Here is a 72,089-nt window from a genome sequence, read left to right on the forward strand (position 1 = left end):
TCGCAGAACGCAGATAGGCGCAATCTGCGATTCATTGTGTCCTATAATTTATCGGACATCTGCATAAAAAGCGGACATGTGACGGATCCCATTGCGAAGCAATGGTTCTATATATGCGCAGATCGCATGCGCATCCGCAAATCATGGCAAAAAACGGTCGTCTGACCGAGGCTTCAATGTGAATATCTAAATGTTTATGCCAGGAAATGCAAATGCAAATTCAACTTCTTCAAAGTAGATGGAAATGCTCTAAACTTACCTTACATATAAAAGGAACAAACATGAAGCCATTAAAACTACATTTAGGGAGATGTTTGTCAAGGATAATTTTAAAGCTAGAGAATAAATTATAAATTAATTGTGATTAACTTATATATTACTTAAATTATACAGTTTGACTTGTAAGCTTAAAATAAATTGTCACAGTTTGAAATGTTGATCGATTTTTTATTATTTTTAAAATCACTTTTCACCTGCCTTATGACGGCTGAAAGATTTCCATTTTCTACATTTGACATTTAAACAATAATTAATCATTTTAAACTATGATGCAGCCTCTGCAAAATTGTAATGATCTATTATTTTACATTTATTCTGGTAATTCGCAGTTTAAGCCTTGATAGCTTTGGAATGCATAGTTGTCATTGCTCAGCAAGTTTTAATTATATACAGTATGGGAATTTATACAGCAACTTAAATGTGCCCGCAAATTTCCCTGTCAGTTATGCATTAAAAAGGCTTTTCCATCTTAACAGGTGGTAAGATGTTGCTAGTTTATACATGCTGTTTAATGGGGTCCGACTGCAGGGAAACATTTCAATCATTAGAAAGAAGTGGCCTCTAATGATCCTGTAATACCCAGAGAAAGAAAAATCTGGACAGGATACTTTCAGTTACAGCAACCTCCACCCCCTCCCCCCCCCCCCCCCCACCTTCCCCAATCTAATGACTTTGGATAGGATCAAAATACTCAGCTGGTTATATGACTATCTCATCCAATGGTTAATTTTCTAGATAGCAGCTAATCAGACACTAAAGTGATAACTAAAAGTAAAGTCAAAAGTTATGGGCAATGATGAATATAAAGTCCAGAGCAAATTGATTAGCATATTAGGATGCACTCACATGGAATGTTAAGTTGATTTTGGCATCACTCAATTATTTTCTAAGTGTCTGCACATAGCTTATTGAGGTATGCTTGCTGTTTTCTAAGTACTTAGGCATGCTCAGTTGATGCGGACAACATTCAATAATTTTTCCCGAGGGCTCAGTCACACGGGCGCATCGGCACCCTACACGGGCGCCGACGTACGCGTGTGACTGACAATTAGAAGATGGGCGTACCTGAAAACGGCCGTCTCTCTGCAGCGCTGATGAAAGAACGCATGACTGGCAGTGAAGCCGGTCACATGTTCTTTCCTCCGGCGCTGCAGAGACACGTCCGTCTTCAGGTACGGCCGTCTGCTACCTGCAGTAACACGGGCACCGATGCGCCCGTGTGACTGAGCCCTAAGTGTCTGCACACGCTCTATTGAGCTAGATGCACTTGCTATTTTCTAAGTACTTTGGCATGCTCAGTTGATGTTGCTGAGTTTGCTATGCTTTTTGTCAACAAGCTTTCTATTTGACTGCACATGCTCTGTTTAGATAGCTGCGCTTGCTATATTTTCTAAGTGCTTGGGCATGCTCAGTTGATGTGGATAGCATTCAATAATTTTTCTAAGTGCCTGCACACGCTCTAGTGAGATAGCCATGCCTGCTCTGCACTGGGCATGCTATGGCAACACACTATGTTTGGTGGAGCCATTAATATGGGATTGGTCAAACTCTAGCACCATTCACTGTCTGTCAAGATTTTCTCGCATCACTTTTTGCTGCTGTCTTTTCTCTATTCTAGATTTTCTACTCGAAAGAATGTTTTGCCTCTCTTCACGGTTCACTATAGCCCTGGCTTTTTGCCCCCATGAGGACGCCGCAAGGCGTAACATGCCAGGGTGGCTATAGATTAGATTTTAATAGGCTTTTGGTAGGGCTGATGTATTAATTTCCACATAGGATTTATAAGTTGGCCATCCAGGCGTATGTTTTAGTGTGTATATGTACTGTTGCACACATGATACTGGTTGATGAATACTGGTCACATTTTATTTCCACCACCATTTGCCTCTTTATTTTAAATATCATTGGATGTTGTCTTTGTCTTTTTTGAATAATAAAGTATTTGTCAGGGAACTGGGGTCCAGGCAGGTGGAAATCACTGAAACAACCCTCAACTACGGTCCCTACCTACTTGCCCCCCTAGGCTAAGCCCTAGTGCGACAACTGGGCAACAGACCCTAGCCTCACTAGGGATGCGGGGCAGAAGTCACACTCACAGACAAATACTGAGGGACAAACAAAGACAAAGGCAGGTCAGGTAATCCAGGTCAGCAATAGGAAGGAATGCCGTACAAGGGGTCAGGAAGTCAAAGTCAAGTACAAAGCAAGCAAGTCAGAATCAGGGCAACTCTGGAAAGAGATAATTTTAATGGAGTTTTCTATAAGCAAGCTCTATCAATTTATCAATTTAACCCTGAGTCAGTTACACTCTAGCCTCCCCATCCTACCTGGATTCACAGGACAACCAACCTTACCACCCAATTAATTCAAGTTGCGTATCCCACTGAAATGGAGGAGCAAAAACCTTCTCACTATCACCTCCTGGGTAAATAAAAGAAAATGAAATTTATAGGTTGGAGGAAATACTCAGCTGGAAATAGTTATTTAAATGCACTATTGTGCATTGTAGTAAGGCCCTTGTTATGACCAGTGACTGTGGACCCACTGTGCCAACTAACCGGTTTGACATTACACTAACCCTAAAGGCGTTATTCTGACAGTTCCCTGGTGTTCACCCTTTAACCTCTGTACAGAGATCTGGCCTTCGCTGCAGGGAACCGAACAGGCTGCTACCTCTTGGGATAGTCCCACTGTAGCTGGCAGCTGACCCACGGGGGTCGTCAACACTGGTGCAATGCACCATGAGACAGGTCAAAGCGCAGAGTCTGGATACAGACCTTATGTCGGAGCAGGCGGTATATAAACGAAATCCGGGTCACAAGTCTAAGGGTCGAGGCAAGCAGAGTTCAAGAAAGTCCAGGTCACAATTCTAAGGGTCAAAGCAGGCAGACTTCAGGCAAGTCCAGTAAACAGGTCCAAGGGTCTGTACATGGTAGATAAATATCAGAATAGCTAGCTGAGAACAGGAAACAAAAAACACCAAAGCTCAGGCAAGGAAGAGTGTCTCTGGTCCAGTTAAATAGAAGGGTAATGACTCATTATTTTGCAGCTGGGCTGTAGGCACTAGGGAGGCTTAACTCCCACAGTGCTGGAGGGAAAAAGCCATATTACACAGGGAGAGCAGGCTGATGTCTAACAGCTCTTTTGATACAATGTTTATGGCCTGTGTTTAAAGTATACACTGTGATGTAAAGTTTAAATGTATGCCTCTGCCAGGTGTATACAGTGACATCCATCACACATGGAGTCCCATTGTAAAAAATGTATACTGTACTGTATATGTTTTTTTTAGTGCTCCATTTATTATTTTGCTGTAGACAACCCCTAGTAAAGGAAAGCTGTCTGGTGATCGGGCAACTCCAGGTAAAAGCTGGTTTAGACGCAATGCTAATCGCTCAAAAGATGTCGTTCAAGCAACTTTTGAGCGATCATTGTTGTGTCATTTACAGCGCAAAATGATCGCTCAAGATGAGCGATCACCTTGCACTGCCAGAGGAGGATGCAGAAGACAAGTGGGGTGTCCCTGCTTGTCTTCTCAATCCAGATGTTTTCTGCACGGAGCGCCCGGCTGTTATACAGCCGAGCGCTCCATACGAGGTATGAAGAACCGAGCTGGACCGCTCTGTTCTTCATTCTCAACCCGTTATCAGGGAGCGGGATACAGCTGAAACAATAGTATCAGCTGTATCCCGCTGTGAATCCCTGATAAGACTCATTGTTGTCTTTCAGCACACTGAAAGACAACGATGAGCGATGGGAGAATGAAAACTGCATGATGTCAGTGCAGTTACACACAACGATTTTCGCTCAAAAGACAGCCTTTGAGCGAATTTTGAGCGATAATCGTGTCTAAATGGGCCTTTAAAAAAAAATCTTTTGGCCACCAAGCGCTAATATAATCTTATCTTGTTTAACTTGTATATCAAGAGCATTCATTTGATGCAAACATTGCCTAACTTTTCATTCGTCATTCTTTTTATACAGGACGAAAAATCATTGTTGGCTCATTCACTTATCGTTCACTTTAAACAGTGATCGGTCTGTTGCTCTTATTCATTGATACATTGAATGAGAATGAATGAACGATTCCTCGTTTGAACGAGTAAACAATGTATCTGTCTGTATAAACAGGCTGCACAAGCAAATGAGTGAATTCTGATATTGTTTGCTCATTCAAATGAGACATTGGCTGATCTAAACAAAATCCTAGGCTTCTTTCATACAAGTGATGTGTTATTATGCAAGTCGCATCGCATAAAAAAATCATGGCAACATTACATTGCCGCAATTTAATTCCAAAAGGAATTAGTGTTTTCTCATCTATACACACGGCCACATTGTGTGAAAAGAACACTGCTGCGGCGGTCGGCAGAATGGCTCTGTTTAACTTAAACAGCTAAATAGAGCCAACTCTCTTCTCCAACGAGTGCCGAGCCCAGGTACACTCCCACCCTTTTTTTTCCAGCTTCCATAGGAATCTATGGATGCTTTCCGCAGTTTTCATCAAAAGATAGGTCATGGCCTTTCCTTTGATGCTGCAAGAAAAAATCGTGGCTGAAAATCGCCGTCCATTTTGGCAATTTTCATTCGCAATTTTTTCTCACTGCTAAAAACCGCCCATGTAAATGAATGTATTGGAATCCAATGCTTTACATGGTCATGATTTTCCGGTGATGTTTTCTTGCGGCTAATAGCTGAGAGAAAAGGTTCGTCTGAATGAGGCCTCAATATAGAGCTCTCAGAAATAGTTCTGTCGCACGGACTAAGCAGCTCTGCAACTGATGATACAATGCTGTCAATTTAACGATTCAATCCATTAGGTGTAGGGAAAGTGGCAAACACATGGGATGCGTTCAATAATGTCAAGGTTAAGTGTGAAAACTTTCAGCCATTATACTTAAAAATAGAATTGCGGCAAGTAGCATTGGCTTGTACAGCTAGAATAGCTATGGCAGGTATATTAATAATCTAATGCAAGTGACAGTGCATTAAAAGACAAGTCTGGAAATGTAACCCTGATCTGATTCTATAAAGGTCAAACATACACCGTCACCAACTATTTTTTCTCTAATTCTGCACCGTAATTATTCTATAGTTATTCAATTTTCCAATTTACATAGGAAGAGATTGATGAAAATTTCTAAGAGCTGGTTCACATCAGCATTGTAGGTTCCATTTGAAATCTCCATCCCTGAAGTCATGCTGCGCTATTTTGTCCTGTAAACTGCTGTATGACCTGAAAAAAACTAATAGACCCCATTATAGTCAATGGGTCCATCTAACACTGTTTGGTTCCTTCCTATGACAGGTCTGTCCGGTTATAACAAATCCTAAGAGAGAAACCGTCTTTGTTGCCCGAACCTAAGAATCACAGCACAATGATTTTTTTTTGTGGTGTTCTTACAAAATTAATGGATCACTGTGATTGGTTGATATGGGCAAGAAAGACTGTTTTTCTTTTAGATATTTAGTCCTATATCTGCCCCGTTCTGTGTCAATTCTTTATGGTTTTCAATACCTTTGTGTGTAGTCATTCAATAGGAACCTTTACTGCTAGTGATGTCTTTACATCTGTTTTGTAGTTTCCATTTTTAGCAGAAGCCACAATGCTGTTTCCATAGCATGGCGGACACCCCAGATTCCTAAAGGACTCCATTGATTTATAATGGGATCTATTGGGTTCTATCATGGTGTCGGTAAGCTGCCAAAAAAGTTAGTGCTTCATGCTGCACTATATTTTTCCATCAAATGTAACAGAATCTGCCCGGTATGGAGTCTCTGAATGGAACCTCCAATGTAAACTTAAAACCAGCCTTGTCTGCACAGGATGAAAATCTATCCTAGTCATGTGACTGACACACATGTACTTGGTTTATTACGGTTATAGTATGACTGATTAAATATCTGTCTTGCAACAAGTTATTAAAGCGCTTTTACATGGGCCAATAAATCATTGAGATTCTCGCATCTAGTAGGAATCTGAATGATTGTTGTTCAGTCTAAATGCATGCACTGACTGACTTCATGCACCGAATGGCGCCATTCAGTTTAGGGCGGCCTTACATGAGCACATGCGCAAAAATGCTCACTGCAGCACAGCGTATTTAAGCAGGATTGAGGTACATAATCGGTGTGTTGCATGCGTGTCGGCGCATAGTGCTGTAATTTTTTTGCACGCAAGGCTAGTTCACACTCACACTTGACACACCCTTTACATAGATTTATTGACTATTTAAGCCTAATATGGTCCAGCTGTCTTATTTTCCCTGCATTTTGCGCAGTGTCACATCCTTCACTTTGTGCATTTTTATACCTCTCATAGACTTCAATGGCACTTTTGCTGCGCAAAACACAGGAAAACAGAGTAGGTCTTATTTTTTTACGCACACGCAAAATGCGTGCACAAAACACATTATGAGGGTGAACCCATTGAAATCAATGGGTTCTATTCTCTGTGTTTAGCACCAGCAGATTCTGTGTGCCCAAATACCTGAAAAAAACAGTCATGTGACGAAGCCCTTATACAGCCATAAAGCTGAACGATGGATTGCCCCATGTAAACAGGCACTCGTTCATCTATGGATGATTGTATGTTGACTGTGAATGGAGGTGGTTGGAACGTTCCCCAACCCACTCCGCGACAATTTACTCAGCGATGATCGTTCCTGTTTAAAACACAGAAATGATTATCGCTGGGACAACCTGCTGAACATCTGTACCCAGCAGGTCGGTCCATTTAAATGCACCCTTACTTGTACCTGTTGTACGTGATAAGTACACGATCAGAAGAGACTGCCCTTTGGAAGTCAACAATGAATGTTCCTATTCAATGACTATAACCTAAGATCTCGAAAGATATGATACAGTGGCATAACTACAGAGAGTGCAGTGGATATGATGGAATTCGGGATAAAAAAGGTCCTTCTGCCCCACATGAGACCAATACTATAAATGACACACAATATGTGAGGGTATTGTTACACATTCTTCATGAGGAATGTTTAAGTGTTTCACGCAGCAAAGTCAACTGGACTGGTGACAAAGTTTAATCCTGTCAACTGTACTTTCTGTCACATGGAAATTATTTAGTTGTTCTGTCTTGATTTGTCTATTGGAAATATATCATGTTAACAAAAGTATTGAGATGCACGAAGGAGGTGATAAAATTTGATTTCATTCACATTTCTCAATACAGCGTTGGGCTGCCTGTGGCCTCAATGACTGCAGTAAAGGTAAAGTCTGCTGGTGCAAGCGCCGAGTCATGACTGACTCCTAGGGTGATGTCCCATTGAGATGTTTACTTGGCAGACTGCGGGGTGGTTTGCCATTGCCTTCACCAGTCATCTTTTATCCCCCAGCAAGCTGGGTACTCATTTTACCAACCTGGAAAGGATGGAAGGTTGAATCAACTTTGAGCTGGCTACCTGAACCCGCAACATTTAGGTCATGAGCGAGAGCTTAGGACTGCATTTCTGATGCCTTAACACTCTGCGCCACACAAGAGACCTAATCATGCTTTACACCAAATTCCAATAGATATGTGGAAGGATTTGCTCCAGCAGAGCTTTAGATAGTAATGTGGGCGATGAAGGGCATGTTGGGCGTGCATAACAACGGCAGTCTACTTCATCCCAAAGATGCTTGATGGGATTGTGACACAGACTTTGGGTTGGCCATTGAAGTTTGCAAATGTTCTGCTCCTCAAACTAAACCTTAACACTGCATGCTGTACAACATGGTGCTTGGTCGTGTTGGTAGAGACATGGAGCCATACAAAAATATTGCCACAGGGTAGATAATGCCACATTGTCCAGAATGTCTCTGCTCCCATTGGCGTTGAGGATTGCTTTTACTATAACTAACTGTCCTAGTCCTTCTCAGTAGAAGCACCACCACACCATAAAAGAACCTCCTCTAAACTTCACTAAGTTTCACTTAAAGCTGTCTACAACACTTGCTTCCTCTAATTTACAGGGCAAGAATGAAGCTCCAAGCACCATCACAGGAATCTCCGTGCATTCACTGCTGTGATATTGGGCTTGTGTGTAGCCACTCGTCCATGATAACCCTTTGCATGCAGAACAGCATGAAGTATGGTATTTGGCAAAAAATCAATGCCAGAATTACTTGGACATGCAAATTTGCCAAAATTCCTAAATTTGTCCTGATCATTAAAGTGCAAACAGGCTTGGTCACTAAGGGGTCACAGGGGTTTTGCCAGGACTATTATTTTAATGGTTTATTCTTAGAATAGGTAATCAATACTTGATTGGTTTGGGTGAGCTGTTTGGGACCCCCACCGATCAGCTGTTTGAAGTGGTGCTCAGGTGAGCATTGCAACCTCTTGTCAGGCCAGTGATGTGATGTTGTTTAGTCATGTGGCCTGAAAACAGCTCAAACCCATTCAATTGAATATGACTAAGCTACAATCCCAGAGGCCATGACATTCACCTAAATACTACAGCCACTTCAAACAACTGAGCAGCGGGGGTCCCAAGCAGCAGATCCCCAGCAATCAGATATTGATGACCCATCCTACAGAGAGGTCATCAAAATTGAATTCCCAGAAAAACCCTTTAGTCAAAAAACCTGAGGGAATGGAGGCACTAGCATTATTTAAGTACATCATTCCACTCTCTCATACTACAGAAAGTTATTAACACTGTTACCACAAAGATAGCATCAGTTCACACATGCAGTCATTAGGAGAAGGGACGCATAATGATAACAAGCAAATATAATAAACCTCAGCTTTCTAAGTGACTGACTGTGTAGGATAGGCGGCCATGCCTGTGATGGCTTACGATTTATGAAGGAAAGAGACGGTAGGTGTGAACAAAAACCACTTACATATTTGTAGGTACTGAATTTTTGTGGCTAATAGGCTTTTCTGCACAGCTGGGTTTTCCATTTGGTTTTGGAAGGTAGAAGAAAGTCTGATGTAATGGAAATGCAGTCCTTATCTTTCAAATTAAAACATTAGAGTCCTCAACAACATACCAATTGACTCTATTATACGTTAATGGGGTTTGCTGGGTGCCATTCAGTCACATTATATGATAAATCTGGTAGGGAACTAAAGTTTCTGTTATGAACCCCTCATTTTACTTCTCAACTCTGCAGTTAATTTATTCCACCTTTCCCGTCTTCTTTTATCACCTCTTCTCCAATAGACAGCAGATACTTACCATGACTAATGGCACATTTACATGCAACGATTATAGCTCAAAATACGTTCAAATAAGTGAAAGTGAGCGATATCGTTATGTGTAAATGTGAAGCACTATTTGTTCACTTGTCATTGTTTGTTGAGTTTAAGGCCTTAGTCACACGGGCGTTTTTTCACGCGATTTGCGCATCGCATGACGGATGCGCATGCGCAAATCGCGTGACCGGCGCCGAAAAATCGGCCCAAAAATCGCCCGAAAATCTGCTCCTAGCCGCGTTTCATTAGAAACGGGCCGGAGCTGTCCAGCGCATTGCATTCAATGGAGACGGCAATACAGCGGCTCCATTGAATGCAAGCGCTGTGGGCGAGTGTGGGATGAATTGTCGGGAAGGGGTTAAATATATAACCCCTTTCCTGCAATGCATCCTGAAAAGTGAAAAAATAAAAAAAATGTATGTACTTACCTGCTCCCGGCAGCTGGAGATCCCGGCGGCCGGCCTGCAGTGGGTGTGAAGGGGGTGTGACTCAGGCTTGCCCCTGATTGGCTCAGCGCTGAGCCAATCAGAAGCAAGTCTCAGTCACACCCATTCATGAATTCATGAATGGGTGTGACTGAGATCAGCCTCTGATTGGCTCAGGCTGAGCCAATCAGGGGCAAGCCTGAGTCACACCCCCTTCACACCCACTGCAGGACCGCCGCGGGGATCTCAGGCTGCCGGGAGCAGGTGAGTACATCCTTTTTTTTTATTTTTTCACTTTTCAGGATGCATTGCAGGAAAGGGGTTATATATTTAACCCCTTCCCGACAATTAACCCCGCGCACGCCGGCAGCCCATTGCTTTCAATGGAGCGGCTGTATTGCCGCTCCATTGAATTCAATGGGCAAACATCGTTCTTCTCTGCCACAGCTGTTCCAGCTGTGGCAGAGAAGAATGATTTGTCTTCTATATGTTCTCATTGGGGTCGGCGCTGCTGCCGCCGGCCCCATTGAGCGCATATAGAGAAGAGAACAGAAATCGCAGATCGCAGATAGGTGCGATCTGCGATTTCTGTTCTCTAATTTATCGGACGAGCGCATAAAAAGCGCTCATGTGTCCGATACCATTGCAAAGCAATGGTTTTAAAAAAATCGCCGGACGCATGCGCATGCGCAAATCGCGGCAATAAACGCCCGTGTGACTGAGCCCTTAGCCTGCATAAAAATAGCTGCTAGTTAATTCGCTTTAAACAGCAGTTGTTCAGTCTTCAGTCAGTGACTTGAGGGGAGGGGTGATTGTTTGCTCAGCTAAACAAACTGACTTAAGGCTGTTTTACACACAAAGATAATCTTTCAAATGACTGAAAGATTCAAATATTTAGCAATCTTTTTGCATAAAGTGTTAATGGCCATTAATACTTTATTATCGTAGTTTGCATGTAAAAGGGCCTACATGAGCCGTTTGCAGAGGCCAGTGTGTAATTAATCACACGCCCAGCTGTGCACACAGCTGCATTTTTCTCATCTAGGCCCTTCGGTGGGTTACAATGTTATCTGCCAGCTCCCCACGGAAATAACAGCCTGCGGTCTACTGAGAGATAAATGTGTTTGCTTTATCTGCAGTAGCCGAACAATGGATTTTAAGTTTACCTTAAAATCATCATTCAAGCGAAAAATGCACGGTGCCCGTGTTTACTTGCAACGATTATCGGTCATTTTCAGTTGTTTGAATGAATTTTGAGCGATAATGTTGTGTGCAAATGGGCCTTCATGCAAAAGCCAATCTACAAGCTGCTGCAGTAGAGAATGCCTTTTTCTTTGCACTAGTTAAAAACCTCCAACCAAGAGATTCTTTGCATAAACACACACCCACATGAGCCAGCAATCGCCCACTTATCTCATCTATGACCACTTTACTATATTTTTACATATAGACACTACTAAACAACCCAGCAAAGGAGCGAAATGGCAAAGATTTCAAACAATTATCTCACATCCTTTGAAAGCAAAAAGTCATTGAGTCGTTTGTTCAAATGACAATTATTGCATGTAAATGGGCCTTTACGAAGAAGTAAATGATTTGTTCCCTCTATACATCCAGCAATGTAATCATAGTTCAGATAAAACCATTGTTTCTATTTAGGGCTTGTTGCATCTCATCATCATCTCCACGATATCTGCTGTGCATCCCTTAGAACTACCTTAACACATGAGACATGTATGGGCAAATTTGAGAAATATTTTTGGGCTAGAGTCAACAAGCGATGGTAAGAGATTGGATGTGTGGTCTGAATTACTGGTCTGAGGAGACCCGCAGTATGAATAACAGGTGATAGTAAAGGGACCTGTGCCAAATTTAAAATTTTAGCTCAGGAGCTAAATTCACGTGTACCTAATATTATTGTTAAAAACTGTGATCTAGCTTGTATAGCCATAATCTGAAATCTTCCCATACTTGTGAATGATCTCTTTCACTTTCAGGGTATTAGGGCGCCCACCCACTGGCGTTTTTTTTTCCCTGCGAAATTCGCAGCATTTTTTTCTCTGCAGGGGTCTATGGGACTTGTAATGTTAAAATCGCGATCGCGCAAAATCGCGATTTCGCGGTAAATTGCGATTTTGCGCGATCGCGATTTTAACATTACAAGTCCCATAGACCCCTGCAGAGAAAAAAATGCTGCGAATTTCGCAGGGAAAAAAAAACGCCAGTGGGTGGGCGCCCTTAGATGGAAGCTTAGCCAATAGATCTTTTGAAAGTGCGAGCTAGTAATCGCTAAGGCAATGTAAAAAGGCGGAAATATCAAAGGAAAGAGCAACACTGTGTAATACACTTATACTAAATAAGGAAACCTAATGGAATTTATCTTCATTTGCCGGTGAACTTAACATCTCCAAATGAGATCACTTTAAAGTTCTGATTGCCTCTCTAACCACCTTGCATGTCAAGCATAGAGAGCCCTGGATAGAAATCCTTAAAAGTAGGAAGAAATGAGTTCATTTTAGCATCCTGAGAAACTTCTTCAAAGCAGTTCAGTTCAAACAAAATGAGAAACCCTCTTTGACAAGCAGTTTCTAATTATAACTTGTACATCACTTAATTCATCAGGCAGTGACACAGACGACAAAAATATAGCTACAGTAAGACTTTTAAAATGTTTTCTTACGTTGATCTGATGAGACACAAGATTAAATATTCAGAACTTGCTCTATTTTTTCTTTACATAATTCACATATCTTGATGAAGTAAATCAGAATGCATATTTTAATAATACCTGAATATTGCAGAGCATATTATAAAATGACACTAAATGTGCCAACAGAGCAGGGCCTAAAGTGTGACACTTAATTTATGGAATCATCCTCAACTGAATTAATTATAACACTGTATGCTGATATGTTGTATGATAAGTACTTCTCCAGTCATATGCATAGAAAGCTTAATCACTGTACCTTTCTCCAGATCTCCGTTTGCTGGGAGTTAGCAAAAGCATTTCCTCCTTAAAGGGGTTGTCTTGCGAAAGCAAGTGGGGTTAAGCACTTCTGTATGGCCATATTAATGCACTTTGTAATATACATCGTGCATTAAATATGAGCCATACGGAAGTTATTCACTTACCCACTCCGTTGCTGGCGTCCCCGTCTCCATGGCTCCGTCTAATTTCAGCATCTAATCGCCCGATTAGACGCGCTTGCGCAGAAGGGTCCTCTCCCTTCTGGTTGGTCCGGGCACGAGTGGCGTTCTGGCTCCGCCCCTTCTACGCGTCATCATGTAGCTCCGCCCCGTCACGTGTGCCAATTCCAGCCAATCAGGAGGCTGGAATCGGCAATGGACCGCACAGAGCCCACGGTGCACCATGGGAGAAGACCCGCGGTGCATCGTGGGTGAAGATCCCGGCGGCCATCTTGGAGGAAAAGAAGGAAGAAGTTGCAGAGAGGGGATTCGGGTAAGTAAAATATTTTTTTTAATTTCAACACATCCCTTGGGTTTGTCCTGCGCTGAACGGGGGGCCTATGCAAAAAAAAAACAAAAACGTTTCGGCGCGAGACAACCCCTTTAACTTCCAGACATGTGTATATAGAACGCCTTCTGTTCTGGAGTTGGCTGACACCACTGCACTGCTAATCACCTGAAACAAGAGAACTAACTGCTTCATTGGCCCATTTTCTTTCCTTGGTCCTTGAGTTTATTTTGCATACAGAGGGGATTCTAGTACAGGTTCTCATCATCCATTAAAATAAACGATGAGGCCAATATTGTAGAAGCTTCAAAACAGCTGCAACATCCAACTCTATGATATGTATGCTATTGCAATACTTCTAGCAGAGAGAGCTCAGTAAGACTAGTTTCACATGAGCATATTACAGGTGCATTTATGCACCCATAAAACGGATGAGTGTCCTTATCCAATTGAGCGCCTACTGACCCAAGCTCAGAGTATGCACCTTATAATGCACTTGAATGAAACTGGTCTAATACAGTATCAGATGGAGAATTCTATATAAATCAGAGGAAATAAACTCTGTATGAAATAAAAGGCATGACAAGATAGATTATGGTAGATTCTACAAGTGCCATATTACAGTTTATGCAGCTCAGTAATTGTATGGAGCAGTAATGTTGCTGTGCACAGAAAGCTTTATCTGCAGTGTTAATTTATTGTAGCTTTGTTTTACCTAATAGCTACTAAAGATTTAAAGGGGCTGTCTTGTGACAGGTTTCATTTGTCATCCAGCAGGTCCAGTTTAATTTTGTTCTACATTGTATGATGGTGGTGGCCGAGTTGGCTATCTACAGCAGTCCCATTGAAGTGAATGGAGTGGTGATGTGGCCATTACCCCCACAAATTTAGGAATGAGTCACAGCTGGACTTTCTGGATGGCAAGTAAAACCGATCATGAGACAACCCCTTTAATTAAAAATAGATTAAAAAATAATCTTCTTCTGGCTGTAAAACAAATATGCAATTGCTGCTCCAAAACTTCTTTGTATGACTAAGGACTTATGGGCCATTTACATGGGACGATTATTACTTAAAATTCGTTAAACAAATAAAAATTGAGTGATAATCGTCCAGTGTAAATGCAAAAACATTGTTTATTATTTGTTCACTACTGGTTATTGCTGACTTCCAGTCATCATAAAAACCATCGCTGGATGGCAGCCTTGTCATTCAGTGTTAACACTTCACCCTCAGAGGCTCACATTGAAGGTGAGAAGCCCCCATTCCAATGGTAAAGTCTATCAGTCTAAACCAGTTTTCCCCAACTCCAGTCCTCAGGGACCACCAACAGGTTATGTTTTCAGGATTTCCTCAGTGTTAAACAGGTGATGTAATTATTGTTGGTGCCTCAGACATTGCCGCAGGTGTTCTTACCATAGGATATCCTGAAAACATGATCTGTTGGTGGTCCCTGAGGACTGGAGTTGGGAACCCCTGGTCAAAATGATCTGCACAATTTTCCCCATTTAAGGGGAAAAAATTCAAGAAACGCAACCAGGCTCCTCTTTAATTCTTTTATCAAATTTGCCATTGCCATGTCCTCAGGCAGAGAGTTCCATAATCTCACTGCTCTTACAGTAAAGAACCCCCTTCTATGTTGGTGTGGAAACCTTCGGCAGAGGATGCCCACTTGTTACTGTCACAGTCCTGGGAATAAATAGACCATGGGAGAGAGCTCTGCATTGTCCCTTGATATATTTATACATAGTTATATAGTGTGTATGCCATTGGGCCACAGTGATATGTCTATTTTAATCTTTTTAAGACGGCTCTTCTTCCTGGGTTAAACTAGTGACATTTTGTGAAGAGTTTACATTATCACTCTGCATTTCATCTGACATTTGATTTTTCTCTTAATACACTAGAGAAAAAAATGATTTAATAGATTTGCTTTCTCCTCATCACCCTGTACAATTTCTCCTGCATTATTTATTAAAGGGACAGCACTTTCAATTGTAATCTTTTTATTATTTATATAGTTGAAGAACAGTTTAGGGTTAGTTTTACTCTCTTTGGCAATAAGTCTCTTTGTCTCCATCATTGCTGCTTTTATCTGAGTTTAAAGGGGTTGTCCCGCGGCAGCAAGTGGGTCTATACACTTCTGTATGGCCATATTAATGCACTTTGTAATATACATTGTGCATTAATTATGAGCCATACAGAAGTTATAAAAAGTTTTATACTTACCTGCTCCGTTGCTGGCGTCCTCGTCTCCATGGTGCCGACTAATTTTCGGCCTCTGATGGCCAAATTAGCCACGCTTGCGCAGTCCGGGTCTTCTGCTTTCTTCTATGGAGCCTCTCGTGCAGGATGCCGGCTCCGTGTAGCTCCGCCCCGTCACGTGCCGATTCCAGCCAATCAGGAGGCTGGAATCGGCAATGGACCGCACAGAAGAGCTGCGGTCCACGGAGGAAGAGGATCCCGGCGGCCATCTTCACCGGTAAGTATAGAAGTCACCGGAGCGCGGGGATTAAGGTAAGCGCTCCGGTAAGCTTTCTTTAGGTCCCTGCATCGGGGTTGTCTCGCGCCGAACGGGGGGGGGGGGGGTTTGAAAAAAAAAAAACCCGTTTCGGCGCGGGACAACCCCTTTAACATAATAATTTTTTTTTCATTTTAGGTTTTTAGTGCTTCTTTGCTACCTTCTTGTTTCAGTAGTTTAAACACTTTATTTTTTACTGTTTATTGTCCCCTTTACATCTTTATAAGGCCACATTGTTTTTCTCCTATTCATAAGTCTTTAATTCCTGTAAGATATGAACCTCTCACATTACGTCTTTAAGCGTTTCCCTTTTATTGTTTGTATTCTTATTTTTCAGGACATTATCTCAGTGAATAAGTTTAAGGGCATCACTTAGCTGATTGAACTTGGCCTTCTTTTAGTATTTTTGTAGTACCCCTATAAAATTCTCTCTTGAAAGACAAGTTGAAATTTATTATATTATGGTCACTGTGTTCTAGGTGCCCCCAACTTGCATCCTTCTTACTCTGTCAGATCTGTTGGTTAATATGAAGTCCAAAATGGCCATCCCTCTAGTCGGGTCCTGTACAAGTTGGGTACGGTAATTATCTTTAGTAATCAACAGAAAGTTGTTACCTTTATGAGATCCGCAGGTTTTGGTTTATATCCAGATAGTTAAAGTCCCCGATAATAATTACCTTATTGTGATTTGCTGCTTCATCTATTTGCTTCAGTAATAGATTTTCAGTAGCTTCTGTTGTATTTGGTGATCTATAGAAAACCACTATAAGGATATTATAGTTGTTCTTCCCTCCATGCATTTTCACCCATAGAGACTCCATATGTTCATCCCCCTCATATATATCTTCCCATAATGTGGGCTTTCAATAGGATTTTACATAAAGACAAACCCCTCCCCCTTTCCGGTTTGTACAATCTCCTCTGAACAGACTGTAACCCTGTAGGTTCACCACTTAGTCACAGATTTCATTCAACTAGGTCCCTGTTATTTCCACTATGTCATAATTTTCCTCAGAAATTACAACTTCTAGATTGTCTACTTTATTGGTCAGACTTCAAGCATTAGTCACCATACAGTTTAGAACGGTTTGGTTATGTTTTATATTACGTGTATTGCTAGTAACTATTCTGCCATTTCTAATTATACTAACCCCCTCCTACAACTCTATTTCCATTACTTAGTACCAGTTCACTGTCTACACTGTCTTCCCCTCTGTCTCTATGGTTGCCCTCCCCAGTCCATAGTTTTAACACTCCTCCAACCTTCTAGCCATCTTCTCCCCCAGCACAGCTGCGCCGTCCCCATTGAGATGCAGCCCATCCCTATGGTACAACCTGTAGCCAACAGCAAAGTCAGTTTAGTTCTTCAGGAGCCTAAGCCCCTCCTTCCTACACCAACTCTGGAGCTAGTTATTTACCTCCCTAATCTCCCACTGCCTTTCTGATGTGGCACATGGTATAGATAATACTTCAGAAAATACTACTTTGGAGGCCCTTGCCCTAAACATACATCCTAGCTCCCTGAAGTCGTTTTTAAGGACCTTTCACCTACCTCTCACTTTGTCATTGGTGCCAATGTGTATCATGACTACTGGAACCTCACCAGCCCCTTCCAGTAATCTGTCAACCCAATCTTTGATGTATCGAACTTGAATGCAAGGAAGACAACACACCATTTGATGATCCCAGTTTTTGTGGCAGATTGCCCTGTCTGTCCCCTTAATAATTGAGTCTTCCACTACCAGAACATATTTAGCCTGCCCTGCACTCCTATTCCCCTTATTACTGGAGTAGACATCCCCCTGGCAGTCAGATGCCATGTTGTGCTGCAGCAGTGCTAATCCTGTAATGGCATCCCCCTTATCTGCCAACTTTGCAAACTTGTTGGCGTGTGCCAGTTCAGGACTAGCCTCCCTGGATCTATTTTCTCTACCCCTCCTTCTCACTGTTACCAAGCTAGCTGCCTGCTCATCCTGCTCTCTCAAACTGCCATCCACTTCTACATCTACCCCAGCGAGTGCCTGCTCAGTGAGCCGCAAATTCCTTTCTATATTGTCAGTGGATCTCAGTATTGCAAGCTGCTCATTTAGATCCAGGTTCTGGGCTTCCAAGTGCGCAACATGCTCACATCACATACAGCAGTATGCACCCTCAAATGGCTGTTCAAAAACTGCATAAATGGCCCAAAATGTACACTGGATGGCATTGTCAATCATGGATCACATTCTAAATGGGGATCATACAGATAGATCAGATAAAGAAAGATATATATGTATGCAAACATTTCAAATAAGCAGCAATTAAATAAATTACTCTTACAAAATCCCTGACTCCAAAGTCACTAATCCCAAGTCACACACTTATGACACAATATACTTAGAAAACAGTACAGTTATAAGACAGCCACACACACTCACCTAGGTTTTGATTGAAATAGCACTTAGCTGCTGCACTTCTGTTCCTCCTCTGTTTAGAATGAAGTTCCACAGATGCAATTTATTAGACCCTGATTGAGTAACTAATTACTCACCTCTAATAGAGACTGCAATCCACAGGCAGACTATATGTGTTTTGTAAATGTAACAATGCTTATTAGTATAACCCACCAATATATCTCCTTAACACAATGTATTTAACCTCTAGAAAGAAAAGACAATGTAGCACAATGTATTGGCTAAATGATGCACTCAGCTAATCCACTAATCCCAAAACACACACTTATGACACAGTACACTTAGGCCTCTTTCACTTCGGCGATATGATATCACCACGAGAAAATCACAGCAATATTGCATTGGTGGTCTGTACGATATTGCTGCATTTTCTCGTAGTGATATTGCAATTTTGTGTCGCTACAAAGTCGCGCATGGTGCTACAAACTCATGCAACTTTGTAGTGCGCTTTTTCTGGGATTTTTGGGGGGCTTGAAATATAAACCCTACCCTGAAAATAAGCCCTAGCTGCATAAACCCCCCCAAATACATAACCTAACAGCTGCATTTCTCTCCACCACGTCTTCTCTATAGGTCGCCAGCACTCGCTTGTAGTATTCTCTCAGCGCTTCCTGGTCAGGGGTTCAAATTCCCTGCCTTCAGGAAGCTCTGATAGTGATTGGTTCTTCAGTGCTGCGGCTCAATGAACCAATCACAGCTATTCAATGAATGACTGTGATTGGTTCATCACAGCCAATCACAGCCATTCAATTATATTTACTCTTCCCACCTATCCCCCGCTGTCAGTGCTTAAACCAGCCATTGCAATGCATTCCTCAGGCTACATAGGTGAGTGCTATATAACCTCTCATTCTATGTCGTCCGCTTGAAGCATTTAGCTACGGATTTGACAACTGACAGTGAAGAAACAGCAGAGAAGGTAAGTATAAACGTACATCCCCAGACTCAGCATGTTAGCTACTTTGAACCCATAAGCTTAGCTTATTGGGCTCAAAGTAGCTGACAAATTCCCATTAATGCTCATGATGATAAATCTCATCCTGTAAAATCAAGCATTTTATAGAGAGAAATAGCCTTGCGCTTACGGTAAATATTACTTAAGGTAAATGAATTTCATATTGTTTGTATGCAAATCCATTATCAAGAACTAAATAATGTTACAGAGGGAATTTCTGTCAGTGCTTACTGGTTATTGATGGCACCATTTATGTACCTTTAAATTAAGGACTAATGACTTAAAAGTATAAAGTACATCCATCCAGTCAATAGGCAGATGGTAGGCAATAAATTTATTGGCGGCTTTCCTTTTTTAATGAGGAAACTCACAGGGTGATATTATTTGTAAGTGTAGGCTGCATCATTTGCGCGGAATGATTTACAAGGTTACATATTTCTTTGCTTTTTCTCAGGAACGATTTGCATTCTGAAGACTGTTTTTCATTTTCGCCTTTTGTTGCGAACATTTTAATTGTTTACTGCTCTAAAATATCTCCATTAATAGCTAATATCTTTTATGTTACTGAGTGATTTCTTTTTACTTTCCAAAATTGTTATCTGTTAAGGGATTTCACTTTTGTTTCATGCTGCAAGGCATAGCTATTAATGAGGCTGCCAGAATCACCGTCTTTTCAAGATTTATTTGTTGTACTAAGAACAAAGTTAAGAATGAAAGTTAGCGCAGTTTATATTATGACAAACCCCAAGATACAAATACATCAATACTTCAGTGTGGAACACAACACGCCATATAACATCATTGCAGTACTTTTCTTGTGCAGTTCCCCTTCCTGTTCCAAATTACGTCCTCCTGTCTGCATGTCTCAGTCAAATCAAATATAAATCATATGTCAATCAAGCCAAATCAAACTTCCTATCTCATTGACGATGGAGTTTAGTTTCTTAACAGACCCAACTGTCTTGGTAACACACATTTCATGTAGGGAAATAAGGGAGGACAGAACAGAGATGGTTCCCCCATGAAGCCAGAAGCAAATAAGGAAGATAGCTTCCAATCTTGGTTCAAGTTGTGTGTATGTGGAGGGGGTGGGTGGAGGGAACGTGCCTGAACTAGTAAGAAATAGACTATAGATAAGGGGAAAAGTGTGGTAAAGTACATAGAGGCAAGACTTTCATTTACCCTTTCCAATCCAATTTCTATCCTGGTTTTACTAGGGGGCTTACTCTTTTTCTGCTGTTATACAATGGCGCTATATGGTGGCTAAAGCCAGTACTGCATGAGGTGACATGTTGGATAGGCTTTGACAGCAGAGAGGCTGACAATATACAGTAAGAGAACCCTGACGGATGTCTACCAACATCAGAGCTGTACAGCCTTAAATCCTAATGTCTTCACAGGTCAGACAGTGGATTGGAAAGGGTTAAAGGGGAGATTTTGTGTGTACATTTTTCTTTAATGTCAGTATTGCCTATACTAGTAGCAACCAAGATTATTACTATGTCAATGTAAAAAGAACAGCTAAAATCTGTTTGGATGCCATTTGACAGCAGTGATATTTCTTGCACTCCAATCCAACTTAACTTTGTCAAAAACAGTCAATTACTTGGAGTTGAATCTTAGTTTAGAATTGTTAAGGATCAAAGATTTTAATCAAATCCACTGAAGGTTCAGTTTAGAAAACATTAGATTTGTAATAAATTATACTGTCACTGAGGCAGTAGCATCCTAACTTTATAAAGACTTAAAATTTACTGATTAGATGTTTAAAAACAAGTTTTTAAATTAAGAAATATCTAAAAACAAGGATGTAGGCACCCATCCATGGACAAACCAACACAAACAAAAGGGTTATTGTTGATAACAACAACCCCTGATTAGTATGTAACAATCAAGCCTATATTTTCTGATTAGTGAAGAGGGATCAATAATGACTATTCAGTCCAATAGTTATTGGTAGGTTCAGCCTTTGTGCCAATAGGGTCTATGAGTATTGCCCAATTGCCATCCAACACTTATGGTCTGACGTGTTTCAATAGAGGTATGATCATCAGGGACCTAAATCACCTCATGTAGTGTTAGAGAAATCTCCTGGTGGTGGTGCTCCACAAAAGTGAGTGGGTATCATCCACCTAGAACAGGATAGATGGTATTACTTAAAACCTATTCCTTAATCATTGATGCTAAAACGGAGTGAACCCTCATATGACTGTAGGGTGGGAGCCTGGAACCCTCTTGATATTGCTTCACTACTAGAGATTAGCAAGTATACTCGCTACGGCACATTACTCGAGTGAGTAGTGCCTTAGCCGAGTATCTCCCCGCTCGTCTCTAAAGATTCGGGGATCGGCACGGGTGACAGGTGAGCTGTGGCGGGGAGCGGGGGGGAGAGAGGGAGAGAGAGATCTGACCTCTTTTCCTCCCCGCTCTCCCCCGCCAGCCCCCGAATCTTTAGAGACAAGCGGGAAGATAGTCAGCTAAGGCACGGAGCGGCCAGCATGGGGGCAGTGCAGGAGATTTCTCTCCTCTCGCTCCCCCACCCCCCTCCATTGAGATACACAGCAGCTGTTCGCTATTGAATGGTGGCTGTTTAAACTACCTGATGAGCAATGAGCTTCATTGCTGATCGTTTATGCGGCATAAAAAATGAGCAATGAAGCTCATCGCTCATCGTGCAGCTTAAACAGCCACCGTTCAATAGCGAAGGCTGCTGTGTATCTCAATGGAGGGGGACAGGGGAGCGAGAGGAGAGAAATCTCCTTCACTGCACCATCCTCTGTTGGCCGCCCACTGTCCGAGCCATCTGTGCTAGCTCCTGTGCAGGAGCACGAAGCGTAGAGGCACAGGGACGAGTGTCGGGCATCGTTTACCCAACACTCATCCTATGTAAATAGGCCTTAATAGCCATGTGTTTTTTAAGTGCGAGATTATTGAGTGCCTAGCTCCCCATGTGAAAGAGCCCTTAGACACAGACATACATAGTAGGGCTGGTTTCGTAAAAGCCAATTAGCCTATCAATTTGTTTTTGTTGTGTTAGAGGAAAAATTATGCAAACATAACAAAAACATAAAACTCCATGCAGATGTTGTATTTGGTTGTATTCAAATCTGTCCTGTTGATACATTCCTGGTTGGTTTTGAGTCATTTTAATCATTTGAGTTTGTATTACTTTTTACCTCCATGTTTTTACATGAAAACATTGTTTATATTGTACTTCCTTTTGTCTAATTTAGAGATATTAAATTATCGTAATGTTATGGGAATGAGACTGCAGAAACTTGCTATTAGGCCAAGGCACCTGTTCTTATGCATAAATATGTGACCCTTGATAGTGATGTAGCTATAAAACAATCACAAATTATTCAATCCACATTTATTTTATATTTGTCTGCTAAGACCTAGACAAGTTTTTAATTTTATTTTAGCCAAAGTGTATTTCCCATAGTTACCAATCATTACCAGGCCTTTTCCCGTTCTATAACCATCACATATTTTATGTTGAATATGAAATGATAATGTTTTTCTTGCTGCATTTGATAAATTATAATAAACATGAAATGAATGACATATTTTCAGAGTTAGACACTTTTAAAAAGTCAATTTAATGTTACAGCACTAAGTCAGTAGCAACATTTATTGCAATTTGCATAATTATATATTGATTTTACTTCAATACAGCTGAGTTTATACGTCCCATGAAATATATTAAGCGAGAAAATATTTTATTTAAAAATTATACTTTTTCTTTGATAAATTATGCTAGAAAGAGTTTGTCAGTTTTACTTGAATTTATATTTAATTTACAAACACGGTGTAAATAACGTTTACATAGCCTACTAAAAAGATTTGAAGATACATTAGACTTTTTTTCCTTTTTTTTTAGATTACATTTTTGTATTTTTTTCCCATTGAGTTAAAATTGACGACAGCTACAAAATATTTTTTCTTATTTGACTTTCTAAAGCAAATTACCTTTTCTTCATCTTTTGTATTTATGGTATTTATGCAAATGTTCAGATTCAAACTGATAAAATTGAATGTAATTACAGATTGATTTAGTATTTCATTACTGTTTTACTGCTTGATTTACTTGCATATTACATCACATCTGGATTCTGATTATGCTCAGTATTCTCTTAAACACATTTCAGGTGTCCTACCGTTAATATTTAAACTTGATGTCTAAAAAATATGTTTTCATTCCAGGTTGTTTCAGAGGTATGATAGTGTTATGCATATTGTTGTATCACCTGCTGATCCAATTGTCCAATTGTTTGACACCCACATATCTTGAAAAGGAAGTGCTCTTGGCATAGCCACTTTGTAGGAAGCTTCAAAACAATGGACAGTTCCATGGAGGTTGGCCAAGAACATCAACACAACCCTGTGAAGAAACTTTATCAATTAACTAGTACTGCTGCCCCTTTGTTTTAAGGATCCGTATTGGTCTGGACAGTTGGCAATTTATTGATGAGAAATCAATAGACTATTCTAAAAGCATGTCATCACATACTGATGTAAAGAAACTCAGTTAAGCTCTTTTCTATTATGACTTACAATGCAAGCATTTGTGATTATATTTTACATTTCTATGTTGTTATGGATGCAGGACAAGTTCTTACCTTTGTAATTAGCGTAACACAGGCAGATCAAACCGTTATGCTATTTTGAGGTAAAACTCAACCTTGCTAATGTATGCTAAGCTGGCCATAGAAATAAGTTAAATGTTTGTCAAACGTGCAGATTTGCTGCATGATTAACCTACAATCTTGCATAGGAGAGCTGACTGGCTGGTAAAATTTCAATCCTTTGTTCTCCATGAGGTAAACCTCTGACAGAGGTGATTGGCAGTAGGCTATCTCCTTCTATTGATTGACTGATCTGAGTGTTAGGAGATATTGATTTTAGGAGAGCTAGCTGTCTAATGTATGACCAGATTAGAGTCACTCTGCTTGCTTTCATCTTTTATTCCACAGGAAGCAGAATTAGACCCCATGGACCGCCTGGTTCCCCAGTGCTACTCAACATGGTCTTCCACCAAACTTCCACTTGTAGAAATATATGTAGAAAAATTCAAGGCACCAGAGATATCCAAATGAAAATGCAGTCTTCAGTTACCACTTCCTAAAGGAAGACACATTTCACCCATACAGGGCCTTTATCAAGCAGGCATAAGGTAAATACAAGCAGAGAAAAAATATGCAAGTAATGCTTCCTTAACATTCTTTATTGGGGACTGACTCGTTCTTTATCATTCTTCTAGCTTTTTAATAATAACATGTCAGAAGAACAAGTTAAATATATATATATATATATATATATATATATATATATATATATATATATATATATATATATATATATATATATAACACTATGGGTGTTTATATGGATGACTAGGGTCTCCCTCTCCTCCCACTGATGGCACTATTCTTAGTTTGATTGCCCAGATAAAGGGTTTATCTATGTATTATTTCCATAGAGTGTCATACTATTCTAAAAACTAACTGCACCCTCGCCCACCAGTTTTGCATTTTTAAAGGATGACATAACTAAGGACTGCATTTTATTTTAGATGCCTCTCATGCCTTGGTTTTTTCTCCATATATTACATATTCTATTCCATACAGTCATCTAAACTATCTACAGACTATATAGATAACATTGTGACCTGATGTAATGGGATATAATGAGGAGTATGTCGCATAAAACCTGCATAACATGAGCATGATCTCAGTGGCCATACTAGTAGAGTTTAGTGTTAGATGGAATAGGTGAGCATGTGCTATCTTTGGTGTGAGGTTAGTAACCTTTTGTTCGGGACGATTATCATTCAAAACCCAGAGGAAGTGGAGGGCTCTGAACAACCAGATTGAAAATTGGCCCATGTAAAGGGGCTTTGACAAGCAGCCTTTCCATTCTTAAAAGAACAATAGGAGACATTATCATTTCTAACAAAAGTTCCCAACTTTTGTAGGTATGTGCCTCTTTCAAATACAACAGCTGATGTTGAACCATACTGAGTATGGTTGTGATTAAATGATATGACTGTTATCCTGGTGTTAACTGCTAGTTAAATAATTTTAAGATTAGTATCAAGTGCAAGTAACGATGTAATCACCCTAGTCATTGTAGGTCACAGTAGAACTTGGAGCTACCAATAACTGGGGAGCCACAGGTGGATCTTGTCCCCAGGGATTAGCTGTGGGACACTGATTTATAATATAGAGTGAGGTATTATTTACTTCAGATTGATAAAGACTTGTTAAAATTATATTAAACAACATTTAATTTATTGTATGTATATGTGAAAACGTGTATATTTCTTTGTTTGTTCTTCATAGGCTCCCACATGCTGATGGATCTCAACTAGAGATGAGCGAGCACCCAAATGCTTGAGTCCGCGTTATTTGAGTCGTGCTTTTTGTAAAATTTGAGAGCTCTAATCGAGTAACGAACCCCAATGACTACAATGGGAGACTTGAGCATTTTTGTATGTGGGACGCCGGGTGCCGAGCTTTTTTTTCTTTTTGCTAGGTTCGTCTCTCTCTGTCTCTCTCTCTCGCCTGCCAGACAAAAAATTTGCCAATGACGCGCACTGCGTCACGGCAGGGAGGGGCCAAAACAGGCACGTCACAGCGGGGAGGAGCCAAAAACTGGGGGGGGGGGTCGAACACAGCTTGAGTATGCTAATACTCGAAAGAGCATCAAGGTCGGCAGAGTATGTTCGCTCAACTCTAATCTCAACCAAACTTGGTACACATACTCTTCATGATACAACATATCTTAAGTACTAGGGGGGATTTCAACAGTTTGTTGTTTACAACAACCAGTCAAAGCCCAGCTTTCATTTTACTAGAACAGCTTAAGGAATGATGATTGGTCACTATGTGCAACAAATAGGTTTTTTACACAGTTTAAATAAACCAGGCCTACTGTATAATCTATAGTAAAAAAAAAGATGCCTTGTGATTCAGCATGGTGAATAAATTAAACGTGGTGGATTCAGAATGCCTCTGAAAAAAAAAAACTCAATTGGAAAAGTTCATCCGAAAGCAAAAAAGTTAAATGACTGCAAGCGAGTGAGACAAGCGAACCACTTGACCAATGACTAGAGAATAAGAGACCAGGACAAAGACCTTGGGACAACATAGGGTACAAATGAAAAAAGAACAAAAGATCCAGGACATTAAGGACTGCAGAACCCTTGGAACAAAAAAGAGAGAGGAAGAGCCAGTGTATCATGGGCATCGGAAACCAAGGAACACAATAGGGTCCAACATCAAGTAATGCAAAGAAGAGCCACTATATTAAGGGCTACTGAGACCCTGGAACAGCATGAGGCCAGAATTCAAAAAGAGAGGGAAAGAGCCAGGTTACTGAGGGATATAAGCTAATTTAAAATAAAGTGAAGAGATTCAATTGACAGAATAATATTAATGGAAAGATTACTTTCCTATATTCATTCAAATCTGTTTTATTAATAACTGCCTTGTTTTTAGCTATATTTAGAGATGAGCGAACATACTCGGCCACGCCCCTTTTCCACCCGAATACCGCGATTTTCAAGTACTTCCGTACTCGGGCGAAAAAATTCGGGGGGCGCCGTGGGTGAGTGGGGGGTTGCAGCGGGGAGTGGGGAGGAGAGGGAGAGAGAGAGGGCTCCCCCCTGTTCCTCGCTGCTACCCCCCGTGCCACCACGCCTCCCCCCGCCCCTTGGCGCCCCCGAATCTTTTCACCCGAGTACTGCGGTGCTCGATCGAGTAATTACTCAAAATGAGTACGTTCGCTCATCTCTAGCTATATTATCTATGCTGATATCAGTCATTGTAAATCCTAAACTTAATTTAGGCCAATGTAACACACGGCACAATGCTTCCAAAACTACTTGTAACTGATAAAATATTGCATGCTTCTTAAGCATTGGAGGTATTCTATGGTTCCCACATCCCTCAGTCTTCACTAGTATAGAGATAAATCCATTTTAAGCTCTGTCTGGGATGAGAGCCAAAATGTTGCATACTGCATATAATCAGCTGAACTCCCTGATCAGAAGTCATTCGCTCTTCAGTTAAGGATGAAAACTTGCTAGTGTTGTATCAGGGAAAGATGTTACGTAATCTAGTAAGATTTGCACTAATAATGCTATATATAGGGACCCACATTGTCTTTGATGTTGATAAATGCTACAATGTCATTGTATTTTAAACTATATTGTAAAATGATACAAATTGTATTTTAATGAGCTATGATAGTATTTAAAGCATAACGTCATTCAAAGATCCCTACTGCTGTTTGCTTAGTCCTTGAACTAAAATGATGCAACAGCATAACAGCAGATTTAGAATTTAGAGGGTGTAAATTATATTTTGACCCCATTAGCCCAACAAAGCCACCATGTTATAGTAAAATAATAGTTGACCCATTGTTTGCATCACAGAACAAAGACATGAGTAGCTATAGAATGAGTAGCTCTTCATTGTAAGGGGCTACAGAATACAGTAAGGGACATTTCACATAGGTAGAATTTTTATGTACCAAGAATCCACACCTTAATCCCCAAGTCTTGTTGCGGATTTTATGAAGAATTGCCAGCAGAACTAAGCTACTTTCATTCTGCAACAAAATCTGCACAGTGTCGTATGAAGTTTGGTGCAGAATTTACCACAATATAAAGTGTGAAATGTGGAGAATTCTGAAGGTGTGAAACGTCCATAAGCTTCAGCTTTGAGGGACCGTTGGGGTATGAGATTGTTATATTAGTTTTAACAGATCTTAAAAGATATGTTTAAACATGTGTTTGCACTTTCATTGTCCAAAACATAATTAGAAAAGATGAGCGAGCACCCAAATGCTCGGGTCCGCGTTATTCGAGTCGAGGTTTCCACAAAATTTGAGAGCTCTACTCGAGTAACGAATCCTATTGACTACAATGGGAGACTCGAACATTTTTGTGTGGGACGCCGGGTGCCAAGCTTTTTTTTTTTCCTTTCGTAGGTTTGTTTCTCTCTCTCTCTCTCTCTCTCTCTCTTTCTCTCTCTGTCGCTCTCTCTCTCTCTCTCTCTCTCCCTTGCCTGCCAGACAAAAAAAATTGTCAATATCATGCGCTGCGTCGCGGCGGGGAGGGGCCAAAACAGGCACATCACAGCGGGGAGGAGCCAAAAACTGGAGCAGAGTCGAAAACGGCTTGATGCTCGTTTGAGTAACGAGCACCATCGAGTACGCTAATACTCGAACGAGCATCAAGCTCGGCAGAGTATGTTCGCTCAACTCTAATAATTAGCTAAATTTGCTGCAATATCCTCATATTGGCCAATAGGGGGTCCAACTCACATAAAACAGTAAATAATCTATGTTTTCCCCAAATCTGAAACTATCTGCTCGGAATATTAAACCTGTAAGATAAGTATACAGTAAATCAGAACAGTCTGAATTCTGCATGGCATTGATTAAACCAGGAAATATTTCATCCTGATTCTGCACCTATTTGCAATTAGTTAGTGACTGAATAATACTATGAATTTCTTGTTCCATCATATGTAACCACAAATCAGGCAAAAGCCAATTTAGCCAATTTTGGGGAAAAAATTGCTTTCCGACTCCATAATGGTAGTCAGAATAATCTCTGGATCAATGCTTGAAAGCTCCTACCTGACTCCTAGACAAGGATCAAAAACCCCACTGGTTATTTAATCTCTATATCCTGTAATATCGTAATGCTCTAAAAAGGCATCTAATCCCCTCTTAAACTTCTCTATCGATTTTGCTATCACCACGTCCTCAGACAGAGAGTTGTACAGTCTCACTGCTCTTACAGTAAAGAACCCCCTTCTGTGTTGGTGATGAAAAAGTCTTTCTTCTAGACGTAGAGGATTTCCATCTTATTGTCACAGTCCTGGGTATGAACAGATCATGGGAGAGATCCTTGTATTGTCCCCTCATGTATTGATACATAGTTATTTGGTCGCCCCTTAACCGTCTTTTTCCATGGTGAATAATCCCAATTTTGATAGCCTCTCTGGGTATTCCAGTCTTCCCATTCCTTTTATTAATTTAGTTGCCCCTTTTTGAACCCCCTCAACACTGCAATGTCTTTCCTGAGCACTGGGGTCCAGAGCTGTACACAGTATTTCATGTGCGGCCTGACTAGTGCCTTATATAATGGAAGGATAATGTTCTCGTCTCTCACCCCTATACCTCTTTTAATGCATCCCAAGACTTTATTTACTTTTACAGCAGCTAACTGGCATTGATGCTCCAGTTAAGTCTACAATCCACTAGTACCCCCAGGTCTTTTTCCATGTCACTTCTTCCTTGCAGTACCCTATTTAGTGTATATTGGTGACATCCGTTTCTCCTGCTTATGTGCATAACCTTACATTTATTAATACTGTACTTCATTTGCCATTTTTCTACCCAAGTCCCAGCTTATCTGGGTCCATTTGCAGCGGTATATTATCTTCCATTGTATTAATTATCTTGTAAAATTTTGTATCAGCTGCAAATATCAATATTTTACTGTGCAGTCCTTCTATCAGGTCATTGATAAATATATTGAACAGAATGGGGCCTAAGGCCTTAGTCAGACGGGCGTTTTTTTGCGCGATTTGCGCATGCGTCCGTTGATTTTTTAAAACCATTGCTTTGCAATGGTATCGGACACATGAGCGCTTTTTATGCGCTCATCCGATAAATTATAGAACAGAAATCGCAGATCGCACCTATCTGCGATCTGCGATTCCTGTTCTCTTCTCTATATGCGCTCAATGGGGCCGGCGGCAGCAGCGCCGACCCCATTGAGAACATATAGAAGACAAATCCTTCTTCTCTGCCACAGCTGTAACAGCTGTGGCAGAGAAGAACGATGTTTGTCCATTGAATTCAATGGAGCCGGCAATACAGCAGGTTCCACTGAAAGCAATGGTCTGCCGGCGCTGAGCCAATCAGAGGCATGTCTCACTCACACCCCCTTCACACCCACTGCAGGCCGGCTGTGCGGAACTCCGGCTGCCGGGAGCAGGTGAGTATATATATATTTTTTATTTTAACACTTTTCTGGATGAATTGCAGGGAAGGGCTTATATATTTAAGCCCCTCCCGACAATTCATCCCACACTCGCCCGCAGCGCATTGCTTTCAATGGAGTCGGCTGTATTGCCGGCTCCATGAATGCAATGCGCTGGACAGCTCCGGCCCGTTTCTAATGAAACGCGGCTAGGAGCAGATTTTCGGGCACCGGTCACGCGATTTGCGGATGCGCATCCGTCATGCGATCCGAAAATCGCGCGAAAAAACGCCCGTCATGCCTGAAGAGAGCGGGTAAGCCCGCAGAAACGCGTAGCAAAAGAACTAATAAATTATTTAAAATTATTTATGGACATTGTGTCCTTCATCTCTGCTGGAACCCAGGAGCGCGGGGGAAATTTTTCTATTTAAATACAACATGCCTGTGGGAACAGTTTTGCTGATGCATTGTGATTAGAGATGAGCGAACGTACTCGTTTAGGGCGATTTCGCAATCGAGCACCGCTTTTTTCGAGTAACTGACTACTCAGGCGAAAAGGTTCGGGGGCGCCGGAGGGGGGCGTGATGGAGCGGGGGGTAGCAGTGGGGAACAGGGTGAGCTCTCTCCCCCCCCCCCACTGCCCTCTGCAACCCCCCGCTCACCCACAGCGCCCCCCGAATCTTTTCGCCCGAGTAGTCACTTACTCGAAAAAAGCGGTGCTCGATTGCGAAATCGCCTAAAACAAGTACGTTCGCTCATCTCTAATTCTGATATAAAATACTAATATAATACAATATGGGGTGTAGAAAGGAAAATTAAAGGGGTTGTCCCGCGCCGAAACGTTTTTTTTTTTTTTTTTTTAACCCCCCCCCCCCCCCGTTCGGCGCGAGACAACCCCAATGCAGGGGTTAAAAAAACAAACTGGGTAGTACTTACCCGAATCCCGGCGGTCCGGCGTCTTCATACTCACCTGCTGAAGATGGCCGCCGGGATCCTCTCTCTCTGTGGACCGCAGGGCTTCTGTGCAGTCCATTGCCGATTCCAGCCTCCTGATTGGCTGGAATCGGCACGTGACGGGGCGGAGCTACACGGAGTCGGCATTCTGCACGAGCGGCCCCATTGAAGACAGCAGAAGACCCGGACTGCGCAAGCGCGGCTAATTTGGCCATTAGAGGCCGAAAATTAGTCGGCACCATGGAGACGAGGACGCCAGCAATGGAGCAGGTAAGTATAAAACTTTTGATAACTTCTGTATGGCTCATAATTAATGCACAATGTACATTACAAAGTGCATTATTATGGCCATACAGAAGTGTATAGACCCACTTGCTGCCGCGGGACAACCCCTTTAATACAGCTATTACAATGGATACAAGTATTGGTTGTGATCAAAAATGTAGGTGATTATCTAATTATACTGTATCTGTATATAGCTAACTAGAAAAGAATTGTAAATGCCGTTTAAACATTTAAAATAGCTGGACAAGAACTATACATTTTGGTAAAACATCACTATTTGAATATACTACGTATATCAAATGCACTACAAATTATTCACTTTACGAATGCCCCATATTACCCATACAACATATAATCCATATGACTTTATGAATAAAACCCCTGTGCGCGAAAACCTTACCTGAAATAATACATGACTGAAAATGTTATTTCAATGTTACTGACACATATCCAGCTGAACCATTAGCAAAATGGTCATGTCTGCTATAAAGACATCAAGGAATATTCCCCCGTGAAGCATCCTACAGCACTGTCTACATAATGTTGACCTTGTAAGCTTTTAATGTCTACTTTTTACAAACGAACATCACTAGAGAAAATAAATTGTCCTGTTATAGATTGAGCACTGCTGACTATGAAAGTCATGTCATTGTAAAGAATAATAAGAATGAAGTAATGATACGGGAAGTAGGAAACAAAGTTTCTTTGAAGTTACCACTACCTGAAATATTTCTATAATCAAAGTGAACAAGAATACTCTACTTTTTTACAATAATTTTCTCATTTTTGTTATCCAAATTTCTCCAAATTCAACTTTTTTAAGCTTGTAATTTATGATATATGAACAGTGCTATCTTAAATTATTAATAATAGGGAGCACAGGGCCTTGTTGACATAATAACCTTACTCTACAAACAAATACAGATACTGCAAGAGTTCTTTTACAGAAAACAAGTGACATCACTGCCATATCAGGGCTCAGTCAGACGGGCGTTTTTTACATGCGTGTATTCGTGCGTGAAAAAAATCTCACTTTGGCCGCCTGCAGACGAGCGGGTCGGATCCGGCAGCGAGAATTCTCGCCGCGGGACCCGACCCGAGAGCCTGCAGGGACGAGCGCGTACTCACCCGCGCCTGGCGGCCCCGGCTCTTTCATGTGCCGGCTGCCGCGCAGCCGGCGCATGCGCAGACCGGGGCCGGCGGCTGGGTGAGTGCCAGCCCCGCACAAAAATAGGACATGCCACGGTTTGTTTGCCGTGCGAGATTTCGCGCGGCCAAACCGCGGCCGTCTGCATAGGAGTGCGTATTGTAATGCACTCCTATGCAAACTTTCAGTGGCGGAAATCCCGCGGGAAATACCGCCGTGGGATTTCCGCCCGTGTGCAGGCGGCCTTTGTGCGTGAAAAAAATTGCCTGACCATGTCCATTGACACCCAAGTGTTCTATCTTTTGTAGGTGGGAATTTTATGCGCATGTAAAAATCACACATGCTACCATTGAAAAGCATTGGTTCTGTATAGATGCTAATCACAAATGCAGAAACCAAAGTAGTCACCGGCGCAGTAATTCTTCAAATAAATCTTTAAAGTAATCACAAATGCAAAAACCATGCGCAGAAAAAAAACACCCATCTGACTGAGCCCTAAGGGTGACTACCCACTACAGTTCTTTTTCCCAGCGAAATTCGCAGCGTTTTTTTCTCCAAGGGTCTATGGGACTTGTCAATGTTAAAATCGCAATCGCGCAAAATCGCAATTTACTGCGAAATCGTGATTTTAACATTAACAAGTCCCATAGACGCCCTGGGGGAAAAAAAACGCTGCGAACTTCGCAGTGAAAAAGAACTGTAGTGGGTAGTCACCCTAAGGTCACCTGCAGACGGGCGGAAATTCCACGGCGGGATTCCCCGCAGAATTTCCACCCATACACGCCTGCATAGGATTGCATTACTATAAGCAATCCTATGCAGACGGCCACAGTTTGTCTGCGCGAAATCACGCAGAGCCCTGCACAGAAACGCCACTCCCCGGCCGCCGGCTCCTGTCTGCGCATGCGTCGGCTGCCCGGCAGCCGGCACATAAAGAGACGGAGCTGCGGGAGCAGGTGAGTTCTGCGCTGCTCTCTGCAGGCCTCGGGTCGGGTCCCGCTGCGAGAATTCTCGCATCCGGATCCGACCCAGGCATCTGCAGGCAGCCTAAAGCAGTAATTCAAGCAGACAGAAACAACACAACACTAAACCTACATTCCGGTAATCTAGACATTGTGCAATGTATGAAAAACGCCAACGTCATTAAGTAATGGACTGGAGTGTTACAAAAAGCAGCGACTCCTGCTCTAGAGGGCTGAACTTCCAAAACAACCATGAATTGCATGATATAAGAGTTTTGCCAATGGTCGCTAAATAATATAAAATTTCTCTGACAGCACCAACTGCAGAATAAATAACGTTTCCTGATGATCTCCAAGGGTTTCAACAGCCAACCTGCAATTTATTCCCGGTTCATCTTTCATTCGATAATAAAGTTATCCAGATGAGACAATGCCTTTAATCCTGGGATACTACCCTGGGTGAAGATTCACTCTATTGAAGAGCACTACTAATTTAATTTCTTTTATTACAGCAAAACTGTATTGAGCTCTTACATGTATGATGATATACTTGACAATTGTTGTAGAAAATGAATGGTATAATATTATTTTTTGTCCGGGGAGGTTTAGTATTGCAGAGTTAAATATTCACTGAAGTTTGAGACAACTTGTATTAAAATGATGGCCAATGGTGTTCCTGCCTCTTCCAGGTCTTTCACCCTGAGTTAATATTAATGTAGCCTGTATTTTCATTTTGTGATATACTCAATAAAATAAGATTGTTTAAAAAATGATGGCCAATTTAATAACCAGCAAAAGTGAAAATCACTTTAGTTACCTAAATTGATGTTTTTGTGCTGAAAATTGCATCTAAAGTGTTTGATACTTGGGGTCTTACTTCTTTCTAACTTGCTGTTCATTTTTTTATTTAGTAAAGTCTATGTCAAATAACAGAGATAACAAGATGGATTAGAGGAAGTGGAGGAGGAGGATGACTCATGCTATTCATAGACGTCTATTTAAAGGTGTAAAGAAAGAGACTCACAAACATTAGAAACATTTAAAGAACTTAATTTATATAGCCTGGAGGAAAGTAAGAGGCACAAATAAAACCTTTAAAGGGGCTATCCGGGGATTTAACTTCCTTATCGTCACCTGCTGAATTAGATCAGCCACTTCCGGCGGCGTTCCAACAAGGAGTCACATAGTATTGTAGACCATGACATCATAGGTGAGGGATGGGCTGTTGGTTCATTACTAGAGATGAGCGAACGTACTCGTCCGAGCTTGATGCTCGGGCGAATATTAGGGTGTTCGGGATGTTCGTTATTCGTAACGAACACCACACGATGTTCGGATGTTCCGGTTACTTTAACTTTCTTCCCTGAGAAATCTTTTCTATATGCGCTCAATGGGGCCGGCGGCAGCAGCGCCAACCCCATTGAGAACATATAGAAGACAAATCCTTCTTCTCTGCCACAGCTGTAACAGCTGTGACAGAGAAGAACGATGTTTGCCCATTGAATTCAATGGAACCGGCAATACAGCCGACTCCACTGAATGCAATGGGCTGCCGGCGATCGCGGGATGAATTGTCGGAAAGGGGTTAAATATATAAGCCCTTTCCTGCAATTCATCCAGAAATGTGTAAAAATAAAAAATATATATATACTCACCTGGTGCCCGCAGACGGAGTTCAGCGCGGCAGGCTGCAGTTCTCCTGAACTGCTCTGAACAGCTGTGAGTAGTATTCAGCAGCCGGGGATTTAAAATCCCCACCTGCTGAATGAGAGGCCTCTGATTGGTCACAGCCTGACCAATCAGAGGCCAGCCCTCACTCACACCCATTCATGAATTCATGAATGGGTGAGTGAGGGCTGCCTCTGATTGGCTCAGGGGCAGGAGAGCCAATCAGAGGCAGCCCTCACTCACCCATTCATGAATTCATGAATGGGTGTGAGTGAGGGCTGGCCTCTGATTGGTCAGGCTGTGACCAATCAGAGGCCTCCCATTCAGCAGGTGGGGATTTTAAATCCCCGGCTGCTGAATACTACTCACAGCTGTTCAGAGCAGTTCAGGAGAACTGCAGCCTGCCGCGCTGAACTCCGTCTGCGGGCACCAGGTGAGTATATATATATTTTTTATTTTTACACATTTCTGGATGAATTGCAGGAAAGGGCTTATATATTTAACCCCTTTCCGACAATTCATCCCGCGATCGCCGGCAGCCCATTGCATTCAGTGGAGTCGGCTGTATTGACGGCTCCATTGAATTCAATGGGCTAACATCGTTCTTCTCTGCCACAGCTGTTACAGCTGTGGCAGAGGAGAACTTGCTGTGTCGTTCCCATCATTTTCTTGAATTGCCAAGATTTTCACACATGAAAACCTTAGCGAGCATCGGCGAAATACAAAAATGTTCTGGTCGCCCATTGACTTCAATGGGGTTCGTTATTCGAAACGAACACCCGAACATCGCGGGAAGTTCGTTTCGAATAACGCGAACCCGAACATTTTGGTGTTCGCTCATCTTTATTCATTACAATTAGTGTTGCTTATTGTGAACAGCAGGTGATAAAATCTACCTGATGTTTGCAAAATCGTAATTCCAACTAGTTTTTTTGCAAAAATCGACTGAAAATTGTTTTACAAACTGAACTAGCTCAGTTGCTTGCACTCTTGCCTTTCACTGCTGGGGTCCTAGATTGAAATACCATCAAGGACAATATTGTATGGACTTTGAAAAACTCCATCCAGAAGTTGCCCTTGGTTAGATTTGAACCTCCAAGTTCAGCACTGCAAAATAATAGTGCTAGCTACTGAGCCACCACACTTCAATGCAGATGCTGTACATAACCATGAACCTAGAACTCCATTGCTACAAGGCAATAGTGCAACCACTGAGCAACCAAGATTCTTCTTTATTCCTCTTCCTGCTTCTTCCTCATCTCTGGAGTAGGAGAAGGTACAAAGAAAGATGAATGAAAAACAGAAGATGATCTTCTTATTCTCCTTCATCATCTTCTTCCTTTTCCTTCCTTTCCTCCTTTTGATTATTTTGCTGCTACTCCTCCGTATACACTTTCTTCTCCACCAGAGGAAGAGGAAAAAGAATGAGAAATAAGCAGAAAGAACAAGAAGAAGAAAGAATAAACATGATGGCTCAGCCATTTGCACAGTAGCTTTGCTAGAGTTCTAGGTTCGTATCTGGTCAATAGCAACATTTAGATGGTGTTTTTGTGTTCTCTTTGTGTTTACTCTTTCTGTTCTTCTCCTCTTTGGGAGTAAAAAGCAGAGGTGTGGTGGCTCAGTGGTTAGCATTGCTGTTTTGCAGTTTCTGGAGTTATAGGTTTAAATCTAACCATGGGCAACATATGAATACGTTTTTTATTTTCTCTTTGTGGTTATTCTTGTTCTTCTTCTCAGCAGGTGCTGGTATGGAATTTAAATCCCCAAATAGCCCCTTTAAATATGTTACAGGTATAAATAAGATTCAGGAGGGAAATGTTTTTTTTTATTAGAAAGCTAAACACTAGAACATAGAGGTACAACTGGGAATTAGTTGAAGGAAAGATCAGAAGCAGAGCCAGAAAATATTATTTTACTTAAAGAGTAATAGATTTTTGTAGCAAATTTCCAGCAGATGTTATCTTCTGCTATTGTATATTTTCTGTTTCAACATGCTGCTGAATCTGAGACATTGTCAACAACTGTATTCATTGGGACTTGAACTCTGGACTTTGGGTTGCATTAGAAGTCTTGTCCAGCTCTGTGCTTCTTACATCAAGAAATTAATTCATGATATCACTTGTTCTGTGAGGGAAGATACAATACTGGAATTTAGACGCTGCTCTCCAATAATTTCCGACAGACAGTGGGATAAAGTTATCCACCTTCTCTTTTTATTAACCTTTTCTCACTATATGACTTACAGTTACATCCTGCAGGGCCGAGGTATGTATAAAGAGAGATCGTGCGGCTATCTCTCTTCATACAGTGCGGGTGCAGGCTGTATATTACTAATCACAGGTGTTAACCCTTTAAATGCTGCTGTCAGTTATGAGATCACAGGGAGTCGTGTGGGTGTCGTGGCAGCTGGTGGCCTTCTGAAAAGCCCCAGGGCTGTCTTGGCAGCATGCCTATCTAGCCATCCTCATGGGATATATTGATAGAATGCCTGCCCGATCGCAGTATGATGTAATGCGAAGGCATTACATCATACTGCAGGAGCGATCAAAGCATCGCATATTCTGGTTCCCTGTGGGGACTTTAAAAGAAAGTAAAAGTAAGAACAATAAAGTTTCTGTAATTATTGAAAAAAAAATAGTAAAACTTAAAAAAAAACTTTTACACATTGCCAATAAAATACCGTATTTTCTGGCATTTAAGACGACGAAACATATAAGACGACTCCAAATTTTTCGTCTTATATGCCGGGAATACAGTGTGAAAAAAAAAATCAATACTTACCTCCCGCGGCACTGCTGAAGGCTGTTACTTCCCCATGCACGTTGGCAGAGCATTGCTTTAAAACTAATAAAATAGATTGAGTCCAAAGATGGGCTACACAATTGAAGGAAGGTCTTAAGAACAAAACCTATTAGAAAAGACTTAAAGAACAAGGGAGTGGGGTGGACATGCTTGAAACTTTTAAATATGATAAAGATATGAATAAGGTCCAGGAAGTATTTTATAGGACGCTAAACACTAGAACGAGGATACAATCTCAGATTTGTTTGGGGGGAAATCAGAACCAAAAAGAAGATTTTTATTATTTTTGTTTTACTGAAAACGAAGTAAATGCTTGAAACAAACTTCCAACAGATGGGGTTAAAAGTCAACACCCAAACATGTCTGGATTAAAAGCGTAGATCTATCCTAAGAGAAAAATAAAAATGAAATAATCAAAGTGCAAACTAGATGGACCATTTGTGTTTTTTTGCCATCAATTTTCTATACTTTTAGATTTTCTTTGTTTCCAAATCTATGAATAAAACTCAAGGGCCTTGTTAAAATATGTGAAAAGAATGTAAGTGATAGTGGTGTTATGTTGCCTCTGTCTGCTGCTAAACTGCATACAGAAGAAGCTTAATAGTTGTAACCAAGTTTAACCTGATCATGATAACTTTCTGTAACAAGTTATTGTGTCTAAAGCCATTGAAAAGCTGTTTTTTAAATCTTAAAGGGGTTGTCCGGCGCCGAAACGTTTTTTTTTTTTTTTAAACACCCCCCCCCCATTCGGCGCGAGACAACCCCGATGCAGGGGTTAAAAAAGAACACCGCACAGCGCTTACCTGAATCCCCGCGCTCCGGTGACTTCTTACTTACCTGCTGAAGATGGCCGCCGGGATCTTCTCCCTCGGTGGACCGCAGGGCTTCTGTGCGGTCCATTGCCGATTCCAGCCTCCTGATTGGCTGGAATCGGCACGTGATGGGGCGGAGCTACCAGGAGCCGGTCTCAGGCACGAGCGGCCCCATTCAGAAAACAAGAAGACCGGACTGCGCAAGCGCGTCTAATCCGGCGATTAGACGCTGAAAATTAGACGGCACCATGGAGACGAGGACGCTAGCAACGGAGCAGGTAAGTGAAAAACTTCTGATAACTTCTGTATGGCTCATATTTAATGCACGATGTACATTACAAAGTGCATTAATATGGCCATACGGAAGTGTATAACCCCACTTGTTTTCGCGGGACAACCCCTTTAACACTACAAAAGCTAGTCAAGTTAAAGTTGACAACATCTGTATCCCTGTCTTCAGTAATGCTATCTCTCCTGATTTCCATTCTATATTCCGGTCATATCACATACTGTATCCTGTCAATCACAAGCTATCTCGATGCGACATCACAGGGGATAACATTAACATGTAATTCAGCAACTACTGCTCAGAAAGACAAATTGCTTAAGTAAACATTCTGATTTTAAAATGTCAACGCACAGTTTTTGATCGCGTTACACATCCTAATGGTTTACGCTCCCTGCATACTGATCAACTGAATTCAACGATCTTAATTCCCTTGTGCAAAGTGTAAATGACTAACATTATTCACAGCAGATACCAGTGAACATTTTACCTAGTATTGTATTTCACTTTAGTGGAAATGAACTTACCAATGAGCCATCACTTCAAATTTACTTTATATCGCCTCTCCTAATTTGGATTTCATTGCAAAAATGCATCAAATTTAATGAATCTTTTTTTTCAGTATATCAGATGAATCATTCTAAACCTATGATCAAATGAAATGCCAAGTCATACAGATAAATCTGATTAATACAAATGATGTTTTGGAAACATATTGTTTTCTGCTTTATGATTTAATCTTTCTGCAAATTACTATTTTATAATGCTAATACAAGCAGCACCTACTGTAGAGTTTTACATTTGGCAGTCATAATTAAGCATTGTATTTTGTGTCCTCTACATTACACTATTAGATTTTAGCAATTAGTATATTGCTGTATTTAATTCTTCCCTAATTTTTACCAGTTAATGGTCGGCCATTTGAGGCCCCAATAACCAACTGATTTTTCAGGTTTTTTTTGTTATATTCCAAGAGCAACTACTTTTTTATATATATTTTTTTCTTATCAGCATAGCTGTACGAGGGCTTACTTTTTACTGGACAAGTCGTATATTTTAATTCCATCATTTTGGAGTATGTAATGTATTATATAAAGAGAATAAACAAACGCTCACCCTCTTTCCTGCATACACTTGATCCTTGTGGATCGGCTATGTATCCATCCTAGGCAGTTCATGTAGTCCTTCACGATATCTAATAGGAGTTTTAGTAAAATGAAAGTCCACCTTCATAGGCATGGAAAAAATCTTTAGCCTTTATTAATAATCAGTATCACAGCATAATAAAAACTTGGAACGCGTTTTGGTCAGCATCCGACCTTTTCACCCTAGGAAGGCTGACTTTCTTTTTACTAAAATTCCTAATGTATTATATAACTTTTTTTTTTTAAGTAAGAGAGCAAAAAAAACCTTTTTCTGCAGCATGACTTATAGTTTTTAATAATATAATTATGGGGTTCATTCAACTCTAGCAATTTTGAACATGCTATTTATATTTTTTTCACACCACTCACTGTGCGGGTCACATAACATTCTAAATTTATTATTTTGGTAGTTACAATCATGGCAATGCCAATTTTGAAGCTTTTTTCTTTTTATATATTAAAAGGGGTTAAAGGGGTTGTTTTTAAAAATTTTTTAAAAGATGAGTATGTTCGCTCAACTCTAATTTCAACCCATTATCTATACGTGTATTTTTATGCAAAAAAGTTATTAATTTGTTCAGTCATTTGGTCTTTTAATTGATAAATGTTGCATGTAAATGGGCCTTAACTAAGTATCCATTGTACAATGTAAAATAATTTTGGCATAATTTAAGTTGACACCGGCTAAGCTACTCCCAATTGTTATTTTTTTTAAAACATGTCAAAAAGATATAGTTGCTCTTTTCTGTGTATAATACAAAACATTGCTAGTAACAGATCCTCAACAGATTTGCTTACTGTAAGGCATTTCATTATGCTGAATCAGACAACAGAGATTGACAGTTTATTTACAGTGTAAATGATAAGGACCACAGTCTATTTTTTTCCCTAGTTGGGAGACCTTTATAAGTAACATTATGTATAAAGAACTTTTTACAAGGCTCCATTTGAGCTCCATTATGAGCACTGATTGATGATACCTGAATTTCTTTTAAAAGCCCTTCACACAGGCTAATGCAATCTGTATGGAGACAAGCAATCCTTAAAACAAACATTCATCAACCATATACTTTCATTATTGTCGTTAGAAATATTGAAGCCTGCATTCCTGAACCTTTGATATGGTCCACAGCTTGAAATAACCTGAGCAATGAAGTGCTGCAAGATCAGAGAGGTGTGGGTAAAACTCTAAACAATACAAATTGAAAGAACCAACCTGTAATTGAAAAGAATGATGCATAAGATACATGTTCCTCTTCAAAAGCACATGGATGAGATTCATAAAACTGTCTAACAGAAATACTGGTTTAGTTGCCCACTGTAACCAATCATAGTGCAGCTTTCATTTCTTGTATTGCTGAGGTAAAACGAATACTGAGCTCTGATTGGTTGCTATGGGTAATTAAGACAGTTTTTATATAGATGGTTTCATAAATCTGCCCCAATGTTCGTTACTCCATGGTATTGCTGAGTCTTTTTGTAAGATGAAATAAACAGCTGCTCACGATGAAGCACCATAGTACTTGCAGGATCCCTGCACACACTTTATTAAAAATAGCATATAAAGTAGCGTGAATGCCAAAGTTAATCTTGTGGCCCTGTTTTTCAACATCCTTGACAGCTGCAGTAATTTTCTCTTTACCTAATACACACTATTTACTGCTCTAATTTGCCTAGTGCAGATTAGAAGCTCTGGCCAGTCAAAGAGCAGGCATAATGCTTAAATAGTCTAACGTTACCAACACAATGTGGAGATTAGGTAGTCTATAGATTGTGTTGGCCATCTTGAATGGCTGAAAACAGGACCTGGAACAGGTAGATCGAAGGCACAGCAGAGAATAATTACAGGTAATATAACCTTCTCCCTCTTCAGCCCCAGGATAGAATTTCATCCCAAAACCAGAAGGTCACTTTAAGTTGATCGCTGCCCTGTTTACACTGGGCAATAATTGCGAATGAGTGTTTATATGAATGCCCATTCAATTACTACTGTTAAGAAAATGGATCCACATCCAGACTATGTTTAAGTTGTCAATTTAAAAGGCCATCAGAGAAAAGTAATTAACCTATGGGTAGCTTTGAAGGCGTTTTTCTCCATTTATGGCCTGAGAGTTTGAGAGCTTGAAGCTAATCTCTGATGACCCTAGAACCTTGATGGGGAAAACATTGATACGGCTATTCATACCAATACAAGAGTAGCTAACAACTTGTGACTCTCTCATTGTTGTGTATAAATGTTCACTTAAGCAAAAAATAAAGTCTATATTCTTCCGTTGAAAGAATACAACATTCATTTCATGCTTCCCTGAACTTTTACATCTGTCAGTTAGGTCTCCACAAGTGTTATAATTTTTCTTCTTGTGTTTTGGAAATTGTGTTCCAGAAGAGATGAATACATTTTTCAAGACATATGAGGTTGTGACAAGGGTGATCTACAAGTAACACTTGTCATGGAATATGTTCTGCTTGCTTGAGAGCAAGCGTTGTACATAAAATGTAACATAACTCTTGGTGTATTATTTCGCATAAGCTCTGTAAGCCGTAGATCTCAAATGATACTGGATGTTAGCTCACCATGTTTAATCTTTAATGCTACTGATTTGTAAGTTTATTTAGCTGATGTAATAGACACAGTAATGATAGTGATCCTCTTGTACATTAGCAATGTAAATGGTTCTTTAACAGCATAGGTCATTGTTGACGCCCTTCATCGCTTTCAAATCATTTAGGCAGGAAGACTATGAACATCTTAAGTTAACATTAAAGAACAGCTTCAACCGTAAGTATAATGAGGTGACTGTAATTTATGCAATGGGTGCACACTGATGTATTCCGTTAGCCTTCATAAACAGGATAGTCCATGAAAAAATCAGTTATGAAAATAACCAATTACTAACAAAGAGAAAGAGGATACCAGAAAAAAAGCCTCATGCGCTCTAATTGTGGTCCTGGTGCCAGTAGTAAGGATCAATTAACCCTTTGCAATCCAATTTTGGATTCAGGGTTTCCTAGGGGGCTTTCTCTTTCTGCCATTATACAATGGTGCCGTCTGCTGGCTAGAGCCAGTACTGTGGTATGGGACATTCTGGAGAGGCCCCTGACAACAGAGCGGCCAGAAATATACAGTAAGAATACCCTGCCGGACGTCTTCCGACATTGGAGCTGTACGGCTTTCAATCAGAATGTCTTCAGACGTCAGACGGTGGATTGGAAAGGGTTAAAGGGTTAAAGATCCAGCGGTATTTCCCAAGTAAATTTTATTTCTTATATGAAGATGTCATAACTAACAGTCCATAATTAGAGATGAGCGAGCGTACTCGCTAAGGCAAACTACTTGAGCGAGTAGTGCCTTATGCGAGTACCTGCCCCCTCGTCTCAAAAGATTCAGGTGCCGGCGGGGGAGAGTGGGGAGGAACGGGGGGGTGGGGAGGGGGAGATCTCTCTCTCACTCTCCCACCCCCCGCTACCCCCTGCTCACTCCCGCAACTCACTGCTCTCCCCCTCCAGCACCCAAATTTTGTGAGATGAGTGGGCAGGTACTCACATAAGGCACTACTCGCTCGAGTAGTTTGCCTTAGCGAGTACGCTCGCTCATCTCTATCCATAATCCAACAATTCATAAAGTGTATAAAAGATCCATAAAAGTATATGCAACATGTTTCTGCGTATTCAAAATGCCTTTATCAAGCATAAAGAACAATCATACAGTACATCAATATATAGTCATACATACACTAGTTTACACACTTAGCTAAAAGGTATATATGACTATATATTGATGTACTGTGTGACTGTTCTTTTTGCTTGATAAAGGCATTTTGAAACACTTTGCATATACTTTTCTGGATCTTTTATACACTTTATGAATTGTTGGATTATGGACTGTTAGTTATGACATCTCCATATAAGAAATAAAATTTACCTGGGAAATACTGCTGGATCTTTAACCCTTTAATTGATCCTTACTACTGGCACCAGGACCATAACAAGAGCGCATGAGGCTTTTTTCTGGTATCCTCTTGATTTTGTTTCCCCATTTTTGCTGGACAGTAATTTGGGGCATGCCTGCATGCTGCTCTCCATGCTACATGAATCGTTTGTGGATCTAAAAGAAACACTTGCTGAGCCTACCAGGATCTCGGGCGCAGGTGGGCACCTCCATTATTTAGAGGCCTCGCTTGGCACCACGTGTGTTATCCCTGATATTACAGATGCACTGGCATAATTCTATAACTTAGATCAAGATGCTGTCCTCCACGATTTATTAACTCTAACAAAGAGAAAAAGGAGGCTTATTATTCTGTAAAGATATACACATTCTTTGAACATGATTTTTCTTTTAAAAGTACATCCTCATAATTACAAAAAAAACAACTTTCAATAATTCACTGGGTTGAGATGCTTGAAGCTACAATAGTCACTATTTCCAAGGCAGTTGATGACCCCTCCTCTCCGGCTAACTTCCAACCAATCTCTCTCTTAAACTGTGACACAAAACTTTACTCAAAAATTATAGCTCAAAGATTGCTTAAAATTTTACCAGACATCAATTATTCTGACCAAGTAGGTTTTACAAAAGGTAGACAAGCACCAGACGGAACGAGAAGAATTCTAAATCTCCTAGCAAAATTAGAGCCCTCGCATACACCTATTTTTCTAGCCCTTGATGCCGAGAAGGCTTTTGACAGATTCCATTGGGGCTGTGCCTTTGCAGTTCTAGAAAAATTTGGTTTGATGGAAATATTCTTAAAGGAATTAAAGCATTATATACCACCCCTTCAGCAAAAATTTTGGTAGATGAAACACTCTTTGACTCCTTTCAGATATCAAATGGCATGCAACAAGGTTGCCCACTCTCCCCTTTAATTTTTACTCTAATAATAGAACCACTAGCAGAATCCCAATACTTATGGAGTATATGCGGGCAATAGATCTCACAAAATAAGTCTATTCGCAGACGATATATTGCTAACTTTAACAAAACCTCTAACCTCCCTTCGAAATGTCTATTCAATCTTGTCACAGTTTTCCGCAATCTCCTACTATAAATTAAATGTATCAAAAGCACAAATACTAGGTATATATGTAAATAAAGAACAAAAAAGAGAGTTAAAGCGAGAATTTCCTTTCCAATGGCAAACAAAAATATTCCCTACCTAGGTATTAATATATGTTTTCCTTTATCAGATCTAGTGCCTAACAATTTTCTTCTGTTACTACAAGAAATACAAAATGAGTTGGATACGTTTAAAAAGCAACAGACTACTTGGCTGGGCCGCATAATACTCTACAAAATGTTAATTCTCCCTAAGCTACTATACTATTTCCGTAAGTTACCGATACCAATCCCTCAATCAACTCTCTTAACCTTTTCCAATCCACTGTCTGACGTCTGAAGACATTATGATTTAAGGCTGTACAGCTCCGATGTTGGAAGACATCCGTCGGGGTTCTCTTACTGTATATTGCCAGCCTCTCTGCTGTCGGCGCCTATCCAACGTGTCACCTCATGCAGTACTGGCTTTAGCCGGCATATAGTGCTGTTGTATAACAGCAGAAAAAGAGTAAGCCCCCTAGGAAACCGGGATACAGATTGGATTGGAAAGGGTTAAAATTCCAGAAACAACTAACAGATTATGTTTGGCTAGGGAAACCTCCTAGGGCAGTGGTGGCGAACCCATGGCACGCGTGCCAGAGGTGGCACGCAGAGCCCTAACTACTGGCACGCACCGCCATCAGCTGCTCACCACTTGTGAATACCGTCAGGTGCCGCAGCTCCCCTGCCGGCATTCACTCAGCTGGGATACTCCTCCCCCCGACGTCTCCTCGGTACGTATATTAACTTTTTCCACAACACTTCTACCCTATTCAGCAGGTGGCTGGAATTGCTGAATAGGGCAGAAGTGTTGTGTAAAAAGTTAATATGCCCTCGGTACTGGTGTATTATGTCGCCAACGGAAGTAAGTGGCGGCGACATAATACACCTGTTTCACGCTCCCAGCTTCTGAAGCGATGCTGGGAGCGCCGACACAGGAGGCGCAGGGCCTGGCCAGCGGCCCTGGCATTGAGGACAGGACTGAGGCAGGGAGCGCCTGGACAGAGGACAGCGGCTGCAGAGCCTGAGGCGCAGGAGGAGAGCGCACCACAACTGTGGGTGGGGGAGGGGAGGCCGCTATGGGATGTCACTATTATGCTGGGGGCCTCTGTGGGATGTCGCTGTTACGCTGGTGGCTGCTGTGGAGGGTTGCTGTTACTCTGGGGGCTGCTGTTATGCTGGGGGTCGCTAGTAAGCTAGGGGCCGCTGTGGGGGGTCGCTATTATACTGGTGGGAGTCCCTAATACACTGGGGGCCGCTGTGGGGGGGCACTATTATGCTGGGGGCAGCTGTGAGGGGGGTCGCTATTATGCTGGGGGCCGCTATTACGCTGGGGGCTGCTGTGGGGGGGGGGGTCGCTATTACACTGGGGGCTGCTGTGGGGGGTCGCTATTACGCTGGGGGCTACTGTGGGGGGTCGCTATTACACTGGGGGCTGCTGTGGGGGGGTGTTGCTATTACGCTGGGGGTCACTGTGGGGTGTCGCTATTATCACTGGGGTATGCTTACATGTGGCGAAAATAGGCAGGTCTCTTTCAAAATAGATAGGGAGCAGATTTTGACTGCTTTTTGGATGCGGAAATGCTGCAGAATTTTCCGCAGAAATTTCCGCTGAGGACATTCTGCAGCATTTCCACATCCAAAAAATCTGTATGCTGTCTATTTTGAAGCAGCCCGGTCCTTTTTAGAACGATGGGGTAAAAATCATGTGTCATGATAAGCCCTGCCCCCTGACGTGTTGGCACTTTGCAGTAAATAAGTGGGTTTTGGGTTGCACTTTGGGCACTCGGACTCTAAAAGGTTCGCCATCACTGTCCTAGGGTCTCTCTTTCTATATTGGCTCTTCATAGAACCCAAGGTGGAGTAGATCTACCTAATCTAGAAACATACCACAACGCTTTGCTTCTACAACAGTCTTCTTCTTGGTTTTCACAGTCTCCAGGGTTTAGTTAGCCTACTATAGAATCAGAGATGAGAGGTATATATATTTTATCTTCACTGATCTATGCAAAACTAATAATGATCAAATACACATCTCTTGAAGTGAGGCCAGACAGGCCCCCCATTTCTCTCCCAATGAAGGCAACTTTGGATGCATGGGGTAGACTCTTAAAATTCTCAGAAGCCATGGTATCTTGCCACCTAAAACATATCCCCATAGAGACGTTGGAAATTCTTGCTCAAGACATACAAATTAAATCCTGGGTCAAATCACGAGTAAAGTTTATAGATAATCATTTTGAGGGAGACACCCTTAAACCCTTTGGGTCTTTAATGGAGGAATTTGGATTACCAAAATGGAGCTTTTTAAGTATTTTCAATTAAGGTCGTTTCTCCAAAAGAATCTCAATCACACAATTAGAATCCCACAATCAATTTCTGCAATTTTAATAACAGCTAAATAAAATATAACCCTTAAAACAAGGAAACTATATGACATAATGGCAGGAGATCTGAGGGCAGGGGAAAAGTGTTATCTTTTGAATTGGGAGAGATTTAGGCTTGGAATTCTCACTGGAAACCTGGCTAAAATCTTTCAGATGGGCAAAACAAGCTTCCAGATCCGCTAACCTGATAGAAGTTCACATGAAGGTGTTGACAGTATGGTACATTACTCCAGTACAATTTAAAATTAGACACCTAATCCCAGAAGCTTTTTGCTGGAGAAACTGCGGTCAAGAAGGCTCACTTTCACACCTTTTTTGGTTCTGCCCACGATTTTGAGCTTCTGGACAGAAGACTATAATATATTGAATAACGTAGTAGGTCAACCGGTTCCAAAAAACCCAGCAGTGGCTTTGTTACTTCTTGACTTGGAGAAAATAAATCCCAGAAATAGAAGACTGGTCATCCGTATCTTGTTGGGGGCAAAAACACTGATAGCTAGGAGATGGAGAACTGATGAATCCCCCACAATAAAAGATCTTATATGGATGATATCAGAACACAGCATTTATGAGAAAATGTTTGCTCTTAGAAATAATGCTATAGTTAAATATGAAAACGTATGGAATCTTTGGAATAAATTGTTCCAGTCGTGATGTCAATTTTTTGGTTTGATCTGTTATATTTTAAGCTTAATCTATCCACTCCTTAAAACGTTTTCTTTTTGTCTCTTTCCCTTCCCCCACCCCCCTTTTCTCCTCCTTTTTATACTTTACAAAATGTAACAAAGTATTATTTCACTGTCTTGCAATTGTACAGCTGTAAGCATATTTCGATGACACATTTTCAATTGATGTAACTGTTGGATATACACATTATGTGACTCTCGTTACAATAAAAATTTATTGGAAAAAAAATAATTCACTGGGTTTTTTTTTCTTTCCCGGTTACAGTGGCAATTTCAGTGTGTGATTTTTTTGGTCAATTTGTAAATGAGGTTTGATGGGTTTGTACCTGATTTACAAGGTATCCCCCATTCACAGGATGGATGAAAACTTGCTGATTGGTGGGGTTCTCACTGCTGAGACCCCCATCAATCCTGAGAATGGGGTTAGGGTGTCCCGCTCTTCTCATCACTGCAGGAATGCTTCTCCCTCCCGCAGTGACATCATGGAGTGCTGGCTAAGCATGTGCGGTCGGTGCTCCATTCATTTCAATGGGGCTGATGGAAATACCCAATGCTTGCTACTTAGCTACAGAATCTCTGCAGTTCCATTGATAATTAATGAAGTGACAGTGCTCTTCATTATCCTCCTCACTACAGGAGGTGCAGTAAGTTTGCAGTAAGGAGTTTAGGGTACACAGGATCAGTGTCTTATCACTAGGGGTCCTTCATTGATCAGCAAGTTAACCCTCATCCAAAGGATTTGTATTTACTTGTAATTCTTTAATTACTAGCAACTGTAAAATCTCATTCACATAAGTATATTTCTGCAGAAACCTGCAAGGCAGCATGCAAATTTTCTAGGGATGAAAAGCAGGCCTGTATGATGTGTCCATAAAGCACTACATTAGGGAGTTATTCTAGCCTAAAACTAGTATACTAGGGAAGCATGCCATTTTTTGGTCTTTCATATTCATAAAGGATCTGACAAAAGGCACCTCCATGAGCCTTTATATTAAGTCAGAAACATCTGGTGGTACAGTTCCAAAAACATTAATTGAATTCTTTGAAACTAACTGGATTTATGCATTGATTATTACTAATAAAATGTGGTCTAATTATTATCTAAATCACAATTATAGACAAACACAATCAAATTTGACTAATAACACACAAAGAGTTGTAGTATTATTGTATTTTAGGGAAACACTGAGCAAACATCCACAATGTAGGGAAAATAGTAAGTGAACTCTTGAATATAATAACCTATAGAGCCCCATGATAGGGTACAAAAGTTCCTATATTCAGCAGCTAGGCATTCCAGATGAAGCTCGACACTTTTATTTGTAATACAAAATAGAATTATGGTGTGGGAGATAGGCAAACACTTAAAGTCCAGAGGAGGAGGAAAAACATAACGTCAATAAAATAACAGATCAGTAATTGAAATAAAATGTCCACAATGCACCAGTAAAGCCCCATTTAGCAGCAACCTCCCTTACCAAACATATCCTGTAGCTGAAGATTTGGGCAATGTCCAGTAAGGATTTTGAATGATTCGTTTCTGCAAATAGGCTCCAGTTCATCAATATTTTGGGAATGCCTTGTGTTCATGGCCCTCTTCAGAATCTGCCACAACATCTTGGTAGGGTTACTGACAGGACTCTAACTTGGCCATTCTGAAACACAAATCTTCTTTTACAACAGTCTCTTACTTGATTTACTTGTGTACTTTGGGTTAATTTATTGCATCACCCAATGTCTCTTCAGTTTGAGACCATGGGGAGCTGCACTTACATTCTCATGTAAAATGTTTTGATACAGCCTATAATTCATTATTAAAGGGGTTGTCTCATGAAAGCATGTGGGGTTATGCACTTTTGTATGGCCATATTAATGCACTTTGTAATATACATCGTGCATTAATTATGAGCCATACAGAAGTTATTCACTTACCTGCTCCGTTGCTGGCGTCCTCGTCTCCATGGATCCGTCTAAAATCGCCTCTTCTGGCGATTTTAGACGCGCTTGCGCTGTGCGGTCTTCTGCCTTCTGAATGGGGCCGCTCGTGCCGGAGAGCTGCTCCTTGTAGCTCCGCCCCGTCACGTGTGCCGATTCCAGCCAATCAGGAGGCTGGAATCGGCAATGGACCTCACAGTGAAGATCCTGGCGGCCATCTTACTAAGGTAAGTAAGAAGAAGGAAGAAGTCCCCGCAGCGCGGGGATTCGGGTAAGTACTACCCGTTTTTTTTTTTTAACACATGCATTGGGTTTGTCTCGCGCCGAACGGGGGGCCTATTGAATAAAAAAAAAAAACGTTTCGGCGTGAGACAACCCCTTTAAGTCAATGATTGCAAGTTGTCCAAGCCCTGAGGCAGCAAAACAGACAAACTATTTTGCTGCCTCTGCTATGCTTCATGGTATGGTTTTAGTGTTGGTGAGTAGAGTTTTTTTTCCTCCAAACATAGCATTGCGAATTTGTGCTAAAAAGTTCTACTTTTCTCTACATTATCCATTGAACATTTTCCCAGAATCATTGTGGAACATCCAGGTGGTCTTGGGCAAGCAAAACTGCTTAGTGTCCTTTCTTAAACACTATTCTTGTTCAGTGTTTTTATAATGGCGGACAAATGAACAAATGTTTTTGCAGTTTGCAGAGTTCTGTGTAGGTATTTTGCTGTTATCCTTGGGTTCTTCCTCACCTGTTTAAAGATTGCCCATTGTGATCTTGGAGTGATTTTAACAGGATGCCCACTACTTTGGAAATTAGTATGATGTTCTCCATTTGTAGATCATTTGTCTAAGCATGACTTGATGTATTCTTCACAATGCTTTTGTAGTCTTTTTTTGCTTTGTGCCTCCCTATAACAAGTTTTCTGAGGTTTTCTAAAAATTGTTTGCATTAAAGTATGGTTCACACTATTCAGTCTGAGAACAGTTTTATCACTAACCAGACTTAGAATGCCTTTATTTAATGGACCAAGCACCTGTAAAATCAATATTTACAGTCTCATCTGCTTAATTAAATAGTGGGGGGTACTTTAAAAAGGATCCACCACTAGTGATGACAACGATATAATACCATCTCAGTGTGTGATCACATGAGAAATACAAGGAGTTGAAGATCTGGAATTTGAACAGAACTGCCTACAAATGCACTGGGGATCATTGTACAAATAAAGATCTTGTGGACATCTTTGTAACGTAAAATTAATGTAAAGGGCGAGGAAATTGACAAAATGTTGAAGAATGGAAAGGCGCCAATCAAGTTTATCATGTTTTTGATACTGTCTCTGGTATAATGTGCTCTTATTGCCAGTAGATACCAATGAGAATCCATCAATGTGATATTATCATATGTATATTTTACATAGCCAAAGATCTTGACTGGATTTCACCAGCTAAATAGCCTCACCTGTCCAGTGCTATCATTTAGCTCTTGGAGAACTCATTAAACAAGAGGTTCACTTCTTGTTTCTATTTGTACTGTAGATGTTTAGCCAATGTGCTCAATAAAATACATGAGTGGTACAACTGTTTGTGTGTTATTATGCAACAACTTTAACTTGTTTAGGCACTTATCACAGTGCCATCATAGCTACTATTCTTAAAGGTGCATTATGGTTAGTTAGCGAGATTTCAAGTTTCCAATTATCCACTGGATGGGTGCAAACTAATAAATCGGTAGGGGCCTGAGTGCTGGGACCCTCAACAATACTGAGAAATGGACCTTATTCAGCTATTTTTATTAGCCTATTGAAATTAATTGAGATGCAGCTCTCCATGGAAAAATTGATGGTTACAGGTTAAGGTCCATTCACACGGGACGACTGTCGGGCACACGATTCCCCACACTCACCCCTGTGTTTCTGCGTTCTCGTGCTGTCACACAGGAGCTACTGGTGCTGGCTCACTCACAGAGCAGCTAGCAGGGGGGTGGGACAGTGCAGGAGATTTCTCTCCTCGTGCCGCCCCTCTCCATTGACATAACACAGCAGCCGTTCACTACTGAACGGCCACTATTTAAACTGAATGATGAGCGATAAGCTGATTGTCCATCATTTATGCAGCATAAACGATGGACGATTAGCTCATTGCTCATCGTTCAGTTTAAATAGTGGCCATTCAGTAGTGAACTGCCGCTGTGTTATGTCAATGGGGAGGGGCGGTTGAGCTTGAGGAGAGAAATCTCCTGCTGTCATCCCGCGCCCCTGCTGGCCGCTCTGTGAGCGAGCCGGCTCTGCTAGCTCCCATGTGACAGCATGGTAGCACAGACATACAGAGATGAGTGTTGGGCATCATTTGACCGACATTCGTCTCGTGTAAATGGACTCTTACAGGTGGAGAGGCACTGCAGATGTGAGTGGGTGTAAACTGAAAAAAACTGCAATTTACTGGAAAACCCCTTTAACAGAGCTATGACAGCGATACCACATCAAAATTAGTTACATTGTATCATAGTATGTAAGGCCAAAAAAAGACATATGTCCATGCAGTTCCTCCTATTAACCCCTAATGTTGATCCAGAGGAAGGCAAAGAAAAGTGTTATTTCATAGCATTTAAAAACTGCACATTTGAATGAGGCCTAAAGATTATTTTTCACATTTTAGTGGTTAAAGGAAGGAATGCAACCTATCATAAAAAAGTAAAATAACTTTTACAGTTTGGTAATTGAAATGACACGCAGACCAAAATAATTTGTATTTTATCTAAATTCAGGCACATGCAGGTTTTGCTGTTTGACCCACAGTGAAGGTTGAATTTTAATTTTCAAACTGTTTACTTAATGAAATTATTAAGTGAGTACACCATAAGCAGGAAAATAATGTTGATTATTTTCTCCTCATTATCTAAATTCAAGCTACCAAGAGAGGAAAACGAACTGTTGCAGAACTAATTCTGAATTAATCTTGGACAAGTGCTACTATTTCAATAATTAATCATTTTGAAGCTGCTACCTTGTCAATCTTACATTGCAATGGACCTGAACTTACACCTGAGACACAAAGTCTTGCTAAAATGACTTCATTAAACTTTAAAACAAGCGTAATGTGTAATGAATATTTGCTTTCAAACATTAACGGAGATATACGATAAGCCAAAACCATGTGAGTGTTATTTTTCTTTGTCAGAGCTGTTTAGGTTAAAGATCCATTTATTATGGTGCTGTTGAGAGGGGCACTGTTTATATCCTACTTAAATATATTAAATAACTGTGAAACTGATATATGAGGATATAGTGAATGGTAACATAAATTTATGTGTGCCTTACGTAGGGCATAAAGAACACGCAGAGTTATACAATTAAACCAAATATTGGAACCTGAGATTATCACCCATGCAATACAATGATAGATACTATACCCTACATATATAAAAACAGACTCATTATTGAGACAGAATTGACAGCGTCATTTAAAGGGTGCCAACTGTAATAAACAGCTAACGCCTGCGCTGTATGAAGAGAGGTCACCCCACGATCTCTCTTCATAATACCCCGACGCTGCATGACGTAAATGTACATCATATAGCGGGAAGGGGTTAAACTTATTGCCCCACATATTTAAAATAGCCTTTATGGTGGGGTGATTTGTTTCAACTGTCTTCTTAAAGGGGTTGTCCCGCGCCGAAACGGGTTTTTTTTTTTTTGCATAGGCCCCCCCGTTCAGCGCAGGACAAACCCAAGGGATGTGTTGAAATTTAAAAAAATATTTTACTTACCCGAATCCCCTCTCTGCAACTTCTTCCTTCTTTTCCTCCAAGATGGCCGCCGGGATCTTCACCCACGATGCACCGCGGGTCTTCTCCCATGGTGCACCGTGGGCTCTGTGCGGTCCATTGCCGATTCCAGCCTCCTGATTGGCTGGAATCGGCACACGTGACGGGGCAGAGCTATGCGATGATGCGTAGAAGGGGGCAGAGCCAGAACGCCGCTCGTGCCCGGACCGACCAGAAGGGAGAAGACCCTTCTGCGCAAGCACATCTAAACGGGCGATTAGATGCTAAAATTAGACAGAGCCATGGAGAAGGGGACGCCAGCAACGGAGTGGGTAAGTGAATAACTTCTATATGGCTCATATTTAATGCACGATGTATATTACAAAGTGCATTAATATGGCCATACAGAAGTGCTTAACCCCACTTGCTTTCGCGAGACAACCCCTTTAAGGACCATTCTGGCATACAAAAAATTTGACAGGGTAAACGTACCCCCAAAAAATAATTCCAATTGGACCCAAATCTTGGAAGTGTCACCCTGCCATACGTATTTTGTTTGGTCTAGAAGGGTGGAATAATAGTATTATAGAAGCAATATAGAAGGATAGCTCAATCCTCCATCTTTTACTAGTCTGAATAGTACTGCAGCTTTAACTCTTGATTTAGGTTTTTTACAAATAAACTGCATAATTATTGTTTGAATTTGTTGTAAATAAGATATTGGGATATTTCTAAATAAATAGAGAATTTTGGGGATTAACAACATCTTGATTGTCGCAATTCTACCCAGCCATGAAAGTCCCTGAACATTAGATTGGCAAGATCTTGTCGAAGATGTTTTAGTAGAGGTAAAAAATTTGCTTCATAAAGATCACTCAGTGGATAGGTGACATTTATTCCCGAATAAGGAAGTGACTTATTTACCCACTTGTAAGGCAAATGATTCCAGAGGCGGGACTCTGTCTTTGGTGGGCCCATATTTAGTATCAAAGATTTAGAATTATTGACCTTATAGTAGGAGGTGTCACTAAAAGCTGAGGAAATATTGGAGACCTCTGGAAGTGTAATCTCTCTGGAGAGGAGCAAATCAAAGTAACGTCATCTAGAAAAAGGTTTATGCGATGTTCTTGCAAGTTCACCCGAACCCCCTTAAAGTTTGTAGAGATTCTAATTTTTTCAGCCAGAGGTTTCATGATTAGCGCAAAAAAAAGGTTGTCTAGGAACATTGCAAAGTTTGATTCTATTGGATGGTTTATAGAGTTATCTCTTTTAAGGTTGTATAAATTAACATGATAATCAACCAACATGTCTGCAATTTTCTGAGAGTTAGTAATTTTTTTTTGTGTGTTTGACAAACATAAATGGAATTCTATTTATTAGCTAATAGTTTCCCTGTTTTGTCAGCTTGCCAATAGAAAAGCATTTTGGTTCTAGTAAGGGCAGGTTCGTGCTTATAATGAAAAAATTGATATAACTGATATCTTAGTTTTCTGATTTCATTATTTGTGCTGTGCGAGAAAGCTTGTTTTTTGGAATCTTCTAATTGTTTGATTTTATTTAAGAGGTGTTCTGATTTTCTATGCTGGTCTTTCTTAATAGAGGAAGATAACTTGATAAAACAACCTCTTATGTGGACCTTATGTGCACACCAATTATTAGATCTGGGTGTATTGTTTGGATTGTTGTTTAAAAGAAAATTTTCTTTAAATTCTGTTTCAATCTGTTTTGTGTTGGGGTCAGAAGATAAGAGCGAACTATTAAGACACCATGGAGAGGTTAGAATTTTATTAAATTGTTCCTTAACAGAAATAGATACAGGAGCATGGTCAGACCATGTTATTGAACCAATGGAAGCTTTACTGATATCTTGAAGAAGCCACTTGTCTACTATTATGAAATCAATTCTTGAGTAGATCTTACATGGATTAGACAAAAAAGTATAGTCTCTCTCTGACGCATGTGTAGTTCTCCAAGAATCGAAAAGCTCCACCCTATAAAGGAGATAAAAAATATCAGTTATTTTCTTTGGTTGTGCTATTGCTTTTATCTAAATGAGGATCAAGAACTTTATTAAGCACCACAGATTACCATGGAACCGAACTTCTCTGTGTCCAGAATTCTAAGCTCACGTTTTAAAAAATCTGCCCTGTTTCTTGTTTGGGGCATATATGGAGAGTATACTACATTTTCTGTTATTTATGATACAGTTCAGAGAATATATATATTCTGATTATCGAAAATAGTTTTGACATGTTGTAAAGCTACCGTATTTTTTTTTGAGATTCCACGTTTCTGTTAATTTTTGGGATGAAATAAATATTGGGAACATTTTGGGTTTCAGTAACTAGGAGATGGGTTTCTTGAATACACAAGACATCACAATTTAATGATTTACTTTCTTGCCAAAGAAGAGATCTTTAAAAAGGGTCATTCAGACTTCCGCCCAGGACACAGAGGGAGCAGGACGTGTATACAGAGCTCCTGCAAGACACACTCCCAAAGATAACGGGACCCTCTGGAGACACAAGTAAAGCAGCTGCGGGGGATGGACATCTCCCCCGCTTGCTTGGCAGAAGTCCCCCACGCCGAAAAGGAGCCTAGAGGACCCCCGGCAGACCCCCTCGGCGCAGACCGCGGGAATCGGAGGGCGGAGGCGCCATAATAGGGGAAGCAAACCCCGCGGCCAAACCCCACAGCCAGCCGGGACCCTGCCTTTCCTGGAGATCCCGGTAAGACCGGCTGGTCCGGACACGCACCCGGGACATACGGAGGGCTCCAGAGCGCCGGGACTTGAGCCACACACAGAGCCGCGGCCCGAACTTCCGGTCGCGGGGCTGTGACTGACTCCGGCCGGGACGGCAAGAGGAGAGAGGACCGTGGGGCACCGCGGAGGGGAGCGGGAGACCCGCCGAGGGTGACAGATCCACCGGAGGGCTGCCGGAGCTCCCGGGCTGAACGGCGGCGGGAGCCGCGCCACAATCCTTCAGCCGCGACAGGCCTTACCTGGGACTGCAGGAGGTGAGAAACCCGTGAGGGCGCCCGGACAACCCGAGGGACCCCCCGAACCGGCGATAGCCCCTGGGAGCCGACCGGGACATTGCGGCCTAGCGGCGCCATAAGCCGCGGCCTAAATTTTCGGCCGAGAGACCCGCGGCAAACCCCGCCCACGACAAGCCCCGCCCATAACAAACCCCACCCACCGCAACAGGCAGGGGAAAGAACGGAGAGGCACCCACAGAGGGAAGCGACATCTTAAAGCCACAAGGGCGCAACAGTGACAGAACAAGGCCACGAGAGGACCAGAAACCTCGCACAAAAGGCCCCAAATAACGCAAAACTGTGTGAGACCACCACCTCACGAGCACCACCCCCAATTACAATAAAACAACAAAAACTAAGGCCACAGGAGAAAGAGGGGAAAAGAATACCCAGACAACGAAAACACAAACCGCAAACCGAACAAAAAACTCCAGACAAACAGAAATGAAAACATAGACACCAGATGAAAAGCCACATCCACACCAAAAACAAACCGCAACAAAACTAGAACAACCTGAGAAACAGAGAAAGATCTTTTAAAACAAACAACCCGCATAACTACCTGACTTTGAAAAGTCAAAACATGGACAAATATCTAAACGAAAGAAACGCGGGCACCTCAACGCGAGCAACACGTCAGCCAAATACAGACAAAACAACCACAGGAGGGAAACAAAAGGGTAAACCCCTCAAAAACACCAAAGAAAAAGAGAGCAAGACCACGCACCAACCCGCATCCCCCTTGAAGAGCACCCCACCGCGCACTACGGCCTCACCAAACTCCGATCAAGAGGCAATGGACGCCTCCTCCACGCAAAAGAACGAGCAATCAAGGAACAACGACGTGGACATGACACAGGCGACATTAGTGGCACAGGAGGTCTCAAAACTGCTTCTCCCCCTATTTGATAATAGATTGGAAACACTACACAAATCTAGAAATTCAGCGCTGTCTCAAATTACGGACAACACCCAAAGATTGACAGAACTAGAAACGAAAACCCAGAACACGGAACAAATCATAGCAACCTTAGAAGCCTCAATACAAAGAAGCCAGTCAGAAACCGAAATGCTGCGGGAAAAAATCGATGACCTAGAGAACAGACATCGCCGCAATAACCTCCGTTTTGTGGGAATACCCGAGACAGTAACCAACAACCAGCTCCTAACCTACCTAACCACCGAGCTACCGCAGGCACTTCAACTGGACATGCCCAGAGACCCCCTAATAATAGAAAGAGCCCACAGAATCGGCCCACCAGGGGATGGACGTAACAACAGAAATAGACCCCGCCCGGTGATAGCAAAATACATGCATTGGGCAACAAAAGAAACAATCCTGCAAGCCTACAGACGACAAGGAGAACTAATAATACAAGGATCGAAAATCTTGCTATTCCAAGACTTCTCGGTGGCAGTATCACAAAAACGCAAACTATTTACCCCAATCTGCCAAGCCCTACATGAACGAAATGCACGATTCCAACTGCTCTATCCAGCAAAATTAAAGCTCCAAGACGGCAACAAATCCTTAATATTCAACACCCCGGAGGAAGCAAGAAGACACCTACAGATGGCAGAGAACGGAGAACAAGGCTGAAAAAGAATGGAAAAAGGAACTGTACTGTTGCTCTTTATTACAACCCTGTTCCAAATACAGTGGATGTGGCGCACGCCACGCAAAAAGAAAAGGCGAAATAGATGTTTAAAGTTTACATGTTCATTACTACTATGTTTCTCACATTTTTTATGTTGTTTTCTTTTTTTCCGACCCACTTGACCACCAAAAAACGGACCACTAGGAGGATCAGGAGGCCCCGCGGGCACGGCACGATCAACACCCAGTTGCATCCGCGGCTCGCTGGGACCGAGGGATGCGACAAAAAAAAAGAGGCAAAAGCTACGGTAATTATAACCAAACCACACCAACCAACATGCCTAGAGACCTAGAAACAACAGAATACCAAACACCCACCACAATACAAACACTATCTTGGAACGTAGACGGACTTAACACACCCATTAAACGGAAAAAAGTACTGACACACCTAAAACGATACAAGCCAGACATAATATTCTTGCAGGAAACACACTGGAAGAAAGAGGGGAAGGGAGAACTGAGAGCACCATGGATAGACGCATGTTACACGGCCTCACACACATCAGCATCACGAGGGGTAGCGATTTTAACTAGGAAAAACATGCCACACACAATACTGCAAAAAATAGCGGACCCAGAGGGAAGGTACCTAATAGTGAGAATGAAAATGGAGGAACAGGCGTACGCCTTGGTGAACGTCTATGCCCCCAACACAGATCAACCAACATTCTATGCCACACTAATAGAAAAACTACAACCATATCTAGGCGACAGAATAATCCTGGGAGGCGATTTTAACAGCATACAAGACGAAACACTAGACAGAACGGGACCATCTACCCAAGCATCCTCAATCACACACGCACTACTAACACTTAAAGAACAACTTAACGTATGCGACCCATGGCGACTCCTGAACCCCACCAGCAAAGAATACACATGTTGCTCCAACGCCTACCACTCATTTTCACGCATAGACTTTTTCTTAATATCAAACAGCATTTTTGAGTACCACCACCAATCGGAAATCCACCCAATATCCCTTAGCGACCACGCACCGATAGTAATGAGATTACAATTGAGAACCCCGCAAAGGCTAACCAAAATATGGCGCTTCCCCTCATTCCTATGGGAATCAGAGGACTTTAGAGCATACCTGAAAATCCACTGGAACAACTATGCAGACGATAATAGTGCGCACATTGACAACATAAACCTATTCTGGCAGGCTTCAAAGGCAGTGATGAGGGGCCACATCATAAGCTACCTGTCCCACAGGAGAAAAAAATTTCAAACAGAATTTGAGGCATTACACCACTCCCTCCTAGAAGCACAAAAAGAACATACGAACGCCCACAACGACAACTCATACCAAACCCTTCTCACAGCAAAGCACTTACTAAACACGTTTGTACACACCCACGCACACTGGCAAAACCAACTAACAAAAAATAAATTTTACAGGTGGGGTAACAAAACGGGATGATTGCTAGCCAACTTGACCAAACAAAGACAACCACACAAACCAATACTGACCTTAAGACATATTAATGGGGATAATCTTACAACAAAACAAGAAGAGGTGGCTCAAATACTACACGAATATTTCGAAAATCTATATAGGGCGGAACCAACAAACGTACAAGACATAAACAACTTCTTAGAATCCATGAACCTACCAAAACTTACAGAAGAGCATAAATCCCTATTAGACGCTGACATACAAGAGGAGGAGGTACGAGAGGTGATCACAATAGCACAAGGGGGAAAAACACCGGGCCCAGACGGATTTTCGACAGAATACTATAAAATATTGACAGTCGACATTGTGCCAGTCCTGACCCAACTCTACAACACAATATATACAAGCAATACACAGACAGAAGACTTTGGAACGTCGAGAACGATATTGCTCCCCAAACCAGACAAGGACCCAACAGACCCAAGATCCTACAGACCAATAGCACTGCTAAACTGTGATTACAAATTTCTGTCCAAGATACTAGCCAACAGACTCCAGCTAATCCTCCCATCCCTATTAGACCCAGCACAAAAAGGTTTTACACAGGGGAGGAGTGCTCTAAAGAACATCAGAGCCGCCATAGCGGCGACGGTCGCAGCACAAAACCCCGAGGGCCAGACTACGATGTTACTGAGTCTGGACGCAGAAAAAGCCTTCGATAAGATGGCCTGGCCATTCTTAAATATAATACTGGAAAAAAGAGGCTTTGGACAGATCTTTGCGAATTACATAGACACGACGCAAACGAACGCCACTATGACCCTCACAGTCAACGGCCTTAACACCCCCAATATAGATCTATTTAGAGGAGCCAGACAAGGGTGCCCCCTCTCACCACTGTTATTTAATCTATCAATAGACCCATTACTCAGATACTTGACACAAACGACACTCTTTACAGGGGCGAATTGCGGGGGCACCAAGATAAAAGTCGAAGCATTTGCAGACGACCTTTTATTGGTAATAAACAACCCAAGGGAAACACTAACACCTATATTGCAAGACGTCGAGAAAATCGGTAAACTCTCGGGCTATACTTTAAACCTAGACAAGACAGAGGCCTTGCTTCTCAGAGGACCGGCTAAACCCCCGTGGACAACACAATACCCATTTAAGTGGGAAAAACACGCAATACAATACTTGGGAGTACAAATCACAAGAAACCCACTCAAGCTATATAACACAAACATAGAACCCCACATCAAAAAACTAGAAACTACCCTAAACACATGGAAAAATTTTACGATCTCTTTCTTGGGAAGGATAAGCCTAATAAAAATGATAGAATTTCCTCGCTTATTATATATCCTACACTCGCTACCTATATTTTTAAAACTAAAAGATATAAAAAGAATAAACTACCTATATAGGAACTTCATATGGGGGGGGGGGAAAGACCGCGTATTGCGCTTAAAACGCTGCACAAATATAGAGAGAACAGAGGAACCAATCTACCAAACATCAGAGACTACAATCTAGCAGCCCAGGCGCGAATCATCCACGACTGGATTCACGATAAGTCATACTTCACAAACAGACCACTTGAACAGGAGATGGTCGGCGCAACACGACTCCAGAACATCCTCCATCACACATATGCGGAACTCACAGAAAAAACTAAAAAAAATCCCTTGATACTGGTGGCTTGGAAAACATGGAATAAATTGCGCAAAGATAGCCAAACATCGCCACACACATCACCGTATTTGTCACTAATGAGTAACCCCAACTTCCAGGACGGTAACCCCCACAACATATTTGTGGAATGGGAGGCCCAAGGCATACACACCATAGATAAACTATTACACACAAGAGAACGACGAGTCTTAACACACGACGAAATGAAACAAAAATACCCCAAACTCCGAATTCCACTATTCTCATACCTGCAAGTCAGACATTACACCACAGAACTCATACCACGACTACAAGAACCTGATTGGGTACAAACAGGCGACACATGGATGACCAGGAAAACGGGTCCGCGGGGCATGATCTCCAAGCTGTACAGGGCAATAAGAAATATGAGAGAGCAGGAGGACATTGATCCGGGGGTGGGCAAAGGGCCACAGACAACCCCGACTTCACACCGACACTGATAATGAAATCTCTAACCTCGGCACATAGGTACCTACCATCGGCTAGGTTTCTGGAGATGAGATTACAAATTGCCCATAGGTCATACCTAACTCCAAGCAGAGGATACTACATAGGAATCTATGATACCCCAAACTGCTTCAAATGTCAAGCGCCACACGCAAACCTATACCACAGTTTGTGGACATGCCCCTCAATACAGGACTTCTGGACACGAATAGGCGACTACACAAAAACACACCTGACAAATTTTTGCCCACAAGAGCCAACATGGGCAATACTTGGCTACCTAGACCCCGAAATCTATCACTGCTCAAGGGGTGTCAGAAAATTACTACACTTCATAGCAGCAGCAGGACTAAAGGCCATTTTACAGACATGGATACAACCAACAGGGCCTCCATTCAGACTGTTCCTGGACAAGCTAGCGTTTCTGTTTCAAATGGATTGGGCAGAAACATCGCTTTTTAAAAAAAAGAAGGTACAAGCCTTCTTCGAAACCTGGGGAAGTTTTATCCAACTATTACCACAAAGGGTAAAGGATAGATTGAGAAACTGCTTCCACTACACTTGCTGGTTCCAGGAACAGGTGGCAATAGGAGAAACGCCTATCTAGGGTGGACACACCTATCTAGGGTGAAACACAGACCGTGCCGTAGCCGTGCGGGCCTCCATAAATTTTGCAGATCCTCAACATACAGGTCAGTAGACCAAAAAACAAAAATCTGTGGTCAAAATGGGTCAAAGTTTTGATTTAATGAATGTAATTTGTTTGATTTAATGTTTTACTTTATGTTTTATAAAATTAATACAAAAAATGCAGGTGGATACAAGCTATACCTACACAAAAAAACCCTGCAAAACTGTGATAACACTGAATGTATGCTTTAACCTGTTTAATAAAGACAAAGTTAAAAAAAAAAAAAGGGTCATTCAACCCTTCAACATTGAGATTTTAAACACCATATACAAAAAAGTTATATCTCTGAGTAGTAAGATGATTGTAGGACATGTCTAGTCATATAGTACCTATGCATAGAGAGTGACAGGTGCACAATCCAGGTAGTATGAGCAAGACATAATTCTCTCAAAGTAGTCACGTTTAAGGCTTAGTAATAAAATTATAAACAAGAATAATATAACCAATATTCATAAACTTATGTGTTCAAAATGGACTAGCTGAGAACAACATTTGTTCCTTAGATATAAGGAAGGCAAGAGAACATTTTGTATCATATAATAAAGAAATGAGTATCTATCCCTCTGGTTAATGTAGGTTAATGAAATTTAATAGAGATGAGCGAGCCTACTCGGCCACGCCCCTTTTTCGCCCGAGTACAGTGATTTTCGAGTACTTCCGTACTCGGGCGAAAAGATTCGGGGGGCGCCGTGGGTGAGTGGGGGGTTGCAGCGGGGAGTGGGGGGGAGAGGGAGAGAGAGAGGGCTCCCCCCTGTTCCCCGCTGCTACTCCACGCTCCGCCACGCCTCTCCCGCCCCCTGGCGCCCCCCGGATCTTTTCACCCGAGTACGGAAGTACTCGAAAATCGCGGTGCTCGATCGAGTAATTACTCGAAATGAGTATGTTCGCTCATCTCTAAAATTTAACTTTAACATTAACATACCAGGTTAGCATTTATGTCATCAATTACCACTTACAGAAATTGTAGCAAAGCTTGACATTCATAGTGATTTTTTTGGAGAGTTTATTAGAGAGGAGCGAGTACCCAAATACTCGGGTCCGCGTTATTCGAGTCGAGCTTTTCGTAACATTCGAGAGATCTACTCGAGTAATGACCCCCATTGGCTACAATGGGAGACCCGAGCATTTTCGTATGTGGGACGATGGGTGCCGAGCTTTTTTTTATTTTTTTCTTGGTTCGTGTGTTTCTCTCCCCCCCCCCCTCTCTCTCTCCCCTGCCTGCCAGACAAAAAATTTGCCATTGACATGCGCTGCGTCACGATGGGGAGGGACCAAAACAGGCACGTCACAGTGAGGAGGAGCCAATAACTGGTGCGGGGTCAAACACGGCTTGATGCTTGTTCGATTAACGAGCACCATTGAGTACGCTAATACTCGAACGAGCATCAAGCTCGACAGAGTATGTACGCTCAACTCTAGAGCTTATGTTCTTCCGCTCTGGAGAAAACTGTTGGGGAGTTTTTATTTTTCGGGTTTAAGCCAGGAATCCATTCTTGGAATAAGGACTCTGCAGCAGAAGTAGAAGGAAGGACATGTGCTATACCACTTTTTTGCATAATAAGTTTGATGGGAAGCCTCATCTGTATGGTCTTCCCTTTTCACAAATAATTTTTTGTATAGGGGGAAAAGTCCTTTCTGCATATGAGCGTTGTTGCTGAGAGGTCTGTAAACATGTTGTTTGAAGAGAATCTGCTTGGTATATTTGTGGTTTTAGCTGCTGATAGAAATGAATTCTTGCTAACGTATCTCTTGGTGTAGATTGTGATAAATGGGATGGTTTAGGAATTCTGTGGATTTGATCGATGATTAGCTCGTGATGATCTGCTTTTGGAAGCAAAATGCATATATACTCTACAATATAGTTGAGCTGGTAATAGTGATTCAGGGACCTAATATTATTACGCCAGGAACAGTCTTCAAGATTGGCTAGTTTACGTTTAACTGCCAACATGTCTTCATCTAATTCATTTTAGACATTCACCAATGAGTTATGAGCCTGGGTAAATGTATCCATTTTTGGTTCTAGGTGGGCTGTTCTGTCACCTATATTTTTCATTTCTTTTGGAAGAGTGCTAATAGTGTTTTGGAGGTCTTCTTGAATGGATTGTCTGAGTTCCTCTAGAAGAGATCTTATTGTTTGTTTGGTAATAAAGTTGTTTTGAGATATTGTAGCAGGAACTTTAGAGTTATTTGTAGGTGAAAAGTTCTGGTTAGACTGTTCCTGTGAGGTCTCGCATGAGATGCCCCCATTAGCTGGTACAAGCTTGGGATTTCTGGCATTAGGCATAGGGAAAGATTCTTTCAGTTTTTCATGTTCATATTTGGTAGTTGTCATTTCAGCTGATTGTTCTTTTGGGGGAGGTTATATAACTTTGTGTGGATCCAGTTGCAGGGTAGAAAGTGGTTAGATTCATATGTTCAGATTTCTTGGATTTGCTTTTTGGCATGGTTGGATGTATACATATGCTAGCAATAGATCAAGTCCAAGTATATTTTACTGAGCCGAATGGGTAAAATGACTGGTTGAAGATTGTAGATGGCGCTGTCTGTATGTTGATATAGCATACATCTTCTCAGTCTGGGCACTATATAATACAAGTTCGTGCTCAGTACCAGTGTGTTGTGGTTTCTCTGATTGTTTGTGCCGATTTGTCCTATATCTGAGTGCACAATTTAGTTATTGAACCCTTAGCTCCAATGTCCAACTTGATCTCCTTATTTGTGTAAGGTGTTATAGATATCTCTGAACCTTTCTTCAGAACAGCACACTCCTATCTGCTTTGTAGATGCAATTCATATAACTCTCAAGTGTGACAGATAAGCTCCCAGCTTCAGGGCTGAGTATGGCTCCTATGGAGACTTATGCAGGGGCACAGAGGCACCCCTTCCCCTCCTCTACTGAGAAGCAGCCTACAGTCCTGTGCTGAGCAGGTACAGTTTGATTGTTCTCAGTGAGAGAAAGCAAGTAGTCTTGTAGATATACCTTGTAATGCCTAACAAAAATACATGATGTTACAGCAAGCTTTCGGATCCTCTATTGATCCTTCCTCAGGCTAAAATGGAACTGGTTTGGATGGAGCACATATATTATATACTAATGCAGAGAGGACACCTCCTCTTGATTGAAATATAAATGTTCACACACAGAAATTTGAGACAGCTTTGCACTCAAAACTTAAAACAACAGACAAACTGAGATGAGGCACTACTTAATCAGTCCATTGAGCTCAGGAATCTGACAGTTTTATGATGTGTCTTATCTCTCCTTCAACATTTACATGGAAGGAGATGCAGCACCACCTATTGGATGGCAACATTATTACTAGTCAAGTTCTGAATTTTTATGAAGTTAAAAAAAATGATTGGGAAGAGGACATCCCTCTTGACTTCCTTCAGACCTTTCATATTTTCCACTTATGCAAGAATGCCAGGCTGAGGTTCATTACATTCTTGAGGGTATCAAACATGGCCATAAAGTTGGACTCCCAAATTCTTCTGTGACGCTGTGACTTCAAATTGCCATTTACTATGATAACTCCGATCTGTTCTATGCTGTGTCTCTGACCTCAAAAATGTTTTGCAACAGGTAATTCAGTCTGTCGCTCTCTAATTGAGTGGCAATGAGATCTCATCCTGGCTCTCAGTTTTTGTCCTGTTTCCCCAATATAAAGCCCCCCCAACAGGACAGGATCAGGTACGCAACGTTGGACGTGGAACATGTGAATGTCCCAGGAATCTTATAGTCCTGCTGTGTGTTGGGGATCCGTATCCTGTCTACGGTCAGTATGTGTGAGCAGGTCTTGCAGCTCCTTACCTTACAGGGATAAGTTCCTTTTTGTGTGTCAGAAGGCAATGCACTCCTGATTATAAAGTTCCTCAAATTAGGAGGTTGCCTATAACATAGGAGGGGAGGGTCCGGGAATATTGCTATCGGACGATTATCATTCTTGTGTAGGGTATGATGGAGTTTCTAGCTGTGAATTGTAGATCACTACTAGAAGCACACATCCGTTTTTTTTTCCGCCTTGTATCGGAGTAGTTGATTTCTGGGAATCCTCGTGGCTCTGGTGATTGGGTCATCAATTGAAGTGGGATGGTAGCCTGATTTAAAAATGTATTTTTCAGATTGTGTAAAGTTTCCTCTCTGTCTGTTGGATTGGAGCAGATCCGTTTGTATCTGATGACCTGGCTATAGATGATGGACTTTTTGATGTGTATACGATGGGAACTGTCCCATCAAAGGTATGGGTCGATCAATCAGTTTCCGGAATTGGCATGTCTCTATTGAGTTGTTCAAAATTTTAATAGTGGTGTCCAAAAAGTTTATTTCTGTGTATGAGTAGCTTAATGTCAGGTTTATGGTGGGGTGAAATGCATTGAATCTCTCTTCAAATTTTATTAGTTCTTGTTCGTTGTTGGTCCAGATGATTATGATGTCATCAATGTAGCGGAAGTAGGCCAATGGTTTGCTGGGGCAGGAGGCCAAAAAGTCACTCTCCAGTTTTGCCATGAAAGGTTGGCATATTGTGGTGCCATTTTACTGCCCATGGCAGTCCTGGTGAGTTGCAGGAATATCTCTTTTCAAAGGAGAAATAATTGCGTGTGAGTATGAATCTTGTGAGTTGTAACACCAACTCAGAGGTAACCCCATTGGCCTCAAGGTGCACCTTGCAGGCAGTCAGTCCATCTTCATGTGAGATGTTGGAGTATAAGGACTCCACATCGTCATCTGGGAGGGGACCTATGTTTGACAGTTGTTCAGTAGGTCCGTGGTGTCCTGCAAGTAGCTAGTTGTAATCCTCATCACTGGTTTGAGGACAACTTCCACCCATCCTAAGATTTTTTTCAGTGAGGGTTTCCACACCTGAGATAATTGGCCTCCCTGGGTTGCCAGCTTTGTGTAGTTTGGGAGCAGGTTGAAGAATACTCCAACCCTGGGGTTCTCTGTTATCAAGTCCAAAAGTCTTGTGGAGCCCACAGACAGGCTTCTGATGAGCCTTCTCAATTCCCTCACATATTTCTAAGTCAGGCCTTGATCCAGTTTGGTGTAGTATCTGGTGTCCGTCAGCTGTCTTTCTGTTTCTTTCATGTAGTCTGATGTATTCATGAGGACTATAGCACCACCCTTATCTGCAGGCTTAATGGGGATCTCATTATTCCTCTTAAGTGCATACATAGCCCTTCTTTCCTGCATATTGATATTAAATGCTTCCCTTTTCTGCTTGTCCAGTATAGTAGATTGCACCTCATGTCTAAAGGAGTCTATATATTTATCCATGGTGGGATTTCGTACAGGAGGAGGTGTCCAATCAGACTTCTTCTCAGCCCCTAGTTTTTCCTTTTTTGAGTGCTTGGAAGTCCTATTTCCTCTGTCATGGAAGAACTCTTTCAGTCTTAGTCTCCTGAAATATTCATCCATGTCACTGCAGAGTTCTATTTTATGAAGCGTTTTAGTAGGACAGAATGAAAGTCCCTTGGGAAGGACACTGAGCTCCACATTTGTGGGGTTGTGAGATGACAGATTGATAACACAGCTGATTTTACCTTTGTTCATGTCCTGTCGGGGGTTCTTTTCCATCATGCCAGACCCAGAATGTTCCAGATTGGTCTTTGGCTACAGGCCTGCTCTGCATCAAAGTCTCTGGAGTTTCTTTTGCTTGTTCTTAATAAGGCAGCATTGTAGTGTTGTGTAATAGTGTTGCATTCTCAGTTTTAAGTCCACCATAAGTGTGTTCCTTAAAGTTTGTATCTCCATACGGGCCTTTTCATTGTTGCTGTAGAAGACGTGGATAAGGTGATTCCGCAGTCTCTCAAAATTCCTGTAGCAAAGATGTTGTGCATAAAGGGTATTGTAGATGTGCAGAGTGGGATTCCTTAGGTAAAATCCTTTGGGAATTAAATGTACAGCACACAGCTCTCTGCTCTGAGTGCCCTGTGATACAGAAGAACCTCCAGCCTCAGAGTTCAGAGTCCTTCTTGTGGAGATTTGTGCAGTGGTGAGAAAGCGCCCCTCCCACTCCTCCCCCACGGAGCAGCATTTAGTTCAGGCTGTGCAAACAAAGCACTCTTATCTGAGTCCCCTGTATCCCACAGGAACTCCAAGCCATAACTCCCAGCAAGTTCTATTTGTAGTCCCCTGCAGGGGATTAAGTTTATCTCTCACCTACTCTCTGGAGAGGTCACTTCCGGTCTGCCCTGTGGATGCTGAAATCTGTGGCTTCTTCTCCCTTCTTAGGCCGCACCCGAAAGGCAATCTGCTGCACCCAACTCACTGCTTTTGTCCTCTTAAACAGCCTCAGAACAACTCTCCAAGTGCTTCTTTCATTTTATGTACAGGTTATCACGCGATATTTTGCCAAGTGCTGCTTTTTTATAGAGTTAGTGAGGGAGCTCCTACACCCTGCTGCCTCTCAGTCCAGGATCAGGCTCCGCCTCCATTATCTGGATTTTTTGAGTGTCTCCCATTTTTTCAGCAACATCCCCTACATTACTAGTATTGTGTGCTACTTTTATTTTATTTTTCGCCACAGTCTGGCTCTATTATTTAAGAGAACTTGTCATGTCCACAAAAAACTGTATCTATCTATCTGTTTATAGTCATGCTTCAACTGATTCTTTGGATCCATTTCATTATGCCTTGATGAAGGACTGAGAGTAAAAGTTTGAAAGCTTGCATTAACATCATGTATTTTTATTAGCCATTAAATGGTATCTACAAGATTACTTTGTTTCTCTTACTGGGAACAATCACATTTTGTTCTACTGCCTACACGGTACCAAACTTTTTTCATTTCAACTGATTGTGCTACTTTTTATTTTATTTTTTTCACCCCCTACATTCCTTAGCTATCAGTGCCATCAGGGTGCTTTTAAATGGGACGGACTATCGGGTGAAGATGCCCAACAGGTCGTCTTAGTAATAATTATTTTTGTACTTTTACACAGGAATAAGCATCGCTGAGTGATTGGAGTAGGCTGGAGATCGCTCCAGACCATCCACCTCCATTCAAGTTAAATGCATAGATGAACAAATGTCTATTTACATGGGCTGGTATGTAATTCAGTTTTAAACTGAATACCGAATGAGAAATGAACAAACTCTTGTTTGTTCACTCTTGTGCTTACATTGAATGACAATTGTTCAGCTTCCTGCTGAATGAATCTATACAATTTAAAAGGGCCCTTAATTTTGGTGCTTTATATGCAAATGAGGACATGCCAATAACTACCCCCATCCCAGTATTTGGCCTCACTTGCATAGCAAGCATTAGAACTAATGGTACTGATTGCTTGGGAATGGGGGTTGGGGGGGGGAGGGGCAGAGAGAAGTAACAGAATCAATGTAACACTAGCTAGAAATTAAGAGAGAGAGCTACGGTTGTTGAAGAATGTGACAGGCCCTTTTTAAGCACTGTATGGTAGTTTTATTTTGCTACTTGAAAATTGTCATAGATTTGAAACATATGATCCATGTTGAGCAGTGAGTTTCACTTTTGACTTATCTGCCCATAGGAAACTATTCCAGATAGCACAGGGATAATGTTGTTCTCAGTTTATTTTTTGTTAGCACTCTATGTTTCATTTGTGCTTATTATTCCCACCACATCATCATGAACAGTGACCTTAACTGAGGCTAAAGAGACTTACAATTAAGTGGATGGCTTTGTAGGATGTGTCAAAATATATTTTTCTATGAATTCTAAAGGAATTCAAAGTAATTTTGTCAGATTGGCCATTCCAGAGAAAATGCAGAACTGTTACTTATAGTATCATTTTAGCTCCAAAGAATTAGACAGAGTAAAAATCTAATGTCTTCACAAAATAAATCATTTTTTTTTCTGAACTGCTTGTTAAGTGACACATATTTAACAAATATTTGGCCACTTTATTAGAGGCTCCCATCTAGTAGCACATTGAACCCCATTTAGCCTTCAAAGTCACCATAATTCATCACAGCATCCATCCACAGGTATCAAAAGGTCCAGAGTGTTCCAATAAAATATTCCCCACACCATTACTCCCCCTCAAGCAGCCTGAATTTTTGACACCTGACAGAAAGGGTCGATCGAGTCACATTGTTTGTGCCAAATTCTGACCCTCCAATTAGCAGTGTACAGCAGAAATCTGGATTCAGCCAAACAGGGAATGTTAGTCACTTTTGAGTCATCTAATATTGGCGCTCTCTTTATTTTGCCCACTGCAGTCTTGACTTTCTATTTGTCTTACACAGCAATGGCACTCAAACTGGTACTCTGATAAAATAGCCCATCCATATTAAGATACTATGAGTTGTGCATTCAGACATACTAGTTGGAACTCTCCTACAATTTGCTTAACTGTGCATCCTTTGTTTGTCAGAACATTTCTAGATATGCTCCTCTGACCTCTTTTGATGATTTTTTTTATATCTACAGGTCTCATTTTTCTTGATTCTTTCCTTAATCGCACCATTCTCACTATACTCTTGACACTGTTGCATGAGAAATTCTACAAGGTCATGAGTTTTTGAACTACTAATGATGGCTAGTCCAGCACCAATGACAATGGCTCAAGAAATGCTACTACAATAATTTAATTTTGCTATTCTGATTTTGATTAACACTAAAGACCCATTTACATGCAAATACGATCACTCACAATTTGTTTTAAAGATAGGGAGAATGACAGTTTGAGTGATCATTTTGGATAAGCTTCTAATAGGCACTAATGCCTATTAGCAGCTTATTACCTTCATTTGCATGTGAATTAGCCTCTAGAGCTATATGCAGAGAACAGGAGGTGGTCTGTTCTCTGCATACAGTTACTTTGTTCTGCCAAAGGGCTGCAAGCTGAATATAATGTAATCAGTGCTCCCCATGGAGAACACAGCATGCGGTCCCTGCTATCAGC

This window comes from Eleutherodactylus coqui, chromosome 10, assembly GCF_035609145.1.
Source record: "Eleutherodactylus coqui strain aEleCoq1 chromosome 10, aEleCoq1.hap1, whole genome shotgun sequence".
NCBI lineage: Eukaryota > Metazoa > Chordata > Amphibia > Anura > Eleutherodactylidae > Eleutherodactylus > Eleutherodactylus coqui.